The sequence below is a fragment of the Amblyomma maculatum genome, chromosome 8 (genome assembly GCF_055883805.1).
Source record: "Amblyomma maculatum isolate TAMU_Amacu chromosome 8, ASM5588380v1, whole genome shotgun sequence".
NCBI classification, from domain to species: Eukaryota; Metazoa; Arthropoda; class Arachnida; order Ixodida; family Ixodidae; genus Amblyomma; species Amblyomma maculatum.
Genome location: NC_139351.1, coordinates 55983256 through 56055344, shown reverse-complemented (window position 1 = coordinate 56055344; position 72089 = coordinate 55983256).

The following is a 72089-nucleotide window of genomic DNA, read 5'->3' as shown; positions in this document are numbered from 1 at the left end:
GACTGCAGAAATGTATTACATAATAAGCAACAGAACTGCAAAAATCTACTACACCAAAGTTTGACGTTACGAGGAAACTAGAGAATATCTGTATTTTTGATATCGTTTCGTAGCGTTTTCAGCTGCAAGAGATCAAGAAGCTAGGTGATGGCTGTATGATGCCCGTGCATATCTTTAGCGAAAAAAGAATGTTGTTCGTTAGGCGGCCCCATGTTCATTGCATTTTTCTCCTTTTTTGGTTGTTTCACGTCCAATTTACGCAAAGTGCGCCACATATAAGACCTTGTTAGTTCAGCGCTATGTTGCGTCTCTTTGTTTCCTCCTCTGTTGACGTCTTTGACCTTGTACTGCCGCACTAATTTTCCGCCATCATTTATCGCTTTGTGATGCGAGGTATAACCAGCATAATTTAAAATTATCGTATTGACGCCGGATTGGCTCTAATTTGTTCGAGATTGACGCTTTTGCTTCGGGCACCTAATCTTTTAAAGAAATCCTTGTCTGCTTTAAATGAGAGCGACTGAGAGCGAAATTCGCACTGTGCTTCGACGAGATCCGAACATAGTTGTTGCTATCGTCATCACCGAGTTGCACAATTAATTGTGGGTACAAACCTAGGCAATGAGTTTATGTTATTACCATACTTCCCGGCAGTATTTCTAGAGAAGAACACACCCGTCACAACTATGGGGCAGTAAGGTGTTAAATGTTGGCTGATGTGTAAAATGCCCCATATTTTGTTATCACTACGATAATCTGTGAACTTCTGTGTGGCAAAAAGGGTTTAGTAACATTAGTTTAACCGAATATTTTTGAGAAGACCGTAGCTTAGATATGCTTTAGGCTGCTAAGATTGTTCGTTCACGACATAACAAAGAGCCGAAACCAGGACGAAATAAAGTGAACCAGACGCTCGTGTAAAAGTAAGACTTCATCTATCGTTTACGCGTAATAGATGTCAGCTTACCAGAAGCATATAAGTTTTCGTTTATGCATTTGTGTAACATTTATCCAAATTATATTTCGTCTATAGTTGCATCACCTTGTATTTAGTCGTGTTTGAACATGTACTTTATGTAACAGTTTCAGTTCTGTGCTATGTGATTTACATCTTATTCTTCGCACGCTTGTATCAGGAAGTCCCCTGCGCATTCAATGGCTTTGGTACCTTCTGCTTTGGTATCAAATATGTGCCCTTTAATGATGTCATGGTATGCCACGGAACGTGACAGATCTCGCGCACGGGATTTCGTTCCATGAGCCTAGAGAGGCCTTCGCCTTGAAACCATGCTCTTAGAATAGGTGCTAAAAACGTTTGTGAGCAGTGCTGTGAACTAAACAGCACGCTTTGGTGTTGTTCAGATGCATTGTAAAATTAGTAAGATGTCCTTTTTGATAATGGAAAAAGCAAGCTGACATCGACGTAACGCCTAAATATCTGGTTTTGGTCTGAATGAAGTTAGTGAGCAGCCTTCCAGCCATCACAATGTTAGGTTTGTAGCGGTTACTGAAACCGAAGCAGTTGCTAAAGGAAGAAAGGTTTGTCTGATACATTGGCGGAACATTTTGAAATCAGGCAGCACAACATAGACATGAAGCCGCGCGCGAATTTTAAACGCAGAAAAAAAGCTTCGCCGCCGTTTGCACCTGGAATCCTTTACCATTCAAGCAACCAATGGCACATTTAACACCACTGATGGTATCCTCAGTTGCGGTTGCGGTTGCTCATAATGCTGGAAAAATGGTCGACAGCTATACTTAGGAAGGGAAGTAGGTTTTAGTCTGGGTGTCCAGGGGGGCATTTGCATCGATCGTTTGGCTTAGTTGGGTTTGCAGGATTAACGCCCTAGGGTGACGTCTGCTAGGTGGGACGTCGCAGTGAACGGCTCCAAAAATTTCGGCCGCCTAAGATTCTTTAACACGCACTGACATCACGCAGTGCACGGGTGCCCTGTGTTCCACCTCTATCAAAAAGTAGCCGCCTCGGTCGGCTAGAACTCGAGTCCTTTTCGTCAATGGTCGAGTTCCCTAATACCGAGACGGGATCGCGAACTGTCGTGTGGGGATCTGACGCTGAAGGATGGCGTTTGCTTAAATTGTATGCGCCTCAGTATCTGTAAGAAACTGAGCGCTATGTTGGAGCCGTAGAGGTGACCTTTGCTATGAAAGTCATAACTTTTTGGTTCACCTCGCTGTAGTAATCAGGTAGCTTCAATGCCTGCGTGGAGTAATTCTCTACAGTCCGTGTAAGGCCTGGAGTGGCTCCGACACACATCGTCGCCTGAAGGTAAGCCGGTTGTGTTAGATACGGTGCGAATAAATTTAAAACATTATGTTATAGCAAGGAATGTTGTCTAAGATACGTCGGCGTTTTGGTGAAGGCTTAAAGTGAGCCTTTGACATGCAGTGGATGCATATGCCGTTAGCCATATAGAACATTTGTCCATTTTAAAGACGCACATGCCTGCCGAATATCCATATACGTGTCACACGCACCACATCGCGTATATTTACGAGCACCACCTACACGACACCGTTTTCACCCGCTTAGCAAGATTCTGGACGAGCGTGGCCGGACTACAGGTTTACAAGTGCACTCCGCTGCCATCACTCGTAAGTACCAACAGGATATGCCCTACCATATCATCCCGCCCAACCACCATGGGTGGTGGATAAATCTTTGGTGCATCTTCGTGTTCCAGACATACTGAAGAAATCAATGGTGCCACTTAGTGGGCTCAAACAACTTACTCTGGCGCACATCTGGTCAGAATATCCTAATTATATTTACGAATACACGACGGATCAGTGCTAGCACAGGCATCCGCTGCAGCTGTGGCCATACCCGCTTAGAAAACGACTCTACATTTCCTTTTGTGAAATACATCTGCGTCAACCGCTGCTGAACTTGTAGTCCTTCAGGAATCTATTCGCTGCTAATGTGAAAAACCCCCTCGAAAATTATGTATATTCACGGACTCAAAAACTGCACTGCAAATTTTGGAAACTTTCTTGTGCCACCAGTCTCTGGCACTAAACATTATGCAGCTCTTTAAATCTGCCCGACTGCAAGTCCCCAGGATAATGTTTCAATGGATCCCTGCCCACTGCGGGCTCATGGAAATGAACAGGCAGATGTTGAAGCAAAAAGTGCCCTCAGCAATGACCTCCAAACTGTTCTGCCTTTTTTAAGAGCGGATACAACGTGTCCTGTAATGAACTGTATGAAGAAGGCTATCGGCAGATCACTGGGCTCGGCCAAACTCCAGACACGTTCGTCTAAGAAGGCTCGATCGAGCATTGACATTTTATGTTCCGCGTGAACTTCCTCGCCATCATGAAAGCTTCTTACATAGACTGCGTTTTAAAGTGGCTTTCACGCGCAGGTACTTGCATTTAATTGGACGGTGGACTCCCCTAAATATTCAACTTGTAACACCTTCCGAGACTGTGGACTATATATTATTGGTGTGTCCATTGTATGCGCGTGAAAGAAATGTGCTAGCCGTTTTTTTTTTTTTTTTTTTGAAGCATTCGGACAAGAGGCCTCTGTCGGAGGAACTGCTGCTAGGCGCTTGGCAGGACAAGGGAAGGGTGTCCAGGCAGTGCGGGCTCCTTGCCGTTTGTTGTGCGCCACTGGACTTGATCCGTGCTCGTAACGAAAGCAGCCGTGCATGTATATATATATTTTATATGCCTTCACCACATCATCACCCATCATGATCTTCTTTTTTCTTCCTTACCTTCCCAGTTCAGAGTTGCAGGGCAGATTTAATCATTCTGGCCAAACTCTCTGCTTTTCCTTTCAATGAATCCATCTGTCTATGTATTGTCCATATCAGTTATTCATTTTATCTATTTGTGTCAAGACGCAATGTTAGACTCATTGACACTCGTAAAGACAGCGTAACTTCGAGCCTATTTTTCCCGTTTTCATTTGCGGAGTTAGGCATCTTGTACGTGAGATGTGAATATGAAATGTTACCAGTGTGTTCCGATAGGTTGCGTCCCTTTGTCGATGCTTGCGACAAGCCCACGTAGTGATAAAATGGTAGCATGAGTAAGGGGCGAGTACGGGCATACGTACGACACTATACCAAGCACCTGGAGTGTCAGGTGGCGAAACTAAGACTCTTGAGCTGTCTTGCAATAACGCTTTCGGATGACTGCAGGGTCAGGTTTCTTGTAAATGCTTTTGATGCATGTCAAATAGTTCATGAAGGATATCCTTCCCTCTTTGCAAATGTCATTAAGTCATTTCTTCCCATCTTTGTGTTCTCTGAGCTGCTTTAACATGAAACTAGGAGGGACGTCTCCGTCTCACGTTGCGTGTCTTAGATGCTGCACTTGCCGTGACTTGCACGAAGCTGTTAATCACAGATCTTTCCGGGGCAGCAGCGCAGATAGAGGTAGTGACAGCTCCCTTCGACGCATGAGTCTGTGCTGGGAGGACAAGTGGGGCTTGGTGGTGCACAATAGAGCCGTACGTCTTCCATTGTCGACGGGACGGTCACCATCGCTCGTTGCGGCGTCGCCGCTATAAAGCTAAGAACAAAGACCGTACCTCGGTGTCATGCTACAGTGCAGCTGCGGACGTTGCTCTCAATACAACTCGAATTCGAGCGAAATGATGAAGGGAAGCGATATAATATTAATCTGTAATTGCCGGAAAAAGAGACAGCGAGGCCAGAAAGATTAAAGAGGAATCAAGTATCCAGACACCTAAGCAGGTCATTCGGACTGTATTGTTAATAATGGGCCACGTATTATATATTCAAAGTATTACGAAGCGCCCAAACATCCTGAGTTGTGAATAACAATCATTTCACCTCAAAGAGATACGGAACTTAAACAGTGCTCGCCAATTGCCGCAGTAGACAAATTAATGTATTGAATTTGTAGTACGGCGATATATAGATATTATTAGAGCTGATTTTGAGTATGTTCCCGGTTTATTATTAACTTTTCTACGGCTCGGTTTCGCTGTCTTGCCCCTCGTTCCACATATATGGTGTGCGTGAATTCTTTTCGTGGTGCAAAGTGTGTGGCAGATGTGCGCCTGGTATTCCTTTTGCGGCATTGCAGACACACGGACAGTGTTTCTATAGCATGGTGTATCCTGTCTGCAACAGTTTGGCTGAGCTATAATGTTTAGCGAGCCCCGCCGGGGTGGCGCAGTGGTTACGGCGCTCGACTACTGTTCCCAAGGAAGCGGGATCGAATCCCGGCCTCGGCGGCCGCTTTTCGCTGGAGGCGAAAAGCAAGGGGCCCGTGTGCTGTGCGATGTCAGTGCACGTTAAAGAACCCCATGTGGTCGAAATTTCTGGAGTCCTCCACTACGGTGTCTTTCATAGCCTGAGTCGCTTTGGTACGTTAAACCCTACAAATATTTAGCGCATGTAACAGTGGTGTACCCGAGCTTCGAGAAAAGGTACGGGAGGCAACATACTTTCACCACTTTAATGTCTGGCTGCCGTGATCTTTTACTTCGTCATTGCGGTGTGACAGGCTATGAGCCGTATTTGTGACCTTGCTGGTGAAATGGCCACTGAAAAGGGTCTGGGTACTTTAAGCAAGCAATCGTAGTGTTTAGACAATACATGGGAGATAGTCCCTGAAAAATACTAGAGCAATGCGCAGCAAAAATGAGGGAAATTTGAAATCAAAATCCTGCCACGCTTTCTTGTGTTGGTGGGATAAGGAGTTGCTGTCAATACTGGAGAGGCATCTGATAGTCGGTCCATCGGACGAACCGGTGAAAGCAGGCGCAGACCAAGAACTGCGTCATCAGCTCCTTGAGTTCGCGCTTTTCAGTCTCCCGTTGGCCATATGAAGGCGAGGGTTCGGGAGCGTCGTCTCTCATGATCGCCTCAGTGTACAGATGTGCGCAGTTGCACGGCTCCATCTATTGTACCAGCTTTTCGAAACGCTCACCCACATGGCGTCCATTTCACTATTACAACAATCGCGAAGTTTTCCGATTCTAACGAAGAAAAATGCGTCAACGAAACCGAAGATGCTAATGCTCGTTTGTTTTCCCTTGGCGAAAAAACGCGGCCGTAGATGCATCGGCTGCAATAAAGATGAAATACCCGAGAATTATACTAACAACCTCCATCATTGCAGACTTGACGGAAGAAAATATTCCCCACCTAACCCGAAACTAAGCAAAGAAGGAGCAGTCACCCTCCGAAAAATACAACCAATAGTCATGTCCACGCCACCTTATACTACACAGGATATCGCCCGTCACTTAAAAATATGAATGCACATTTTGTGAAGTTTCAAATTACATGCAGCATACAAAGTACGACAACCAGCAGGGTCATCCGCGGAAGAGAAGTGGGAGGCTCAGCTGTAAAGCCCCAGCCTGGATGACCACCTAGTCTCGTCGACTGGACTAGGGATATGGCTTGGTCCATGGCTTCCTGGACTGAGAAGACTGCCCACATGGGCGAATAATTTGCGCTTGCTCTTAATAAAGGTTTCTCTCTCCCTCTCTCTCTTCATAAGGTGGGGACTTCGTTTGGGCATCTGCATCTGACGTGCGCCACGAAATCCCATAACTGCTGCCAACATCGGGTGCAGGAGGGCAAGTTTATCTTGCGGAGCCCAGGCGACTTGGCAGGAGAGATGAAACCGTCGGAGAGGAAACGAAACAGGCACAACATGGCGAAGTATTCTGATTGCGACGGCTTTAACTGAGATACTAATTAGTTTCTGCAAAATATGTTTTTACCTGTTTATTCCGGGACGATGTCCCACATTAACAGCCTTAGAAAAGTTGTAGTGGTAGGTGTTCTGTGGCTCTTCAAGTGCACCACACAGCTGCCTTGAAGAGAACCTGAGGACGATTTCATGTAACTTTAGTTTGTAAGAGAATTTTAGTCTATGTTCTTTTCTCTGGATTAAGGTTCGTTTAGCATCGACTGACAGGTTGACCTTTCTGCAGTAGGATTCAAAAATGAAAAATGTTACCCCACGAATCGACCTGAACTGGTGGCCACATTGGCGACTTCTAGCATATGATGGACTATGCGGCCTTTGGCTGGAAAGAATCGACACGTGGGCCTAGCCTCAAATATCCGCTACAAAAGAAGTAATAGCGAATTCAGCGCTGTTCGCCTATGCAAATAGCCCATAGTTGCGACACGCGTGTTTTAATATGTCGAACTTGTGTAGGATGTGAAAGCTAAATTATTATGCCGCTAAAACTCTCTAATCATCCGACAAAGGCATACTTCAGGTTGTCCCTACTGCTGTTATACAAGTATGTTCGCACTGTTTGAGCACTACTCCAAAAATGCCCCTAATGACTGCTGCTTATTTTTGCTACTTCGATCAATACACGGTCTTTTAAACTGAAAAAAAAAAGCTAACAGGGTTACCACCGCTGCGTAATAAAAGATTCTGCGACAGACGAAAAGGTATTCTCATTTCAGATATTCTCCGTGTTTCTGCAAATAGGTTAAATAGTTACTTAATAATAATTACTAGACAAAAATTCTTTAAGGATTAATCTCTGAGTCGCGATGGGCATAATTTTACGATAAAACGATAAAAGAATAAATCAGTTGCTTAGCTGAGGTAGGGCAGATTAAGAAACTTCTCAGCTAACTGGTTATGGGGAGGAGCTCAAATGTGTCGACAGTACGACGCCATATCAGTTTCTAAAGCAAATAAAATCTTATTTTATAGAACTCTGTAGCGCAAAGAGATTCAGCGCATTAAATGTCTAGGTAATTTGGTGGAAGCGGCACGTGCGCTGATGATGCGTCACTGACTCACGTTTACTATGGCGCTGGATCCGAATTGTCTCGTGTATTGTGCCATGCCACGCACATTCGTTTTGCTCCGCCGCTCTAAATATCACGACCAAGCCGTTGACAACGAATGTCTTTTCCTGATAAAGCGATAAAAAAAGACAAATATTCATAATTTAGAACGTATTGTCATTAACTAGCATTTTTTCCATGATTCCTACTGTTTTCCCTTTTCTCTTAATATTGCAGATATATCATTTTTCTTTCTAAAGCTAAAGCCTTGTCTTCAATGGAAGTTGAGCCCATTTTTGTAGCCTGCACGTTCTTGCCGATAGCGAATTGCATTATCTAAAATAAATTTATCGGCGAAATTTTTGGTCATGTGAGCGTGAAATCGCCAAAAGCGATTTGGTTGGTATTGGTTACAAGCATTTCCATTAGGCAGCCTAAAGTTTGAAAAGAAACATCAAATTTGCCCCGCAGTGAAATATTGAACCGGGATGAACTCGGCATCGCTTTCAGCACTACTTTAGGCTGATAATATGAACGAATAATCAGAGCTATGTATTACACAGCAAGTGTACCACTATACTTATTAAATTAATCAAGGGGGTAAAATTTTGTCTAACAAAAATATTTCTACAACACGAAGTGAAGAAAAGCAGGGCTGAGACCCACGCTATGAAATGTGTGACACCGGCTGACACGCCCATGTTAAAAGCCATGTAAATCTGGCTGTTTTGTAGCAAGAGCTACACTATAGACCGTTTTCGCGGCGAGGAGGAAAATAGCCTCGAACCGGAACGCGCTGCGCGGCTCCTCCTGTCTGGTATATGGGGACGCGGGGATAGCAGCGGGGGCGGCAGGGCATTCTACGGAGAAAGGGCACACGTTGCAGTCTTTTGCACACAGAGTGTCTTGAATAGCCGCAAAGTATCTAAGCCGATTAGCTGATGTGAGCTATGTGCTTTCTCTCCCTGTTCTTTCTTTTTTCGCCCCTTTCTTTTCTTCATTTCCTTGATCGTTTCATTTCCGCCGGCCGCAGTTCAGCTGCTAAGAGCTGCCACGGTTAACGCAATCTTTTTTTTTTACTCAGTTGTTTGCATTAGCAAAAAAAATAACCAAAAGAAGATGATTAACTGAAGATAAAAGATTAACAGCGGGGGTATGCGCGTGTGTTGCTCTACACTGTTCCACTTACAACGCACTCAATTGGGCGAAGACGAGCAGCTTCTGAATTTCAAGCCCCAACCGAAAACGTTTTGCTTTGGCAGCCTTTCGTGCGAGCTCCGAATACTGTGTTTGTAGATTAGGGACCGGAAAAACTGAATACCCGTGCAACAACGGCAGACTTTGGGCAACATGCGGATGATATTCCTTGCGGCAAATATTTACGAGATGCCGCCAGGTAAAGAAGAACTATTTCGATTCAGTCACCTGAGGTTAATGCACATGAAAAAGAACCTGTCCCACTTGAAGACAATGATATACTAATAAATTGGTTGTCAACTTTAGTGAAACAGCGCTAAAATATTTTTTTCTGAAAACGCGCATCTCGTAAGATTTTGCTGCCGATAATAAATGGGAATATGATCACAGGAATAGCAGCGATTGCTTGCAGTAAGCAAACCTTGCGACGAAAAATGGACTATATAATTGTTTACAAAAGCAACTTTCGATGAGGTCATTATGGAACATAATTTAAGGTCCCTATTCCATAGGTAGCATTTGTCCATTTTATCTTGTATTTTAATGTCAGCATGACGGCAGCGTCAGACAAACGCAACTAACGCCCAGTCAGAGAAATTGCAGGATAGCAGCTTCCGCTGTTGACTAGTCATCGCCACTCCCCGCATATACCGGCAAACAGGTGGTAGAGTCATGTAGGCAATGCTGAAATCCGATTGCCTGGTAATGTAAGCTTGAACACCCTGCCTGATTGTCACCCAACAAAAGTAGCCAGAGAGTAAATGGATCCGAAATGGATAATGGATACTCAAGAATAGAACCCCAGTGGAGGTGTGGGAACTTCCGCAGTAGTCGCTCAAGCAGTAAAGAGTATATGAATGATCGGTTGACCCAACAAATCTAGCGCGATTAGCATTGCTCTAAACGTGACATGAAACGACTACATTCGCTTTATTTCTTTCCTCAAATTGTTACTGTAAGCCGTCTCTAGAAATCATTTAAGAATAAAAAGTAGATCGAAAGCTGCCATCACTGCCAGTGGTGCGCCGCCGCCTCTCTGTGCCACATAGAAGTTACACTAATCAGGCTTGTAGCCTTCAGCCGACCTGATCAGGAGCATAATTTTTTGTCATTTCTGACCGAATGGCTTCGCTGCTACTGAAAACTTTTATTTCAGCTAGGTACTTTCAGAAAGCAAAAATTTGCACGCGAAAGCTCCAAAATGCCGATTTCCGCTACTTGTCGCCTGTTCCGCGGATGGGACCCCATACCAGCATGGCGGTTGTTCACAACTCGGCCGCTAGATGGCGCCACATACACAAAATGGCAACGCCCATGATAAAACGGTCTATAGGCTAGTCAAAGCCTTTCGTGTAGTCAGCCGGGGCCAGAACAGCGCATGCGCCGTTACCAGAGCAAACAGCTGCGCCACTGCGCGGGTGTTCGGCAGCTTCGCCGCGCCGGTGTCCACGGCTGCGCCGAAGCGTGACTTCGCCCCTCACCACCAAGCATACGCCGTTACTATGACAACCAGCTGCGCCGTTCCACAGGTGTTTAGCAGCTGCGCCCTGAAGGATTGAGCTTTGCTATTGAGGTGTTCCATGGGTTAAGAAGTTGACGGTGAGCGCGAGCACTGCTCGCGGCATCTTCGCCGGCTGCGAGAAGCTGCTTCGGACGACTCCGAAATCGTTTCTTGGCGTGAAGAGGCCTAGCTGTGCTAAACCGCTACGGGAACAATAAGAACGTCGGGAAGAATCCTGAGATGCGAAGAATGCGCGCCGGACGACTGAACACACCACTCGGCTGGCGGCCAGCGCATTGACAACGACAAAGTTCGAATCGGACCGGTATATCCAAGCCAAAGCTAAACCAAGCTAACGTAAACTGTCGCTACATATATCCCAGCATAGCTGAGCTAAGCCACCGCCAATTTTAACTGATCGCAGTATCTATAACTATTAAAATTGGGGATGAATGTCTATCGCGATTTTATCCCTGGCGAAAATCGTAACTGGTCTAACTGGTTTAAGAAACGATTTGCAGTTGATACCAGTTGAATCACTGTTAACTTCCATTTATATCTAACTGGAATCTAACTGGGGTCCACCAGGTATCCACTGGTAATTGTTCCTTAAAACTTTCAGACCAGTTACGATTTTCGCCTTGGATGCACAATGTTAAGCACCTCAGTTTTGGAAGTAAAATAAGTGTCAGGACCTTGCAGGTACCCCGCTTTTAGCTGTCGTGATGAGTGAAAAATACAGCTTAGAATGCTCCGGAAGGAATCCTTGGCTTGCCAAGAACACAGAAAAAAAAAAGCAAGTACCATCCACTGCGTTTCGGCAGACCAGAAGTCACAGTTAAATAATTGCCTAGCTGAAGTTCATCCTAAACTAAGTCGACATTCACACTAGCGATAGCACGCAAATCCTGCAGCACTACACGACATCGCCCATATTTAAATAAGAATAATATCGACAGAAAATGCTTGCGTCAAGCACTCCGCAAACTTCCGCCCAGCTCTGGTAAGCAGTGTCACGCCCGGCGCAGATGCTTACGTAGTCCAGCTCCGATGGGCCGGTTTTCACATCTCCCCTTCTATGTATACCTACGCTAGGTGAGAGACGTAGTGGTCGTTCGCTTTTGTAATGAAAGCTGTCCCCTGTCTTAGGATGGATGGATGGAATGGATGGAGCATCCCCTTTGAAACGAGGTGGTAGCAGTTGCTCTCATGCTCATTTCCCCCCCTATATCTTAATTCTTATTTTAGATTGGGGAACTATAGTATCATTCTATTTATTGAATTTTTCTTTCTACATTACTAAAATTATGTCACTTTTCTGCTTATAAGCATAAGGGCCACTTGGCAACGAGCTATGCAGTTTATTGTTCTATGCGAAACATACAGTTATATATGCGATGAGGGTGGTTGTAGTAAGTGTATGGTAAGAAAACAGTCTGCTACCTGAAACTACGAAGCCAAGGTGGCACTGTCGCCATCTGGCGAGCAGGTTTTGAAGTACTTCTTCTGTTGCGCCATCTTTCCGAACCGGAGCGCTCTCAGCAAGGTCACACTTCCGGCTAATGGAGGAAATTCCGGCTACACCACCATTGGCTACACGCACTGAATTTTCCTTGTAGTCTCACTACTCGTCGAATGATGGCGCCGCAGTGCAATCGATTAAAAACGATAGAGTGTGGAGCGCGGTGCAATGAAAATCTCGAGTTCACTCACCTCGAGACATACATAGCATATAATCATATAGCAAGAAACAGATGATAAGGGCTTTTTTCTGGTCACTGTTACCAATCAACATGAATCAATTCATACACATGTCGCAAAATATAATGCTGGGCTGTTTAAATAGCCACTTAAAGGCAGGAGCCTCAGGCGACACCGCTAAGAACCTTTTTGCACCCTGAATGTATAGACATCGTGGGAAGTGAAGCCATGTAAGGCGAATTCCAGTGAATAACGTCTCTCATAGACTGAGTAACTTTGAGATGTTAAACCCTATAAATAAAAGCAAATAAAACCGATGCAAACCTTGCCAGCTGAGACAGGTTGGGTTTTTACCTGTTTCTAACTTCATTACTTCATTACCTCTTAACTATTTCAATATAAATATTTTTCAGGATCAAGGTTCCTTTAAATGCTTCTTTTTGTGTTCTAAGCAATATTATTTGATTTCGAGGATTGTTGCAAATTAACCGTTTTGCATTTTTGTAGACTTTTTCCAGTCACCTCCATGTGATGCCTTAATTTTTCTTTCCTTACAATTAAAACCAAAAAATACTGAAACATCCATCATGCATTTGATTTTGCATTTTTGTTTATAGCTTTGTATCGACCACAACATGTTAAATGCGTTCTAGACTGCTGCTGAATGTGAAATAAGTATTGTCTCCCTGCTCATTCTTCAGCATGGCTGGGTCTTAGGTAATCTGTTCTAGGCTCAAATATAGCAGAAATGCACCATGAATTACGATAGATTGTTTCCTTCAGAATTTAGCCCAAACTATTTTGTATACATGCAAAATATTCTTTGTAGTTCAACTGAAAGCTCTACTACTGGGAGGTGCAACTTCGGATTTCGGCTCGCTGAGCTGGTCCGTGTAACTTTGACCTCGATTCACGGGGTCCAAATGAGCGGAATGAACAGGCGATATTTAAGGTGGTGTGGCGTCTGCTCTTAAGATGAAGCTTGCGCGCTCCCTTAAGCAGTCATACCTTAGACATCCTTCTTAAATTATACAAAAACCAGGTTAGAGTTTTCGCTCGTATCAATAGGTTCAAGCAAAGCTTACCCACTTGCTCGCATCCCTTTCCCTCATTTTTTTTGTGTGCCCATTTAGCACTCTTTGTTTCTCGGAGTTTCTATTTTTTGTAACGTCTAACCTCCTTTGCCCTATTGCTGCTTGGGTAGCTTGTCTTGAGCATCCTGTGGCCAATTTTCTTCTCGCAAGTAGCTGGACTTCGACTGCCTCATGTTGTATCCATTTTTCGAAATCTATAATCTGAAGCAATGTTTTGATCGGCGTATAAAAGCGACCTCTTGTCCATCTGCTGGGCAGAGAAACACCCCTGTATTTCCCTCCGTATACATGCTACCGGTAGGGCCGCATAATATCCAGTGATATTAAGGAATGGATTACAAATTATTTAAGAGAGTGTAACTGTGTTTAGGTTTGACGGTATTATAAGAATGCCTGAAATAATCCACGGCCATATATTTATCGAACGTGCACATATCGAAATTCAGGTCTTGTATCGCTGCCTGTCGATAGTCCGGAGATTTTCATGCAATTTGGAGCTCTAGGCAAGGTTTGCGTGAAAGAGGATTCGAATTCAGGCGCGCAATCGCACTGAAACGTTTGCACTAAAAAAATTTTCAACTGTTTTTGAGGGTGCTCCAGAAAGAAAACAAAAGCGTTCTTTTCTAATGATATCAGGGATTCATCTTAGCAGCCATGTAGGGTACCAACTGATTTTTTTGGATAGCATTAAAGGGACACTGCAACACATTTTGTAAAAGTTGGGCTTTCAGAAGAAAGCCATAGTTTTTCATGCTGCGAGCTCGAATATCAGATTAAAATTAGGCAGAAGAAAACAGAAATAGTCTTTTTTCAGCAGAGATACGCAGCTCGCGCGACGGGGATCACCGCGGGTCGCGCCGCCGCCTGTGATTGGCCAAGACGTTGCGTGATGACATTCTGAGGAGCGGGAGAGCTGCCGATGCGGCTGCTTCGCTGCGCTGGGTTGATCGCAGCTCTCTGCGGCTTTGCGAATGTCATTATGGCATGCCATTTCCACACGAATGACCATAGGGAGTTTTACCGCATGTATCCGTACAAGATACGCCCACAAACGATGCAGCACTTCCGTTGTGGGGAGCGTAGATTTGGCATGAAAACTTCCTTTAGTTATAGGCATTTTGAAAAATAGTGTGTGTCATTATTAGCAGAAACTACGTGGCCCTCAGCGAAACCACGGCCCGCATTTTCCTGGGAAGGAAGGGCAGCGAACAATGCCTTAGCCGACTATACCAAGGCCTCTAGCCCCACCCGAAAGGTCATTTTTGTCAAAAATGAACCCAAAGCTTGGTGTACGAAATCCTGCTTTGAATGCCAGTAGTGGTACCTTGCGAAAACGAAGAATGTTATCGAAAGGCTGAAGCAGTACACAGCTACCACCAGACAAATGAACAATAAGCGAAGCGCGGTTGCGGAGCTCTGCAATGCATACGAGGCATTGACGGGGCCATTGTGCTGGAGACCAAGTCAAATGCGTGCAGAATGCTGCTTGAGCCATATATACGATAATAAGCAGACGTTGAAAGCCTTCCCTTTTTATCGTACTGTCACAATACACGTTTAGTGAATTGACGGCTGACGTATGTTGAAAGCCAAGCTGCAGCTCCTCGCACCCATACCTTCATAAGAAAGCCGTGTTCCGAAATGTGTTTTCTTACAAGAGGTTTGTCGTTTTCATTTCCAACTTAATGTGCATCTCCAAACAAGACAGGGCTACGTAAAATGACGAGGCAGCAACGGGTGCAAAATCGCAAGGCCATGTATGAACAATTTTGATAATTGATTGCTTGGACGCACCGAAAGAAACCTCGCTCTTTGCGCTCCTAACTATGCATGCGCCTCTACCCAGCTCAGCGATACACACCTTATCTTCTAATAAAGCTCCCGTAAAGTTTCCACGAACATATTAGGCACGTGCCGTGCTGGAAAAGATCTCGCAGTCTTCACAACCTAGCTAGACACAACAGTGGACTGTTCTTAATCATCTGCTAGTTCGCAAAAATCATCAGCGCGTGCTACTGACGCGTTGTCCATTTTTAGCAGAGAAGCCGTTGAGCAAAGCTTTTGCGCGCAAAAAAAAGGAGACACGCGAATACAATTAGGCGCCGATGCTGTCTGATCGTCTCATCATGAGATAGCAGTCCATGAACGGATCGCAGATGACTGTCCCGACTGTTCTGTACAAGGAAACAGAAGCAACCGTGTTATAGTTCTGCCATGCCTTTTTGTCAAAGCCCTATAGAAATCGCATTAGAAACAAACTTCATGTGGTCACAGTTACGAAAATTCTTCGAGTAGACTGTTTCCTTTGGTCGGCTTGAATTTATTTCTCTTCCCAGCAACACCACATTGCGCCGCGAGCTTTTAATACAATGCAAGACCACATCGTCGCGTCCACACCTGTTCGTAGATCCGAACACATGCAGAGCTGTGTTGTATCAGGTGCACAACACTAAGTTGACGGGTTTTGTACGTCCGCAACGTACGCAAAACGAGGAACAGCGCGCGCCGAAAACCCCCTCCGTTGGCTCTGAATGCCTCCGGCTCCTATCGGTGACGTCACGACGGACGAAGAAGCGAGGTTTCTCCTTCCGCTTTCCTCCCCTGTAGCTGTCGCGCGGGGCGCGGTAAATTTGAATTGCGCGCTTGTAGTCGACGATTGCGCAGGTGTTTTATGTATAATCGAAAAAATAACTTCACAGGCATGATCAAGAAATAATCTACTTCAAAAGCCTAAAGTATTGGTACATTTGAAAACCGCTGCAGTGTCCCTTTAAGGACCTCGTGTCGCAGAAAAGCCGGTGTCATTGTTGTGGTTGTAACGTGACAAAAGAAGAAAGTAAAGAAACAATAAAAGTTCTGCAAAAACATGAGGAGTCGAACACAGTTCCATCGCAGTGCGAGACGAGCACGCAGCCACTTATTTACGGATTCTTTTTTTCTTCATTGCATGGGAAAACGTCTGCAAAAAAAAGAGAAACTTCATTTACTCAAATCTGTTTGTCTCTCAAGTTACCGGGCTGCTTATTACGAGCCCGCCATATCCCTAACCCGACACTGCACCACCATCAAAACATCAAAATTCGTGGAGGCACACTCATGCATCTAGGTTCCAGTTTGGAGGTTCTTCGCGTGCAGCGTAAACACTCCTCATCAAAGCGCACTGGTCACGAAAAACGGATTTGAACGATCTTGGTAGCTCGCCATGTCTGTCCATCATACGGCTTTTCCAAAGACTGAATAGTAGAGGTAGGCTGAATAATCCCATCAGCACAAATAGATCATACGGCACAACAAAGGTTTTGTGAAGAGGCAAAAATCGAATAGTATATGATGTAATTTGAGTGTCTTTTTTAAGAGTTCGTTGTAGTATATCCCAAAAGAACATAGCGTCACGGCAGAGAATAAAGCAACGATCAAATGGCTCGGGCACGGTGCACAGACGGCAATGCACCGTCCAGGGCACAAACATCGCCTTATAATGAAAAAAATGTCTTGACAGGCAACGTCGCTGTGTGTAGCTTAATAAAGAACTTTTTTGTGGCTGCTCGAATGAACATTCGCCTAATATGCTTTAGAACAGTGGTGTCTAAGAACCCGTGATAAGGCTGCCGGTATAATGGTGTAGGGAACAAATACTCAGTGAGAACCTGGGTGACCTGCTTTCTCCAGAGGCCATACAGGTAATCTAAAGAGAAGCGCATAGTGAGGAAATTGAAAGTGTCGGCAACCTATTTAAAGAATCCCCATAAAGGCCCCTCACGAGTCTGCCCAATCGGTGCGAATAAGTATGGCAAATGAAGACTAAGACACCTAATGAGCACAGCTACAAGAAACGGATGGTATGCTGATTTGAAAAAAAAAAAAAAGAAAACGGCAAAAAGTTGATGCACAAACAAGTGAACAAGACGCACTACACCAAGCTCTAAGGAAGGAAGAAGTTATCACGCCGCATGGGCTCCCATAAGAGCGCCACACAAATGTTGCAAATATTGCAACATTTGCAAATGTTGCAAATATTGCAAATATGTTGCGGGCGTGAAACAGTGCCCGTTGACCGCCTCCAGCCCTGTTGTGTCGACGCCATGAGTCGGCAGGATGCCTCCTTTTTCTCCCGGGGATAATTGTAGTATCGCACCAACGCTCGGTGACTGTCGCAAAGAAGAGCGTAAGTCGAAAGGCGCCTGCTAACAAAGAAGACGCCAGACAAAGAAGACGACGCAAGAGACTTGCTTGCTGGTTGAACAATCGACGGGAACACCGACTTGAGATTGAAAGTACTCTTACAGGTGTAATTACTTGTACCTTCCTCCTCGCACAACGCAGGACTAGAAGGATATACCCAAGATTTACATACAAAACTATGTTACAGACCTGTGCCTTAGCAAACATCGAGAGTTTTCTACCAATCAAAGTCTGTGTATATAGCCGCATTGGTACGATTTGTGAATCTCAGTATAGGCTGCACTGTTTGCGAACTTGGTATAGCGGAACCCCTAGGTACTCAAGAGGGCTACAGTCCCAGCATATGCAACCAAACTGGCTTGGCCTAGTGACCCAATGACCTAACCAAAAGCCTTCGGATTTATCTAAATTAAGAGCCGCGCCTGATACACCGCCTAACTGCTTAGTCAGGTGTAAAGCCTCAAGTACACTCTTTTTGTCAGAGTAAAAGAGGGTGACATCATCAGCGTAGGTTAAAATTTTTACTTCACACCATGGATAGCTACGCTGTTAATTATACTGAGACAGAGGGGTTCCAGATATAGGGACAATGGAGACAGTGAACATCACTGATGAAGAGATGATTCCAATGGTATTAGTTTCGTTAGCTTCTGATTACCAATTAGCCTTGTATATGATTTATTATAGCACAGCCTTATACCCTTGAGCAAAACGTCACCAATATTTGCATACTTCAAGACTGCGAACAAGAAATCGTGCCGAGCTTTATTAAACGCCTTCGCCAGGTCAATTTGAATCAGAGCTACTTGGCCTGTCTGATTTGATACTGTCTCAAATGCTGAACGTGCAATATGGATATGTGTTTGAATACTGCGGCCTCTGATACTACAGACCTGAAGCGAAACTGTCAGCCCCGCGGGGGTGGCGCAGTGGTTACGGCGCTCGACTACTGTTCCCAAGGGTGCGGGATTGAATCCCGGCCTCAGCGGCCGCTTTTCGATGAAGGCGAAAAGCAAGGCGCCCGTGTGCTGTGCGATGTCAGTGCACGTTAAAGAACCCCAGGTGGTCGACATTTCTGGAGTCCTCAACTATGGTGTCTCTCATAGCCTGAGTCGCTTTGGGACGTTAAACCGCACAAACCAAACCGAAACTGTCAAGTCCATAATGGGCGGCTGCAGACGACAACAAAGAATCTTGACAAAAATTTGGTAATCAACATTACAGAGGGAAATTCGGCGATATCTTTCAAGAGTTCTGAAATGATTAGTATCTTTGCTTTTGAGAATTGATATTGCCTACCCAGAATAGAAAGACGAAGCCAGAAAACCCACATCATAATATAGGCTGGGCGAAAATATTCTATAGAATTGGCTTGTAATACTATCTCAGATGGGAGATTTGGGCTCAAGGCCAAAAATGGTTGATTTAATTTCGTTCAGTGATGGGTCCCTCTACTACATCACACTTCTCATCGTCAAGTCGAGGAAAATTTTCAAGTAAGGATGTAATCGAAACCCTGATTAGGATTTTCACAACTGCCAAACAGCTTCCGATAACAGTCGAAGAAAGCAGCAAAATACCAAGAGCATCGCTGTATGTGCAATCATCATACTTAATGTTCAATATTTCCTTCGCAAGAGTATTGTTTCTTTCATCACTGACTGCTCGACGAGAAGGTTGCTCGTTAAGAAACCTTCGGGACCTAGGTCTTATCAAGGCCCCCTATTATTTTTCCGTCGCATATTGTTGAAGCTCTGAGTTTACGTTATTTATTTCTTTCACATAGGCACCCGGGCTAGCCCTCTCTAGATCATGTAGCGCAGTTAGAGTTCGCCCAAGCTCACTACGATGTTGCCTCTACAGGAACGCGATTTTTTCTGAGGTGTTGCTTTGTTCCGAATAAAGGTGGACTTAATGTCCCCATTGCCTTGTGATTGTCAGGTGTTGTTTAGGTGCGCCGTTAGAATAAAATTAATTGGTGAAGTAATATTTAAGCGAGTAGCTAAACATTTCCGTTTTGATTACTTGCGATACATTTCTTCGATCGCACGGCGCTGCTATAGCGCCGCCACGCGCCGCCCCCCAATTCAAAGCCTTATACAGCCATGCATCATCTTCAAATCATTGGGCTTTAAGGCAGCAAACAGGGCCCGATAAGGCTATAGCGTCGAGCTCTTAAAGACAAAGCTTAAGCGTCCTCAAATTTTTTTTTTTCTGGCATTTGGTATTTCTTAAACACACGAGACCTTTAATTTCTTTGGCATATTAAAATGGCTTCTCTAAGACTACCTAGTCGAAAATACCTTGGTTGAACTATTTTCGCTCGATAGCTTGTCTATCCCATCTTAGCGCTTAGAGAGAAATTTGGAAAAGTAGTAAGGTCAACTAATTATTGAAGTATGCGGAAGAAAATAAATATTAGTGAACACTGACTCACAAAACACTAATTACCTTGGCTTCAGATGGGAACACCCCTTAAGATGTTTAAAATATTGGTGAATCTTAGCTTGGATGCCCTGTAATATAGCCCAAATGGCCAGATTCCACACGCTGGCAGTCGTACGCTGAATTTTTCACGAAACGTTTCGGCAGCCGGACTAGAAGACTGTATTAATTACACTGCCTTGAGCTTCTTTTGTTGATTCTTCATCCCTTTTTTCTCTGTACGTGATCACCCATAGTGAACTCTGCAGCTTTAGGAACGGAAATGCATCACAAACTCTAACTGTAATTGAATATGGGAGTATAATCGCTCGACAGCGCTCTTTATACCCTTTGCTGCAAAATACTAAAACCTCCAATTAGAGGTAAAAATTGTAATACTCCCTTTTTACTACTGTTCCAGAAACAAAATTGAGCTTGCAAATTATTATGCGCGTTTTGTAAGTATGCAGAAGTTCGACTGCATGTATATAAAACGAAGTGTCTAAAGGTACGTCCGACGTATCCATTCGATTCTCGTAAAGATATGGCGGACGTCGATATACAGGCTCATGGCTATATGCACGCCGAACGCATATATGTCCGCATTCCGCTTGCTACGCGTGCGTGAATCTTATCATCTACGATATTAGCTAGCCGTGACTCTCGATGAGATGCTACGAAGAGTTCGCCCATTCTAACATAGATCACGGTCTTGTCTTCACCTGGGATTGTGGTCTACAAGCGTCGCTTGTCACGCACATAGCTGCAGGCGATGCGACGTACGTACTGCACCGCTGCACCAGCTCCACCATCTGGCATCGAGATGAGCCCATTCATTAGCAGCTTTCGCTTCGCTCTAAACTATCACCTCGATGTTCCCGTAATGCAAGCGAGCTATTTCTAGCATTTAAGCTGTCTTAGATCCCGCATCGACCTCCGAAGATCGAACGCCGGCGCAACATACACCTCGCCGTGCTGAACTTCAGCCATATGCTCGTTTCTCACATGCAGACAAAGAAAATAGGATCATCATCATCATAATCAGCCTGACTATACCCACTGCAGGGTGAAGGCCTCTCCCATATTTCTCCACTTACCCCGGTTCTGTGCTAGCTGCATCCACTTGACCCCTGCGAACTTCTTAATCTCATTCGCCCACCTAACTTTCTGCCGCCCCCTGCTACGCTTTCCTTCCCTTGGAATCCAGTTTGTTACCCTAATCGACCATCGGTTATCCTCCCTTCGCACTACATGTCCTGCCCATGTCCATTTCTTCTTAATTTCCTCTAGAATGTCGGTAACTTGAGTTATTTCTCTGACCCACTCTGCACGCTTCCTATGTCTTAATGTTACCCCTACCATTTTTCGTTCCATAGCCCTCTGGGTTGTCCTCAACTTAAGTAGTGCCTCTTGGTTAGCCTCCACATTTCAGCCCCATAGGTGAGCACAGGTAAGATGCAACTGTTGTATACTCTTAAGCGATATCGGTAAGCTGCTAGTCATGATCTGCGAGTGCTTGCCAAATACGCTCCATCCCAATCTTAGTCATAATCTGCGAGTGCTTGCCAAATGCGCTCCATCCCAATCTTATTCTTCTTGTTATTTCCTTTTCATGGTCAGAAATAGGATGTTTCTAGTTAAATCTTTTCTTTAGATTCTTCCTCAGAGCCATGGCAAAAAACACGCCGAATCTACTAGAAGCCTACGCTGCTACAGCGGCGAGCTGCACGTCGACTCCTCGAGGCGAAGTCTTGCTGCACCGCAATACAAAAGTGCACAACCGGAAAGCCGGAAGTGCGACTGATCCGCTTCCCTACGAACCGCAATGTTCTTTGGTACTAGCCTTGGTACAACAGGCAGCCGACCTGTTGGACGCTTGAGTCCTAAATAAAGTGCATTACTACTACTACTTTAGGGGAAAACCAGACAAGTGCTCAGCCTGCATCTTTTTCTCGTCGTTGAATTTTGCAAACATAACCCAAAGCCCACTAGCTGTTGCACGTCCTTTCAAGTACCCCACAAGTGACCGATTTTGTTATGCTGGCATGTCCGCCTTCAAGCCTCATTACGGTCGATGTGGGACCTAAACCGGTTTTGTGTTGGCAACCCCAATTCAGTTTGAGGTTGTTTTTGAAGCTAGAGCCCAGTGGCGTATTGCACATGCCTTAAAATTCCCCACAAGGGTGGTGGTAGTGGTTTGCTATTACTAAATAATCAAAAAGAAGAAAAAAGTGTTGCCAGCCGCGGCAGCTGCTATCTAAAAAAAACTGATGCACCTTAGCGGATGCAGGTGAGAAAGAAAAGGGGATAGGAAGAGGATAGCGAAGGGAGCTATAGAGTGGAGCGATAGGAATAAAGGACAGGGGGAGCTTTGTACATTATTTACAAAATAAAAAAAGTGACCGAGTTCGCGTCACTCGCGGGCATGTGTCCGAGCACTGTCCACAAATGCCTGCGCGCAAGCGGCCACTGCAATTGTTTACAATATATATAGTTACATTGATGTATATACATAGCCGCGCGCACGTAGCGTCCTATTGCAGGCATATCGCGCGCGCGACACAATGCGCAAGCTGCCGGGGAGGGGCGCCCGGCAGCCCAGCACGCACTACCTGGAACACATGAGTGCCTATCTGTATGGCCAGCCAGGGGTCATCGAGGTCCGGCTCAACCGTAAACGAAACATCGTGGCCGCTGATGTGTCATCCCAAGAAGCCCGCTATCACCTCCTGACCCTCAAGTCCCTCCTCGATATTCCCGTTCGCTCGTTCGAGGCTTCCCGCATGGACTTCCATGTGGGCACTATCTTCGGCGTCGATCGCGAGGTCCGGGAACAGGACATTGCCGAGGGCATTGAGGCTGATGTTGAGATACTCGGCGTCCGTCGTCGAGGCCACCCTGTCTCCGTCCGCTTCGCTGCCCCTCCACCTAACCATGTCTACATCAATGGGATGAAGTTTGCTGTTCGACCACTGAAAGCTCGTCCCCTCCAGTGCACTCGCTGCGGAGCCTTTAATCATGTCTCCGCCGCTTGCACCAGGCCTGATCGCTGCTCCATCTGCGGCGGATCACACCACACTCGGAAGTGCACTTCTAGCACTCCCAAGTGTTTTCATTGCGGAGATCGGCACCGGGCTGCTGATCCCTCGTGTCCCAAGTGGCGACACCAACAGCAGCTAACCACGGCTCTCCGCAAGACAACAACACCTGAAGATCGGCGGCAAGTGCTCAACGAGCTCCGCCCTCTTCAGCCCACTGGGTCTGGGTCTACCCAGTTCGAATCCTACTCAAAGGCCCTCCAGTCACGGAGTCCCAAGCACCCCAGCGTACCAGCTAGGGAGCCCCCTCAACAACCTGTGGCGGTGGATATCCAAGCCACACTCACTTCGGTAACCGAAGCGCTACGACTTGCTGTCCAAGCGCTCATGACCCAGCTCCCACCCAACTCTGGCGCTCGCCGATTGGGAGAAGCTGCTGCTCTCATTACTGGGAGCCCTACCACTCGCCATCATGGCCAGACGTAGGAACAGACGCAACCCTGTTCCCAGGAGACCGCGTGTCTTGCAGTGGAATACCAACTCCCTGCGAGTACGACACGCGGACCTCAAAGATCTAATCCTCCAGAAATCTCTGGAATTTGATGTCTTTGCTTTACAGGAGACCCGAGTCCCAGCGGAGAACCTCCGACTACCAGGATTCACCGGGTACTCTGGCCGCTCATGCTGCTCCAACCAGGACTGCAATGATGCCCCCTGCCTGGATCCTTCGCATCCACAACACAGGCCCCGCACAGCCATCTATGTGAGGAGTGACATACCCCACACACTGATGGATGTTGCCCAACCTGACCTAGGACAACTGGAGATCTGTGCCGTGCGCGTCCGTATGGGTGACACGGACACTACAGTTGCTTCAGTATATGTCCCTCCAGGAGTTCCTTGGGACCCCTCCTGCCTCATTGCCCTTCATTCCCGTCTAGGTAAGGATGTCCTTATCTGCGGGGATTTCAACTCCCACCACAGGGCATGGGGCAACCAGTCCAGCACCACCCGAGGCAAAAAGCTCTTGGACGCCATCAATGCGGCTGGCCTTCGTTTCCTACAGCCTACCTCCCCAACCTTCATTCGGCCAGGACGATCTTCTTTCATCGACCTGACTCTCATCTCTGATGCCTGCCACTATTCGTGGGCCAGAGCACCTGACTCTTTGGGCTCGGATCATTTTCCCATCTTCCTTAACCCCTCTGTGAGGGGCAGGAGGAGGGAAAAGCTTTACCCCATTACCAAATGGGCCGAGTTCAGAGAACGAGTGAAAGACATCCCACTTGCAGGTGACTTCCTGGATTTTCTTGGACGTTGTGCCAAGAACTCCACAATCACCTGCGCAGTACCACTACATGCACCAGTCCCGGACCTACGTCTACTCGGACTTAGGGCCTCCAGACGAAGGGCTGAGCGAGTGGCCGAGCGCACCCACCATCCCGAACATTGGAAGGCCTTCCGCAGGATTGATGCTTGCTGCCGTCGTCAGGCCAATCGTCGTTCCCGGGAAAGCTGGGCCAGCATTTGCCGGTCCATACAGTCAGCCAGACAGTCCTCTGCTGCCTGGCGCATCCTCAAATCCCTTTTGCAGGTTGCCTCCAATCGACAACCTGTCCTGGGAGCAGCCATCGCAAGAGGCATTTCCTTTCAAGACTTGGCAGAGCAACTTGCCGACTTCCTTTCCAAGTCAGCCACGCCCCCCCCCATCCGCTGGACTTCCAGTGGCGAATCCCCCTTCACCCCTTCGGGCTACCCCTTCACCACCAGCAGCTTTGGCACAGACCATCTCTGCCCTCTGCAATGAACCCATTGCCCCTCATGAGCTTCAACGTGCCCTCAACCGCTCGAAGAAGAAATCAGCTCCTGGCGCTGACGGACTTACACTCCAGATGCTCCGTAATCTGGATGCCCCGGAGAAGAAGCGCCTCCTCGCAGTCTTCAACGACACATGGGACAGCAGCATACTACCGGACAACTGGAGAAATGCCATCGTTGTTCCCATCCTTAAGCCCCGTAAGCCGGCTAAACAACTATCCTCCTACCGTCCTGTATCTCTTACATCTGCAGCCTGCAAGACCACGGAGTTCATTGCCCTGGAACGACTCACATGGATCGCCAGAGCAACCAACTTCCTTCCAGAGATGCAGACAGGATTTCGGAAGCACCGCTGCACTGCAGACTCTATAGCAGATGTGGTCTCCACCCTTGAGGAAGCCAAATATGCGGGCGATATTGTCTTCCTGGTCCTTCTGGATGTCCAGTCCGCTTTTGACAACCTGCCCCATACCATCATTGAGCAGGCTCTGGATGCCCTTGGAGTGACTGGGAAACTGCGTAGCTTTGTCTCGGCGTTCCTCTCCAATCGCACCTTCCAAGTTCGAGTTGGGCAAACACTTAGCTCTCCTCGTCCTGTTACATCTGGGGTTCCCCAAGGATCAGTCCTCAGTCCTTGGCTGTTCAACCTCGTCCTAGCTGGCCTGCCGAAGTTCGTTCAGCAGATCAGAATCCACAAAGTTTCCTGCTCCATCTATGCAGATGACATAGCCCTCTGGATCCGAGCTCCAAAGAGACGTATTGTCTCCGCTAGGAAGGCTATGCAACAGGCACTGGACGGCGTCCAGTACTTCCTATCATCTAAAGGATTGACCCTCTCGGCTACTAAGTCTGAGGCCCTCGTCTACCATCCCAGAGGAGCACGGAGTTCCCGCCGTCTTGCAACTTTGCATATCGAAGAAACCCCTCTTCCATGGAAACGCCAGGTGAGATACCTAGGTCTCACAATTGACGACCGTCTCACCTGGATCCCAGCTGACAAAGCCCTCATTCCCCATCTCGATCGTGTGGGAAGAGCAGTCCAGCGTCTCCTTGCTAATGGCAATGGTTGCTCCTCCACTTGGGCAATCAAGCTCTTCGAGGCAGCGGCGACTTCGGTCATCCTATATGCCTTTCCCTTCGTTTCCCTTCGGTCGACTCGAGTCATTCGTCTCGACACGATTCGAAGGCGTTGGATTAGAAGATTCCTCGGAGTCCCTCAATCCTCACAGATTCCCGCTACCCTTGCGGAAGCTGGTTCTACCCTCTGGATCTTCTCCTCGCCCAGAGGGGACTGACCCACATTGATCGTCTCAGCCATGCTCCAGATGGTGCCTCACTCCTAGCACGGCTGCACAGCAAATCCCATTCTCGTATGGGTAAGCTGTATACAGTGTACAGAGAAATCATCGGTCCTGTCCCAGGTTTCTCAGTCCTACCCCCTCCACCCAATCGACCACCAATTCCTGTCTTTTTGGATACGGATGGTCACACCAAACGTCACACCCCTGTAGCTGCCTTCCAGCAGACAACTGCAGCCCTCCTTGAGGAGTGTAGAGAATCTACACTCCTCTTTACGGATGGCTCGGTTCGACCCGCTACCTTCCAAGCAGCTGCTGCTATGACAGCACCGCAGCTAGACCAGTCTAGGTCCTGCCGCCTGTCATTCCCTGCCAGTTCAACAGCTGCTGAGCTGGCCGGTCTACACCTAGCCGCACAGTTCATCGCTTCCAGTGTCCCTCCTGGACCTGTGAATGTTCTGTGCGACTCCAGATCTGCTCTGCAGCTCCTTACTATCTACCACGGCACCAACCTCTCGGTGAACATTCTCCGAGCCCGTCTCCTAGCCCTTCAGGACTCGGGGTATCAACTGGCCCTACATTGGGTTCCAGGACATACTGGAGTCCAGGGCAATGAAGAGGCGGATGCCTTGGCCAAAGCGGCGCATGACAACGGCGCCCCAGTCACTGAGGCTGTCACACCTTTTGACTTTTCAAGACCCCTCTTGAGAAGGTCGATAAGGTCTTTCCATCCTGACCGTCGTATTGCCGCTGGTGAACATCTCCAACGGCTCTCTGACAAACTTTCACGGAAGGACAAATCCCTCCTCATACGACTTCGAATAGGCTGCACGTGGACTCCGTCCCGCATGTATGCCTGTGGCCGAGCTCCCAGCCCAGCCTGTCCCTCTTGCGGCAATACTGGCACACTGGGACACTTGCTCCTCGTGTGTCCAGCCTCCGCTGGCCATCGCCAGAAACTTCTGAATGGCTATCGGAATCTTGGTCTCCCTGCTGATACCGAAGGGCAATTGCTCTTCCCATCTCGGAACCAACTTTCTGCTCACCGGCTCCTCCTGATTTATCTGGAGGAGTCTGGCCTCAGCTCTGTTCTGTAGGCCTGCATGGGCCCATAGTGCTTCGTGCGGAAATGGCGGCGACATAGGCGGCGTCAGCAACCTTCCCCTAAACCCAACTTCCCCTTCCCCCTGGTCACCAAGAGTGATGCCACAAAGATGGCCAACATAAGACGTGACCAGTACCCTCTCCCCAAAAATAAACCATAGTCACCACCACCACCACCACCACCAAGAGCAAGCGAGGCTTCAATGCCGCCTGCTCGATGAACGCACAGAGGCTCACCATTGTCCTGTCACGGGCTCGCGCACTGCCTCGCGCCCATAGGAGCATCTCGATGCTGTCCGAGATGACTAATTTTGGTATATGCAAGCACACGCGGCATCATCTAGCCCCATTACGGCCGATGTGGGACCTACAGCGGTTTTGTGTCTGCAGCCCCAATTGGGCTGGGTGTTTTTTTGAACTTAGAGCCCACTTGCGGTTGCAAGCGCCTTCAAATTCCCCACAAGGTATTGATTTTGGTAACATGCGGGCCCACCCGCCTTCCAGCCCCATTACAGCCGATGTGGCACCTGAAGCGGTTTAGTGAAGGCTGCTTCATTTGGGCTTCACGATGGTCTGCCGAAATTGAGCTGTTATTCATATTCCACCTGCCCTCAAGTAACCTACAAGGGGCCGAGTGGGGCAGCATGTGGGCATGCCGGTTCTCTTGCCCCACTACAGTCAATGTAGGTCCTACAGATATTTAATGTGGATGGCCTCATTTCGGTTATATGAGGGCTTTCCCTTAAAAAGCCCACATTTAGGTTGCATTGCAGTCAAATATACGGCTAGGGACCCTTTTGGTCTGGATGCAGGAATGTGCTCTGCACTAGCCCGAGCAACGCCGCTATGGGACCCATGCAGCAGGAACAGGGGCCAGCCAAATAGAGGCCTGCCCATATTTGCCTTATTGGGGACCGATGCAGGCTTTATGATGGTTGCCCCAGCCCCACTTGCTTACATCGGGCCTATTGGGGCCCCACATGAAGTGCTACCTGGGAGGGCTGTATTGACAGGCCAAATTACTAAGTAAAACAACAGTATCTATTGGTTAGAGTATTCATTGCAGGTTAACGCGATGAGTAAGTTCGCAGTGGTCAAGTGGATGCAGCTAGCACAGGACGGGGTCAGTTGCAGTAATGTGTGTGAGGCCTTCTACCTGCAGTGGGAATAATCCGGCTGATGATGATGATGATGAATACGATTACCTACAGGCTAATAAAGCTTAGTGAACACCACTGTGTTTTTTCCCCACTAACGCATTTAAAATATCTCAACAATGGGTTCGTATGATTGGCCACAAACATCAATTACATCAAGCTTGATAGAGGGGCAATAGTTGAACGGGTTGTGGTACGTCTAACATTCAGCATTTCTTTGGAATGCATACTGATGTTACGTTACATGCAACCGAAGAGAATGGTGGCCACGCCTATATACTGATTGATACTGCAGATCTCCACGCACTAAAGCACAAAGAGAAATAATCATTTGAAACCCTGAATGCATTTCAATCAATTCTTGTTACCAGGTCATACAAACTAAGAAATGGTCGCCGCTTTGTGGCGAGGAGGTTCATATATCATCTGTCTGGTGGGCAAAACGCTTACAAATGCTAGAAAAAACTTTAAAGATTTGAAACCATCTTGAGAGGGGGAGGCTAGCCTGTGATCGAAAAAGGATTATGTTCAGGCATTATCACGCGTACTCAATCATAAATGTGTGTGCGGAATTTTTTATTGTATTCTTGTGCACCCTCAACCTTCTGTCATTATCTTGCACGCGTATTCGCTACCAGATTCATCGACAAAAAACTACGCAGTATGTCGGTGCCTAGTCTTTCACAATTGTCACTCTGTATCTCTCTTGAGTTTATCTTGATTATTGTTATGTTCATTTATTTATTTACATGATACTGCAGACCTCTTTTGGTCCAAGCAGGATGGGCAAAATCAGTGTTAAGAAGAAATAACAAGGAAAAGGAGAAATTTTTGCGTGTCATGCACAGATACACTTCTACAAATAACCTGGAAGCATGAATTGGTAGAGATGGCCATTTTGATTATGTCGCTATCAAAAAACAAAAAACAAAACCGACAATAACTCTCTCAGAGGTCAAAAACATTGCATCTTCGATCTCTATCTTTTTATTACGAAACATACCCAATCTACACCATGCAATAAATTACATGTTACCATCTGCCACAGGAAGTAAAATGAGATTCGAAGAATAAATATACCTGGCTCGTATCCTCTGTCAGATTCCTTTGCTGCTGATTCGGCAAGAATCTGCAAGCTGAAAGTACAGGAAGGAGAAGAGGTTTGCGATTTGAAGGCCGGTAGAGATTGATCGCCATGTTGGTTCATGGATAGCAAGGGACAGCCGGGGATTAAAAGTAGTTAAAGGGGGCCTGGTGTCTGCCCTGCTTCTTCTATAATTTTGTGCTGAGACCCGGGTGGGTAACGTGAAATCCTCCAAAAATCCTTCCTGGAGTTTGCAAGACGAGCGCCAATGACCCTGAAGGAAGATATCAGGAGCTCTGACAACGAACCCCACCGGACAGAGCTTAATAGGTCTTCATCAAGACACCATGACCCTCATCGAAAGTAAGCGCGTCGTCCAGCACACGTTTCTGACCCGCCTGTTTAATGAGGCAAGAGTCCTTTTGAATTCGAATGCAGCAGAAATTCTTGCGATAAAGCGTATTTACGCCAGGCTAGAAACATGCAACGATGGCTTGCGTGTACTAAACGACAAAATGCATGCTTTTGAAGTCGACGTCTGTGCAGAACACATAACATCCGTACAAGAGTATGAGGAGAATACCACACGAATAATGAAGCTCCTCTGCCATCGCATCGACGGCGTTAAAGGGCCTACTATTGCTGCCGAGAGTCGTTGTTTCATGCAGACAAGAATGGACCTCTCTGCAGCAGCCTTATTCTATACGAAAGCAGCAGTAGTATCGGACATCACAGTGAAGTGCAGCTCACGGCGGAAAAACAAGCTTTCATTCAGAACTCATTCTCTGGACAAGTAGAAAACTACAAGGAATATTCAAGGGAGTGACGCAGCATAGCGAAAATTTACGTAACGGCACGAGGAAGGGCATGGAATCGGTCCAGACGACTTCAGCTACCCAGCTTCTTCTAGCTGCTGTCTACAGAAACCCTTCAAAGCCTGATTCGCTGTTCGCCGAATCACCTTTTGACTCAATCGTCGATTCTATCATTATGCTTAAAGAGAGACAAGTCGAAAGTTCCACAGTGGTCACACCAATTTCTGACTTTTATTTTGCCGGGTTAGCTCTAAAGCCTTTATTGAAGGAACTCCAGTACACCGAAACATTCCAAAGAGTGATTGGTAAGAGTAATGATTCTAACTGGGTCCAAAGCAATGTCAACAGTCACCGAGGAGCGGGTGTCCTACTTTGAGATGCACGTCATGAAGAAGCGTAGTACAATCTCGGACCTACCCAGAAGTGGCTCTCCGACATAAAAGAAAGCATCCAACTATACACACGTTGAACGGCGGACAGACACTTCTGTGCTGTGTGCAAGAAATATTGTTTTCGAACCACCAACGAAAGAGAGCGAACGAGTGCAGCAAGCTGATTCTGCACCTGACAACATACCCACAGTGCGAGCATTAAAAGGAATTAAGAATCCAGCAACAGCGAACGATGGAAGTGCATGAAGTGGCTCTCAGAAAGACAAGAAAGAAAGCTAACAGCTGAGATACTCAGCCTCCATCGAAGAAATATGAAGTGCAAGCTGTGATAGAGTATGCGAGGCGAAAACGACTCAGCAGTAATTCTGGCAGACACGCCGACCTCTGGAGACCTTCAGAAAGAGGCCGAGGCGCAAAGCGAAGAGCTTGTCTGCGGTTTTATTACACTAACGCATGAACTGAGTTGTGCGTTGTCGCCAGCAGCTGTGCAATGCACACGGGGGTGAAGAAAAAGTGAGTCATCGAGCTTCCTGGAAAAGTGGCGCTCACTGTTTAACCAGCAGAGAAACAAACAAAGGCCAGTGAGCAGGAAAAGAACACGGTGGGAACTGATTCTTGCGTTGTATAGAGTGTGTGAGTTGTGGCAGTGCTGACGTCATGGCTGCACGTCAAAGCTTCGAGCTGCAGCTGTGTATTTCCTGTCCTGCGCGCTGTTGCTAGTGCGCCAGTGTTTTCATCGGAAAATAGACCTCTACAAGGGGAGTCAGCAAGAAAACGACAGAGCATGCGCTAATCATTCGAAGTGAGCCTCAAGTCAAAAGTTCAGCTTAACCAGATACAGCTGTCAGTGTTTTGGGAATCGAGAATGTCGCTCTTACAGAAAACGCGGAATAGATAAATGAATGTTTTCTCTCAATGTAGCATTTGTCCTGGAAGTAGTGCAAGTGGTGTCAAAGTCAGTACCTGGAGAGGTGGGGATCTGGTCGTCACCGAACGGAACCGGAACCTCTGGACATCGTGTAGCATGGACGAGGACCCATGACTACAATGACGCTCAAGCAGATCAGCGATACATCTGATATCTCCAACAGTCAGAAACACCAAGGAGACAACGAAGCGAAACTGAAGCAGATACTGCAAGTGGATGTATTGTGGTCGCTCAGCCTGACAACTGTTCTCAGTCTGCTGCTGGCCCTATAGCAGAATACTCAGAACTTGAATTCAGAGTGTGGGATACCTTGTACGATTTGAATCTGTGCTGCCACACCTATCATAATTCTACACTGTTGGTGTCCATGTTGCGGAAGTAGGAAACCGGTCTTCGTATACAAAGTCGTCATTGCGAGAGTCACGATCGAGTTGTGAGTACCAATTTCATCATGGTGGCCATTGATATGACACTGTTCCATCTTTCTACTACTCTCACCTGAGGGCGCGGAGCGTTTTGTAAATTCGGCAAGAATCTGCAAGCTGAACGAATCGGAAGGAGATGTTTGCAACTGTAAGGGCGGTAGAGATTGAGCGCTATGTTGTGGTATTGACGGCAGCATTAACAGAGTGGAATTAAACGTTGTCAGAGGCGGCCTGGTGTATGCCCTCTTCTATATTCTTCAAGCTGCCTCTTTTTTTCTCGGGAACCAAGTCACTTTACATGCTGACTATCTTTATTCAGAAGAAGGTTTTGTATTCCAGATGTTACCATTAACACATTCTGAAAGGAGAGACAATGTCGGTGAAATTGAAAAAGTAATGTACAGCCGCCTTCCTTACAACTTCTGAAAAGCTCCTCACCAAGTGATTATTCATTGTCCAATTACAAAAGTCGCATCGGAAGTGCCACCGCAGGGTAATCTTTCTGAGGGAGCATTGTCTCACAGAAGCCGGACTTGAACGCGCCCGCAACTAATCTCTCGCATTGAACGTATCCATACAAACGCCACACACACGCCCCTGATGACGCCAAGACAATTTTGGTGCTTCGCCTGTTTGAATCTGGCTACTTTATAACTCTTCCTTCCGATGAGGAGAGAGGGAATGGACATATGTTTAGTCATTTTGATGCATCGTAATGTAACTTGGATAAAGCGGCGAAAGGTGCTTCGAGAATCGCGTGACATGGAACGCTGAGCGCTAATACAATCTCTGAATAGATAAATGCGTTATTGGTTAAACAGCCGTAAGTACATAATCTCCGTTTCCTCTTTTAGAAGGCTGACAATTCAAACTTCCTTTTTTTTTTTCGAGAGATCCGTGCTATTTGTACGAAGAAAAGGACGAATGACTCCCACCTTGCGCTTGCAGCAATCCGCCTGGCAATCTTCGCACTGATATTCCGTGACCTGCTACACTGTCATCACTGAAGGTGTCGTCGTCGCCCGCCTGAAGCAGAAAACACAGGTAATCTATCACGTTCCACTTACGTCGTTAAATACAGTGGCAATATAAATATCAGCATTTCGGGACGTGCATCTGCTTTCCCGTTGGTGATGTCTAATCTACATGATCAATGACTCATAGCCCAGATTAAAAATTCGCATTTGTGTCTATAGTGGCATTTACTTTTGTGCTCATCCTATTTATGCGAGCTTGTAAATCGTCCCGTACCACTGCACCCCACTGTGTGTTAGTATATTTGAGAACCAGCTATGGGTAACCTAAGGTAACTTATTTATTTGCAAAAAATACTGCTTGTTGGGAAAATTTCGTTGTTTTATAACCGTATTTTCTACGACATACGCGAACCCCAGTCTCAGCGTTGCGCGCTGTACTATGGACGTCATCTCTCCGTCCCCCGCGTGCCCTCGGACCATTCCGCTGCGCTCCAGGATTATGCACGATGTAGCGCTCTAGTAGACCTGCACGGCATGACGTCGCGCCAAAATGAGCGTCGCGGCTCTGAAGATTGGACCCAACATAATTGAAGCCAAGTCATACATCGCCATGCCGGAAGACGGAGGCAAAGGCGTCGTTCACGACGTACCACTCGAATATTCAACGGAGGAAATTAAAGAAATGATAGAATGGAGTGGGACTAATCCGCAAATCTCCGGTATTAGAAGATTGGGAGCGGGATCCAAAACCATTCTGATACTTTTCGAAGACTGGTTTGTGCCGAAATGGCTCAATTTCCAGGGAATCAATATGAGGTGCTACTTGTATAAGAAGAAGTACGAAGTCTGCACAACATGCGGCAGGCTGGGACACAGAGCCGATGTATGCCCAGACCCAACCAACGTGAAGTGTCGCGGCTGTGGCTTGGAACATCCAGGCGCTGAACACACATGTGAACCTAAGTGTCAACTCTGCGGCAAAGACCATGTCCTAGGAGACAACAAATGCCGCGAAATATACAGGATGCCCTACCTCTCAAAGAAGAAAATGTGGGAGAAAAGGCTAAAAAAACAACAACTGCAATCAACTTCAGGAAGCCAGGGATCCATCCTCTACTCTTCGGAACAAGAGCACCGGGGACGAGAACCCCGAGGAAGGAACCGGGCAAACACGGACTCACGGTCGGGGACCCGATCGAGATCAAGATCAAGCTCGAGAACCAGAGAGACCTCGAAATCCCGGGACACGAGCCAGGGACGAGGACCTGGCCTGCCTCCCAGAGATCCTAAGAATCCATGGGGCCAACTCAAGTCAGCAGACAACAAGACGGTAAGCTTCGTTAGCAAAACTTCCCAGGCTGAAAATAGAGAGATGGAAAAACTCAGAGGGGAAAACGCAGAACTTAGAGAGATGATCAAACAAATGAGTCGCGAAATTCAAGAACTTAAATCTAAATTCACCGAAAAGCCCACGGCTAACAGCCCGCCTGCAAATCAATCACATGAGGTACCAAAAACCACAAATTCAATTACTACTAATTCTACTTCAGAGGAACCAAACTGTATGAACTTGGAATTCACCCGGCCGCCACCCCAGAAGCGTAAAGGGGGAGAGACCGATCCATTTATAACCCTTAATAGAAAATTTGAACAACGTAATGACAAATTTGATAAGCAACTCGAGAATATTAACACGCTAATCCAGCAACTTCTAGGGGCTCAGGGACAGATGCAAGTGCAGATTCAAAATCTCACTAAACAAATGCAGGAAGCATCACTAGCCTTCTCTGAATCCAGTAACAGAATCGCAAAACTAGAAGAAACAATGGGTAACAATCATGGGCAAAAGCCATAATCAGAAAGACAACTCCACGATCTGGCAGTGGAACTGCCGAGGGTACCAGAGAAAGCGAGCGCTATTGCAACAATACATAGAACAAACTGCCGACAAACCCATAGCTATCATGATACAGGAGACTGGGAAAAACCCAACCAAATTGTTTGGATATCAAAGCCACAGCAGCGATAGGGGCGAAAAATCCAAAGTCACGACTTTTATCCAGAGAAACATAGCCGCTACTAATCACGAGATCACATCTCGGGATATAGAAGCAGTTTTAACTGAAATCATCACCGGAAAAAAAGACCGAAAGAGTATCTTTCTCTTGAACATATACAGCACTCCGAAGCAAAAAAAAGTTAAGTTTCAAGCCCTATTCCGAAAAGCCCTAAAGATCGCAGGAAATAACCCGCTTATCATAGCCGGTGACTTTAATGCAGCCCATCAGGAATGGGGGTACAATCGGCAGGATCCTAAGGGCAGACAATTATGGGAAGACATGCAAACACTAGGACTCACCCTGCACACTGATCCAAATGCACCCACACGCACGGGTAATAGCGTCAGCAGGGACACCACCCCCGACTTCACCTTAAGCAAGAATGTAAGTACAGCGGACTGGAAAAACACCGAGCAAAACCTAGGTAGTGACCACTTCATTATTGCACTCACATTAGGAAAAGGAATAAAAATTAGAAAACCCAAACAACCGAAAATCACGGAATGGGAATGATTTAGGCAAATACGAGAGACCGAGGGAATTGAGAAAATTGACGATATCGATAAGTGGTCACAAACGCTAAAGAAACATGAGGAGGAAGCAACAGTCACTCTAGAAGACGAAGATGCACCGCCGAATATCGATAGCAAACTCCTAAACATGTGGAACAAGAAACAGGACCTAGAGAAAAGCCTAAAAACACAAAGATGGAACCGTAACATTAGGAGAGCACTAGCTCGACATAATAAAGAGATGGAGACATACGCCATCAAACTAAATGAACAAAACTGGTGTAGCAGATGTGATGAAATGGAACAAGGCATGAGCCTCCCCAAAACATGGAACATTCTACGACACATGCTCGATCCGGAAAAATCTAAAGCACAAGCCAACGTAAATCAAACTAAAGTTAAGCATGCCTTCGAAGGCTCGGACGAACAATTGATGAGTAAATTAATCGAAATCTACATTGGACAAACGGAAACCGAAACGTTACCAGCATATGAGGGGAAACCTAACCTAGACTTAGACGCCTCCATTACCAGGGCTGAAGTCCGAGCTGAGATTATTGGATTAAAGACAAGATCAGCCCCAGGACCTGACGGTATCACGAACACTATTATCAGAAATCTAGACGACGATTCAATCACAGCCCTGACAGGATACATGAATAAGGTATGGGAGACTGGACAACTACCGCAGGCATGGCAAAATGCCAGTATAATCCTCATACCCAAACCGGGGAAGCCGCCAAAGCTAGAAAACCTAAGACCCATATCACTGACCTCGTGCGTGGGAAAGCTAATGGAACGCGTTATTCAGACGAGACTTACCAAATACATGGAGCAAGAGAACCTCTGGCCACACGAAATGGTGGGCTTCAGACCGGGGCTAAGCACACAGGACGTCATGCTCAGACTTAGATACGATATCATAACACATGAATCTTCAGATACAAAGACTATTCTCGGCCTTGACCTAACCAAAGCCTTCGACAATGTCAAGCATAAGGCAGTGCTCGAAGGTCTCCAAGAAGTTGGGGTTGGAACCAGAACCTATAACTATATTAAAGATTTTCTCACTAACAGAGAGGTCACCATGAGCTTTCAAAGCGCCAAATCACACACAATCACCTTGGGTAGCAAGGGAACGCCACAAGGCTCTGTCTTGTCTCCCTTTCTATTTAACATTGCTATGAGGGGGCTACCAGCACAACTAAAGCAAATACCGGACTTAAAATTTAGCATGTACGCAGATGACATAAATCTCTGGATAAATAAAGGTAGCGACGCAGAAATAGAGAGCAAACTCCAGGCTGCCGCAAATAAGGTGGTTGAGTACGCTGCGAAACGCGGTCTATCCTGCTCGCCGCAAAAGTCAGAACTATTCATCTACAACCCCAAATATAAGAAGAATAAAGCAGACATAAAGATATATGTTGAAAACTACCCGGTTCCACAAGTAGAGGAAATTAGAATCCTAGGAATGATTCTCCAAGCAAGAGGGCAGAACACAAACACCATCAAAAAATTGGAGAACTACGCAGCCCAAGTTACGGGCATATTCAGAAGAGTAGCGCTTAGAGGACACGGTCTCAAGGAATGTAGTCTACTCAAAATGACACAGGCCTACATCATCAGTCGCATATGTTATGCCACACCTTTTCTCAATCTCAAAAAGACAGAACGTGAAAAAATCGACGTCATAATTCGAAAATGCGTCAAACGCGCACTAGGCCTCCCTGTCTCCACATCAACAGAGAAGCTGGAGAAGATGGGGATTCATAATACATGGCAAGAGCTCACTGAAGCTGTCAGAATCTCTCAGCTGGAAAGACTAAGTCAGACGGAGACAGGCAGAGCCATCCTAGACTGGGTCGGACTCTAATCAGACAGAGGCCCACAGACGAAAACATCTATCCCACCCAACATAAGGGAACACATACTGGTACCACCCTTACCTCGAAACATGCACCCAGATTACAACAAAGAACGCAGAGAACACAGAGCCAAAGCCATCGCTAAAAGGATGAAACGCAAAGCAGTCGATGAAGTTGCTTATGTAGACGCATCATGCGGACGACATGGAGCAGCTGTCTCGGCAGTAGTAAATGGAGAAGGTGCACCTAAAATTGCGGCCTCAACACGCACCCGTGACATTAGTACAGCTGAAGAGGTCGCAATAGCGCTCGCATGCACTGGTACACAGGCCAAAACTATAATCAGCGACAGCAAAACGACTGTCTGGAATTTTGCAAAAGGACGGATCTCAGAGGAGGCCAAAAAGATTCTTCTCACAAATCCCATTACTAATACCATATCCATCATATGGATACCAGCACACGAATCTGTCCCTGGCAACGAAGCTGCGCACCTGCTGGCCCGAGATCTCTACCACCGGGCAGCGGTAGAACAGCCCGAATGCAAGGGAATTAAAGATTGCGCTATCACATACAATGATATCACAGAATCTTACAAATTAGATCGAAAAGTATACCCTCCCCCAGATCGGTCTCTCACTAACAATGAAGCACGCATCTGGAGGCGATTACAAGCCGATAACTACATCTGCCCTGTCTGGGTTTTCTTAACACAGACCGGGGAGGAAGAAGATTCTAAATGTAAAAATTGCGTACAAAAAGGCACGCTAGATCATATAATATGGCAATGCGCCGATTCACCAGGCGCCGGCATTAACATTGATAGTAGAGAAGCCTGGGAGGTTTGGCTGCGGAGCGGAGATCCCACCGTTCAGCGGCACGCGACCCGCCTGGCGGCTGAGGCCGTGAAGAGTGCTTGTAACCTCACCTGACCTCAGCCTGCGGGGCCCTCCTGACCCGCTACCCGGCCTGCGTGCCGGGGGCGGGAGATGAAGGGCTCCTTTTCGGTGGAAATAAAGTTTTCATTCATTCATTCATTGAGCGTCGCGGGAGGCGATCGCGGGTGCGGGGGAGTATCAAAAGGGGGCAGCGACAAGTGCGAGACACTGCGTCCAGACGCAGCGACAAGATACGTGAGTGGCAGTTTTCCTCGGTCCTCGAAGTCTGTGCCGAGACTTATTCGCGTGCCTTGCGGGGCTGGTCACTACCATCAGGCGAAGAGTCTCGAGTCCCTCTCTTCCATGCACACGAGCGCCCGGTAAGTCCTGCCCTGTAACAGCTGCTGTTGAAAGCGGCTGCACTGGAGTTCTAAGAGAGTAATCTCTCCTCAACTTTGCCGATGTCTGGCGGTTTTCCGGTCTCCTATTTAACTTCAATGCACTGTTCAGCATGGTGGCGTGCCATCTTGGCGATTCAAGTCGTTTTCCAACTCAAGCTCTGAAGTTTGGACCAGTGCTAGTTCGTTGGGTTAATCCACACAAAACTGCTACTCGAGTCGAGCTTTAAACTATCCGACGAAGTCATGCTGACGACTTCTGTTGTTTGCAACCGTGACGGGGATGTAACTTCCGGCAACTGCACCGATCAATTGTTCGACTGGTTTAGGTGAAAGGAAAAAAGCTTGTCTCTGCCACACTTCTCAGTGGACACCTGACCCGCCCGATAGAAGGGAGGAATGTGGGAGTAAAATAAGACAGCAGAAAAAGAGGCTGTGTAATGGAGAGCTCCGGAATAATTTCGACCACGTGGGGATCTTTATCGTGCGCTGTCATCACATAGAACATGGACGCCTTTGCGTTTCGCTGCCAGGTAAACGCGGTCGATCGCGTTCAGGATTGAACCCGAGTACTGAGGTTTAGTAGCCAAGCAGCTTAACAACTCAGCCACCGTGGCACTTATGGCGGGCGAAAGCAGGATGACGCATGTGTTGCAAAATGAATCCTAGTTGCGTGCTCAGCATTGCTATATCTTAATTTAAAACCTACGAGGGAAATTCAAACATTCCTACCACTTAGTGATCAACCGTTTTCGACAGTTTGTGCTCTTCAATCCAACAGGTTCGGGAGCGAGCTAAATTTATATATTGATATAAATGTGTCATTAAGTAATTCTGTGGCTCTATGCATGGCGGTAGACAGACCGGAGTGGTCGACTAAAGATTAGTTGGGTTCGTACGCTTGAAAGTCCAATTCTAAATCTGCTCTCTTAAATTAATGGGGGAGTCGTACCATTGTCCTTTGGTGGTCCAAAAGCCTAACTAGGCGTTCGCAAGGGTACCTATCTTTCGAACTATTGGTCACAGACGCATGCGGGTGGTTTTAAATGATTCATCTCGGCGAGAACTATGCCAAATGAGACTGTGATGGATAACAGTGCGCTTTGGCATTTTAAAGCGTTTAGTCGGTGGCTGCACTTCTCTTCTCATCGGCCTGCGTCTGCCAACCTTTGTCGAGGAACGCATCTGATGCGGTCGGCTTACAGGCTTCGCTTGAAGCCAGGAAGGAGCAGTATGGGGAAGTGTGCTTACACACGATATTTTAATTAGGCCATAGCCTAATTAGGTTATGTTGGCAAAGTCGCGTGTATAAAATGTGTCCGAAGCCATTGTGACGTTCTCAGAAATGTTGGGATCAAACGTATGGTTGTGGGCAATAGAGGATGATGTGACACTGGTATAGGAAAGAATTTGGCAATAGTATGATTAGTTCAATAATTAGAGCCACAATGTGGAATTAATATCATACAGATATTCAAATAGCTATACTACTAATTTCGACGTCCAAGAGATGTGATGTCGCGCCAACCGGTAGTGGATGTGTTTCTGACTTAATGAGACAAATGCCTCATAGTGACCAGAAGTGTATACCGAGTATCAATTAATAAAAATAGCAGTGGATAAACACGGCTACGCCAGGATATACCTCGCGAGAGCGACGTTCCTCTGGTTTCGGCATGTTGCCGAGCCTATTGTTGAGCTTTTATTGACTAGCAATGAAGTGACATTGGTCTTCACACATGTTATCTTTAATGTCACGCTTAGGAAGAAAGACGACCCGGTGATCAGTAAAGTAACACGCGGCCATATCTATTGAATGTGAGAGGCGATTCTCGAAGGACCTCCACCCATGGAGCGAGAAGGTTTTGTGAGATTTTGGCGAACATCCGTCTTCTAATGTTGACCGCAATCGGCTTTTCCTGTTCTATACTTCGCGGTAACCGCTTCAACATTTTTCTGTGCCAACCGAAACGCTAACTACGGGGCGTTTTATGCCAAACTGTCCGTTACACCAGGTAATTAGACGCCGGATTTGAATGAAGGAAAATCCTGGAGAAATCGAAGGTTCGGACACGTCGTTCAACGCTGCAAGCCGGAGGTTGGGACAGATATCTATACCCATGGCTGACACTGTACAGTGGAATTTTCTGCTTGAACAGGAAGGCTTTTCACGTTCCACAAACACTCGGCACAGCCTCATCGGCATACTACTTTTCACTACAAAAAGAAATCATCATTCACTATGACAACATTAGAGAAGCTCTTCGTACCCTTCCTCTTCCTGATAAATCACTGACTACCATGCAAATACGCATTCTTAGCCGTGTACAAATAAATACACGCTTACTCCTGCCAGATCTTTTCTATACCGATTCAGACATTCCTCCACTTGCACAAATTGTCCAGAACACTATGCAAACTAGGAACATTGCATGTTTTCTTGCGCTATCGCACTTCAATCACCGCACTTTCCGCACCCTCCTCCCCCAACGTGGCGGCTTGGTTAGCATCTGACCAGCTGAATAATCAGTTGGCTTTGGTGACTTTGGCCCAGGAAATTCTTGACGCTTAGTAATGCGTTGAATAAAGTTATTTCCTCTTGCTCCTTCACAAACACTCGGCATAGCCTCATCCGGCCAGTCTGCGTGCGAAAGCCAAACGCGGTCTCATACATTGCAATACTCGCAGGTGTCAAGTCCTTCCTGTGCCGCAGTCGTTTATACACACTGCATACGTGTCCAAACGTAACATAAGACTTAACGTAATGTTAACAAAATCAGCTTCAATTGTTTGAGTCTCAGATGAACTTTCTTACAGCCGAACTATATGCTCGTTACACGATGGGCCTTTACATCGTCTTCTGTCTCTGTCGTCAGTTCCCCTCAATCTTTCGAAGGCTCCATCTGAGCTGCTATGCGCCGCCTCCTACGCTCTGCATCCTGGCGTCTCCGCTTGGCGAGGCGTGCTTCTCTCTGTTGAGCCGTCTCTACTGCTCGCTTGGCCTTTGATTATTCATTATGCTTCTGCTGAATGATCAACTGCCCTTTGGAAACGAGCTGATCCGAAGCAAAGCGCGAAAATTACAGAGATGTACTGTGTTACTTTATTTTAGTTACGTAATTGTTCCTTTTTATTGGCATTGAGAACTTCAAAGCTTACTCAGGGCATTTCTTTACTCGATCGAAATAGTGTAATTGTTTAAAATTGGTAGCATGCTCGCCTCGCAATCAGAAGGCCAGGAAACAAAATCCCGGTAGGTCCGGAGTATATTATTTAGTTTTCTTTCACTCAATATAGATTGTCGCGTAACAATGGACTACGATATCAATAAATACAGTAATCGGCTCTAGGAAGCAAAAGACGCAGTATCTGGCTCACTTGTCTCTGTGGACACCTCACAGCGCCGTATAGTAAGAGAAGAAGGTGGTAGTTAGTAAAAGTGGATAGAGAGAAAGAGGTGCCATAGCGGAATGCTACGGGCGACGGACTGGAAAGCTTTTAATTGTCTGACAGATACACCTGTGGACTTTAACGTGCACTGACATCGTGCATCACACAGACTCCTCTTCGTTTCGCCTCCATCGAAATGCAGCCGCCGGCGGTGGGTACCAGAACCGGGTACTCCGGCACAGTAGTCGGTCATCTTAACCACTGCACCACCGCGATGGGACTGAAACTTAAATCACGACCACTTTGGGTAGCTATGTTGCCAAGAAAAGGTCGCCAAAGGTTAGCTGATGTGGGAAGTAGCTGGTGAAGTAACAGACACGGGAAGTAGGAAGTAACCACTTGATCGCGGACGGCAACCACGAGAACATAGAGTCGCGCTTTCACCGGAGCCTCACCATGAGCTCGGAGGACGAGAAACTGGTCAGTCGTGCTCGTAAAGATCGCCGGTTGGCTTCATCTGACGATCCAAAACATTTTGAGTTGCGAGCTGAAAGTTTGCGGAGGAGAAGGGCTAAAGCCAAAAGAGCAGCGGAAACAGAGGAACAACGTTAGGAGCGTCTTTCGCAAGGAGCGAGCGACGAAAACAGATGGCCGCCGCCGCTTCAGCGTCCCCATGCTTCACCTTCCGCTTCACACTAGGTTTAGCCGAAGCTAAAACAGCCAATTTTGTACGTAAGTATCCAATCAAGAATCGGCCACCTGGTTGCTCACTTTTCGCGGAAGCCGGTTTTCGATATAGGCGGAAGGAACGGCACCTGTGCTTTATGCGATGCCAGTGTGCTTTAAAGTGCCGTAGGTTGGTTGGTTGGTTGCACAACTTTTAATTCCATCAGAAATGGGCGTCCTCTTCCCCGCCCCCAGCACGCGTGCCGGGGAAGACGGGGAGTCGTGCGCCCACGTGATCCTAATCTCGGATGCCCTCCACTGCGGCGGCTGTGATAAGCTGAGTCGATTTGACACTGTAACTCCACAAACCGAAGCGAAGCAAAAAGAATGATAAAAAATATAATGTCAAGGTTTAACACAATTTATCTGTGCGTGTCCAAGCTAGCACCCGCGACCTCGATTGCTCGATGAGGCACTGTATTTTACTCCGACATGCTGCAATTAATATTCATGGCTGAAAAGAACAATTTTTAAATATTCTACATTTTTTCGTCGGTGCAGTTGGAATAAAACAAAAATAAACATCCAAATTTCGCATTTAGGCAAATGTCCGAATATATGCAATCTTTGTGAATGACAAAAGCGTTCCGTTTATTTATTCCCTGCAGTAGACTCTGCCTGTGCTAGAAATAATGCTTTCAGTTCATGGGTGCCGAAGTGCTGAAGGCAACGAGCAGTACATTGTTCTGCTTCATTCGCTAAGGATTCATTGGCGACAAATATTCTTTCACCTTATAATAATGCGTGGCATCATCACGCGGTAGAATTATAACAAAAGTGCAATTGACCGATTGTGGAAGTCGACACATAGGGAGTACCAACTTCGAAGAGAGACTTCATCACTAGCAGCGTGCGTCAGTTAACAATTGCAGCCAGCAGCGTAATCTTGTCTGAAAGCAGCCCTTCATCCTGGCACTTCCCATTGGCGCTTAAAAGTGATGGTTATATGAATGATGATTAGTCATCAATGCATTGCAATCAATGGCTTCGAGATGGAAAATGACTACCGCTAATATGACGGCACACAAAATTTAACGGAGACAAATTCCTGTCCTCTCGCGCGCTCTCTTTAAGCTGTTTGCAAGACCAAAATTAGCAGAACTTGAAAACAAGGAGTTTTTAGGCGCGACTCTTCTCAGTCACGTTTGAGTTCCATTTTTTGTTACTTGTTCTAAAAACAATGGGGAAGTGATATAGTTGACAGCTATTTCGAATTCCATAAAGAGTGCTGAGTCCCAAATAATACAGCTTGCATAGCAATGCATCAGAAAACGCCACTTAAAATGACTGATATTCGTCAGTTAGCGAAATAAATTCGATAGCCTAACGTCGCTGCCTTAGCCTAAACAGCCCGTCGTTCTTCCCCATAGATCATTGCGAAAGAATAAACTCGCAGCTATGTGCTTTGTATGCAATCTGGTTGATGATCTGGCGCGCCACTTAATATCGAACGCACCGGACCCGCTCTTCAGAGAGTGAACTTGTTTTCGGCTACGAGGGTAATACTTATTGTGTCACAAAACCAAGCACGTTGGTAGCTCAGATATCGCATGTGGCAGGTTGCCCTTACATGAATTAGTTTTCGGCGTGCTAGGCATGCTCTGCTGGATTGATAAATGTTAGATTCTACATTATTGTTATAGCGAGAGATAGATGATGTGCTCGACTTTGCAAGAGAGAATTGTTGGTTAACATGCTTTAGGTGCAGGTTCAATGCTAACGGCTACGACTCGGAAGTGATTTGCTTTCATACTAACCTTACTCTATCTCATAGGCTACAGCTTTCGGCTACTGAGCACCAAGGCAGCATACCCACTTGCTCTCACTGCGACCGTATTTAACTCAAGGTTATATGTTTGCCGCCTCCTATGCAGTGTCATTTCTCGTTTAAAGAACCCCATGCAGACCAAACTTATTTGCGCCTTTATCTTTTCCATTACTGGCAACGTTCAGGCATTTTACTCGCGCCCAGCTGGTGTTTTGGCTTTTGTGGTTGTTTTTGGGGATGGGGGCGAATGTTGTGCTATGGTGACCAATCTAATCACTGAAAAATCAGCTACCGGCGCTGTCCTTGTCGTTGGGCATCAGGATAACACAAATTTATCACTAGCCTCAACGCTCATAATTCCAGAGGCGCAAAAGATGGCACATGGTACAGTTCAACCTATCGGGGCCTTGACACAACCTCCAGTGCTCGCACGCAAGCTTGAAACAGAATCCGGAATGCAAAATGGGACTTTGGTTTGCAGTTCCCACCCAAGTCCCTTGCACCTGCACTTCGCTGCTCAGACGGCCTAGTAGAAAGATTCCGGAGATACAAGTTTTTCCCAAGATATAACCCGACATCATCATGGGTAAGTACTCCCATTGTCATTTTGCATGCCATATACACTTGATGCGGTCCTTTTTTTTCGTAGCAGTGCTTTGTACAACTGCAGGTCTGTGATAACGTGATTCAATGTTTTTATGCAGATAAGACGCAAGAAGGCACAACGGCAGGTGAGTTTGAATTACATCTGCATCTCAGAAAAGTACAGGCATTCAAAAACATATTCAGAAAGAATCTTTAGTTTGCATGATTAGGAAAACTTACTTGCAGAAATGCCCACCTGTTTATTTGCAATCATAATATCATAAAGGTATCACGATATGAAAATGCTTAACGACAGCGTTTCATTGCCGAATTTACCACGTCAACAAGAGCATTATACACGTATAGAACTCTGGTATCCTGGCGTACGTTGTGCGCCGTGCATGTGACGAGCAATCATACTTGCGTAAAAACTCTGCTACTGGGGACTCGTACGACGCCATGTAGAAAGACGCCTGGGAAAACTACTGCTCCCAAATCTCTTTCTGTAAAATAATGCACAGTCGGTATGCGTTCCATAGGTATTGAAAATCTAAACTGCAGCCAGCAGGCTTTTAAAACCTTATAAGCAATGCGCGATTATGTTGAAATAAGTAGCAGTAAGCATTAAGTACGATGGCGTTGAGTTTTCCGAGCCCTCTAAAATATCGTAGCCGATGAGTTGACGTATACGGAGGCTATCAATGGGGGTTTCGCCTTCGAGATTTACGGTCAGATGGATTTATGGTCAGCCTTGCAGACCATTGTATAGAGAGCTAGAGACTCTGCTCTTATGCGACACATAGATTTCGTGCTGCTTAGTGAATGCTGTTATTTATGTCGTGTGGTCTCTAATACAAGAATATAGTTTTCATGCGCTTGCATGTGTGGAATAACTGAGGCAGAAGTTAAAACATTGCGATTAAGAATGTATAATGCACTAGCGCGTCAACGAATAATCACTCTTAGAACTAACCAATTCCAACCGTTCATGTTTTTTATTTATATACGGTTAAAGGTGGAGATTAAGTGTCACTGAAGTGCACATTGCTCGTTGTTTGAATATAGGACACTAGTACGTCCAACCACTAATTATCATATCGGCGAAATAAAATAGACATCTAGCACAATACTAAGCCACATTAATAACACTTGTCATAAACTGAATGGTGGACAGATGATCAGCAGCGCTAACGTGGGCGCTTACAAACACCTTTTCTAAAGAGCTATTCTATTCTTGATGACCCAATGTGTACATCAGAAACCTCTAAAATTTGACAGCAATTCAGCCAGCACCGCACTTATAGTTTGCAATATTTCGATTGGCTTTCTCGATGAGGCTATGTTCACAGCTGCGTTGTCTAGTCTAGCGCGACTGAGATACAGTTATAACTCCCATCTAAATAGTGATGTATATTGGGCTCTCTGATTCCTATTAATGTTTTAGTAACGGTAAAAACAAACACAGCCGTCGTGAGAGAAAAAAACGCGTGCTTGAAAAACGAACATTTTATTATCAGTTACCCCCACTGATGAAAGTGCAGAGATAACAGATGGAAGCGACGGTTTACCTCGGAATAATAAAATTAGACATGCAAATCTAAAGTTTATACCTCGCTTCGCTGTTTCGCTTTTTATAGCTTTGCTCTGCTCCTTTCTGTCATGTCTAGTTAATTTAACAACAATATGAAAGAGAACAACGGTTGACGGGTGCCTATAGTTCGCAAGCCGAGCCAATGTTTCGACAAGGGGACTTGAAATAACAAAATAACGGCTTGAGGGGCTAGTTGGTGCATCATCGTATTCAGATATGTGGCGCAAACAAACACAAACACAGGAGAAGATACACACCACACGCGCACACTACCAACTGTAAGAAGAACCGGAAAACACTTCCTCTTCTACACTCAGGCACGTCTCAACTTCCCCTTGGCAAAGAAGAGGAAAATGAGGAGAAGAAGTTGAGACGTGCCTGAGTGTAGAAGAGGAAGTGTTTTCCGGTTCTTCTTACAGTTGGTAGTGTGCGCGCGTGGTGTGTATCTTCTCCTGTGTTTGTGTTTGTTTGCGCCACACATCTGAATACGAAGGGGACTTGAGTTAGTCCGGATGATGTCCTCTTATCTAAACATGGCTCTGCTCGCGAACTAGTGCTCCCCATCAATTTTTGTTCAGTACTTTTTCATACTACGCAGCCCTATTCTTTTTCTTGTTTTGCCCTAGTTATCAAACAGTTATTTAGACATTTAGTGCATTTTGGTAGAGGAGATAGAGACGATGCTGGCGACGAAGTCCGAACCGTAACGGGAAAAGGTTGCGGGAGGACATGACGATGATTATCACTACGGCATCCGAAGAGCAGCGGGAAAGTTTAGCACGTTAAGTAGCCGGCTGCGGATACGATATACCGGTCTCACGCTGTGCCTAGAGCCCATTACCTACTCTCTAGATACTGCCGCCTGGGTTTCAAACCCTCCGGGGTTACTTTTTAAGGCGAAACCATTTCTTTGCTCGTAGGCTGCGGTAATGTTTGCGGGAAGCTTTTTTAGCAAATGTCGGTAAAAATCTTTGCAAGAACTGGCACTCTGTCTCTACCGGGAATCGAACCATTACTCTTCGGTCGCCAGGCGAGCGTGCCAACCATTATGCCACGCCGGCTAGTGAGAAACAGATGAATAATCTCCTTATCTAGCGTGAGGATGATAGTAGTGATGACAGTGATGGCTCAGCTAGTGATAATGATAGTAGCGATGATAATGACGCTGTAGTTATAAAATTAACAACAATGATTGCAGTAGTGACGACAATGGTTGTGTATTTATATTGATAAGGAAGATAGTAGTGGCATTGACTTTGATAGTAAGGCTGACAATGACGATGCAATCAGTAAAGGCAGTAGCGCAACAGTGGCTTTCGCTATTTCCGCTGTTAAACAAACTTAAGCGCGGTCCGGTAATTTTTTTCGAAAGTTGCCAGGAGGATGCATAGGGCAACAGGTGAAATCCAAGAGTGCGAAATTGATGCTCCTGCATTAAATGAATTGCAAAGTACCACCGTGCACAAAAGTGGGGAGACCGCGGCTTCGGCGGCCGGAGCGGCTGCGGGGACGCACCGCGTCGCAGCTATCTCGCTCGCTTCGAGAGTGCCCGGCGTGACGCAAGACTTTCCCTCGCTTTCGGGCTGGCGCTTATGATGCCGCACTAGAAGTTTGTCATTCATGATAAGCGCCAGGCCGAGAGCGAGGGAAACTTGCGTCACGACGGGTACTCTTGCGTCACGACGGGTACTCTTGCAGCGAGTGAGCCGCGCTAAGGCTGGAGCCTTAAGCCGCACGAGATAGCAGCGACGCGGTGCGTCCCTGCAGCCGCTCCGGCCGCCGAAGTCGTGGTCTCCCACTTATGCGCACGATAGTATTTCAACGTGTGTATACGGCAGGCTCCATCTTACGGTAGTGCTTGACACACACTGCTGCCGGATGATTCAAAGTATAGTGTTTCCTTGGTTATGCTAGGTCTAGTGCTTCTGCTGGACACTGAACATTAACTGCGAATTGTTTTTTGGAACTGCAAGTTAATCAAACATTTTTAACTTGGGACAGAACTGTATTGTTTCATGTCTAGCCGAAGTGAAACGTGGACGCAGCCAGTTAACGAACGGCTTTATTCAGCAAGTGTTTTTATAACGCACTCGGTGCGAAAGAGGGAGAGTGCGTTATCGTGCTTGGCCGCTGGCTAGTGCCCACGCGTGCATCACCCACTGAGGATACGATACAACATCCACCGCAATGCAGCCTTCTTTTGAGACTAGGGCGCCTTATCTGATTCTCATTACCTACCTGTAAACGAACTGTCCATGCAATTTCGAGACGTCCATAGCTGTCACATGGTGACGTCATCGGCAGTGACGACGTCATCATCACGTCACATTCGAACTTATTTAATAACCGGAAGTGATAATGACGTCACATTCTGCAATTACGTCATGACTGGTGATGACGTCACTAGGAGATTCGCTGGCCCCGCCGTGTGTTCCATCCCGGTCTCCGTCCGGCACCTTTCATTTGGCGTTTCCACCAAATGCCGTACCACAGAGCATATATAAAAAATGACGGAGTACAGTAGGCATCAGCGGCGTTGGTTGACAGCAAAGAGAAGGCGCAGTATCTGTCACTATTACAGTCAATCACAAATGGTCTCGCAGTCAATGCCTTTGCAGCGCGGCGGGGAAGGCTTCTGCCTTGAAGCACTTTAGTGAGCCAAAGCGCCCATGAATTTTTTCTGTTGCAGGTTCCGAGGACCGGTAAGTGAGACACACAAATCTTCCAAGAAAACGTACGATGTACTGTTATATACAAATTTTTATATTGTAACTTATATCCCATCCGGTAAGGGTGACTCCCAGCATACTACTACCTCAACTTAGATCAGGTCAGTTAGGAAGTTGGAAATAAGAGATATAATGATATTGTTAGCATTATTGAACTGTATAACAATTTAAGAAAGGCAATTGGTAAGTCTCAACCCCGTATTTGGCACCTTACTTTTGAAAATGTTTAATTTTGTTGAATTCTCCTTCGCGATATATCGTAATAAAACGTCATTACGAAAAGGCCTGCTCTCTCGATCTAAATGTTCAAGACACACCTTCCAAGCAGCATCGGCCAATTCCATCAAATTAAAGTAGGAGAAATGTAAGGTGATGTCAACTCAGGCTTTATTATCCTCAATGCACTATTTTCGCTATAATATACTTACAACTTCTCCAACAAGTGGGGAATATAAGCAGATACATGTGGACTGTGGGTTGTGCTGTTGAAACCACATAGACTGTCTTTGATGCCAAGTTCTGAATGAAAGAAACGAGAAAAACCTACTGAAATTCCAAAAACAGCTTCCCTGCATTCTTCTCGTGAATGTGTATGCGCTTATCACACCTTGAGTTTTTCATAATTTGTTTTGATGAGATGGGGACGTCGGCATATTAATGATAATTGTGGTGAAAGTCTAATGGTACTTTAGAAAGCATGGCCCTCTTGACACAAAATGAGGCGAAATTTCTCAAATAAAATTCGTTAAGAACTTATTCATTGAGTTCAAGCTCATACCTATATTATCAGTAGCGAAGGAGAGAATACAGAGTGCAATGAGGTCCGATGGGAATTGATACTTCCACTTACTACAAGGGGGTCTCATATACGTCCAAAAAATTTTAGTTGATATTTGTATTTTAAAAAAAGGCTGCTTGTTTCCAATGGCTGCTGGGCTGAATGTTCCCGTTAATCAGACATTAGTTTCGCTGACACAGGAAAACTGATTAGCTAAGAATCGAGCTCAAAACACACGAATCGACGTGTTTCTGCTTACAAAACTAAAAACGACATTTTTTTCTCTAGAAAATCAGATACGACACACGTCTTCATGGTAATCCTGGCCGCCGTTTTGCTGATACTTAGCGGGGCTGCGCTCGCTATGCTTTTCTTCGGCTCTTTTGGTAAGTGATCGATGTGAGTCTCAACTCATCACACAATGTCAACCAACTCTAATAAATGAGCAGATGACTTCTTTGCATTTCTGGAGGGCAACATGGGTGATTAAGAGTGTTCGCCACGATTACCGTTTTGGTTCCTACTTCCAAACCGTTCGGGCTTTCTTCGGCGGACCATGTTCCGCCGAATCTTCCAACATGATATGATTTTGAAGCGAAAACTTCACTATGCTACATCTGGCCAAAGTCGGCAAAGAGTAGCTATTGACCTTCAAGGAGCTAGAGGACGAATTGATGCTATATTGATATATATGGCCACTGTGAATCGAACCACTATCACCAGGATCCACAGCCGAGCGCATGAACGACTATTCCACGCCCGGCTCGTTGGAAAGAGATCGCAATTCATGTGTAGCGTAGAATGAGATAAAGAAGATGGCCACACAGTATCAGAGGACAGAACAAGGGTCGAGGAGGAGCCTCATCTCGCAAGCCGAGCCAACATTTTGATATGGCGATTTGTCTTCGTCTGGGCCCGGACGATGACAAGCTGCATTGTCGAAACGGTGGCTTGGCTTGCGAAATGAGGCTCCTCCTCTACCCTTGTTCAATGATATTTCATATTGTCAAGCGTATGATTGATCGTAAGATTGAATGCCCTTAGTTGATAATGATAATGATACGAGCAGCGTTGACAATGACAGCCCAAGTAGCAAAAAATGGGCTATGACGTGGGGGGCCCGCTTTGGGCCTGTGGGGGCAGCCCATACGGGCCCCATGCGGGATTTGCAATACGTACCCAGAAGGGGCCCGCGTGAGCTGCCCAATTTTGCCGCGATTGGTCCCAATCTGTATCCGTGTGGGCAGCCAAAATAGGGCTTCCAGCATTCAGTCCAGATAGCCGAATGCGGGCAGCATACCAGAATTATTAATGGGTCCTACCTTTATGAAGGTAGTGCCGCCCCGTTGAAAAAGATTTTAATGTTTATGTCGATTAATCCCTCCGATACCTGAATTGTTCCGGCGCGGGCTTCGCGGAGGCCATTCAGCTTCGGGCTCGCCCACGTGCTGCCCTCACGGGTTGAATCTGGTATTTTCGAGGCTGCCGAAGTTCCATTAATCATCAAGTGTGAAACACTCAGCACTATTTATGTATCTTGTATTCGACACTCAGTGAGATAACAGAAATTTATTCCCAACACTACAATTAAGTGGGCTGGCCTACATCACCCCCAAATGTTAGTCTCAATATTTATTTCAGTGGCGTGTGTAGAATATAATGGTTGCTGTTGTGGCTGTAGGAAGAATGAAAAGAAAATGCACGGGCCTGCTACTGACTCTGTAGCTGAGCCACCTCCGCTGCCTCGTGCAGACAGAAGAGAAATTAGAGAAGAAAAGGAAGAGGGAGAGGAAGACGCGCGCCGCAACAACTACCGTCGTCCACCACCATGGCGGTGGTGGGTGCAAAGACGTCCTACACAGATAAAAATTCAGTGGCAAGCTAGCCCCCGCCGCAAGCAGCACTGACCGACCTGTGTCAGCCCCATCAGGAGTGTACCAGGACAGCATATACCTTACAGAAAATTTTGAGGTAGTTCAGTACTTACTCGTAAAACGGAAGAGTTACTGCTTCATATTTTCTGCCAATACTGCATAATTAACCCAGTTTTTAGAGTAAAAGTAGATAGTCTTTATTCATGGCATGCATATGCATAGATTAGTTATTTGAAAAATCCAGAAGATGCAATTAGCGGCCGGTATAAGGTGAAATACATAAATAAAATGGTGCCTGTATTATAGGGTAAAGACGTTTCAGGGCGGTAAGCCCTCCTATGGCCAATTTGGGGCGCACTGTGGCCTTTAATGGGCAGTCCCAATTGGGCTCTTAGTTTTTACCACATGGAGTACGAATATATGTTGCATTTGCCCGCCATTAACCCAAGAAATAGCCATGTGGGTGGCGTGGAGGGATGCCCGCTTTTCAGCCCTGATGGAAACCACGTGGGACCTATTCAGGTTTTGAGTGGGCAGCCCCATATGGTCTAGGCCGCCTACTATTGACTTTAGACCCACATTTGCATCGGATGTGCCCTAAAGTGCCCCGCAAGAGATTAATGCGAGCAGAAGCGGGAAAGAGCACTTCCCTGCCCCGCTACAGGCCATGCGGAAATTACCTAGGTTCTTGGTGGGCAGCCCCATTTAGGGCAACCCAGGAATTTTCTGCATGAAGCCTGCGTTTCCGGTTGACCTACCCTCGTGAACCTCTCAAGGGTCCCATGTAGGCATTCTGTCTGTTAAAAACAGTAAATATTGTAACAGTTGTTACACTAAAGAATTACTGCAACCGTTGAATGTAGGCACCGAGAGAGCTGAACCAGGAACGCGGGCAACGGGAACGGACCGACACTTCAATGTTCTCTATTTCTACCGATTGCGCTCCTTCTTCACCTTTAAATCACGTGTCACTGCCCCATCCTTTGGAGCCTTGCGCCGATGCGGTGTTCCATCAGAAAGAAAAGCAGGGGCCTAAAAGCATTCAAGAGTTACACTACAGTCTGACGTCACGGAATAGACTACATGCAGCCTGAAAGTCAGTCGGGGGGTCGCTCGTAATATGGCTTCATTCGCACCACATGCACAGCGTCGCTGCGCTGATGTTGTGCGATGAACGAGCTGGTATGGCCGGTGCTACCTCACACGTTACGTCGCTGAGGCGGCGGATAACAAGGTAAGGGCCGAAGTAGCACCGCAGTAACTTTTCGGACAGCCCACGGCGACGAACGGGCGTCCAGGCCCACACATATTCGCCCGGGCGCTAGGTAATGTAGCGACGTCCAAGGTTGTGGCGGTCAGCATCGATCTGCTGCTGACGGTGAATGCGGTGTCTGGCCAGTTTCCGTATCTTCGTACACGTTGCCGTGGAAATATGCCGGTGTTCAAGGCGTGTGGTCCATTTCTGTTGGAACCGGCGGTACTTGACTCGTTTATGTGGATATTAGGACAACGGCGTGAGTTATTCACAGTGAAGTTACTCCGAGACACCGGATACTTTGTTTATGCTGTTTACGTACTAAGATTCAAAACATTTAGTGCCTTTTTTGTAATCAAGAGTAGATGTAAGTCTGAAATGTTCAAGTGCATAGCACGTTGTCGGCAGGGGGTGATCAGACTTGTGATGTGAGGTATAGTTCGCAAAACGGTCGCTTTCCCCAAGGCGTTTTCTACCTACAAACTCATGCGGCTAAATTTATGGTTTTAAGCAGTTTCAAAGTAGACTGCACTCATAAGCAAAACAATGCAGACGCCTACACGGGCATACAGAAGCATGTAGGAGAGGCAGCGCGTTCGAGTCCGCCCTCCCCCCCCCCCCCCCCCCCACCCCCGAGTGTACTTGTAATCATCTGTTAAAGAGGCAATCTCCTTGTATTCGCCCAGTACCACATTGTGCGAGCTGCTACTGCCACGACCGCCGCAGGTGTCGTGTTTAAACGAGAATATCTGGCAGCGTAGCGCCATCTTTACGTCGAAAGAGCACCAGCCTTCGAGAAATCAAAACACGTATGATTAAATCTGGTGCTGTCTGCATTTTCATTATTTGGTGCCCGGATGAGCGGACATCACTCTCGGTGAGGGCTCGAAGTCGCCGACATCGGGAGCTGAAAGAAGTTAATACTTATGTCGAGTTACGCAGCAGGACGTATAAAACAGTAAGTAGAAAGATGCTTCCAAGTCACCTTGACGCTTTATGTGCAGTAAGGCCTGGCTGCTATCACCCTAGCACTGACTTTGACAGTATCTGCAGTGCTAGACATTCAAGATCGGCCTTCTGTCAGCTGCCGTCGATGTCTGGTGCAGCCAGGATTCTTTTTTCATTTTTTCTATCGGTCTCCCTCTCGACGGCGAAAATAAATGTGCCTTCTTAAAGGCCAAGTTTAACTTTCTGATCGTGATGCCAGGGCGCACTCCACATCAACCGTAGCTGTGAAGGACAGCGCGCTGGCTGTGAAATATTCGTGCGCTTGCTTTGGGCTTGGTGCTTCGTCCCTCTAGCAGCCTGCAGATATACTCTTGAGTGAAATACATCCCGGCATGAATTTTAGCATTTTTTTAGGCTTGACTTGTAGGCATTTACTTGATTATTTAAGATATCGTGACATGAACCTAGCAACGCTATAGAAAAACACGATAAAATAATTACAGGACTTCGGTTAAATTTGCTTAGGAGCGGAAATAGGGAAAGCCGCTTAACAGGGCTGTTTTTAGTCACTGCATCGTCACTGTCATTCCTATTATCACTATTATAAACAAAAAGCGCCTTCTGTGTCACCGCTTCTACTTCAATATCACTAATTCCAGCGACATATTCGTTACTTTCATTATCACTAGCTTCATCTTCATTCTCATTGCCACTCCATCTCTGGCCTTCTAGGTGACCGCTCAGGCAGCAGTCGCCACAAAATTATTGGTATTTACGTTTGGTTTTCTTTGTGGGTTCAACGTCCCAAAGCGACTCAGGCGATGGGAGACGCCGTAGTGGAGGACTTCAGAAGTTTTGACCACCTGAGGTTCTTTTACGTGCACCGATATCGCACAGTATTGGTATCTAGAAACGTCGTTTTATAATTATTAATGCGCTACGGAACCGCTGCTGGTATAGACCCTTTACAGCGCGAGAACATGGGTGCTGCCATATTTCTTCACGTTACCATTCCGTCATCGCAGGCCTTTGGGCCATCTGGCTTTGACAGCTGCCGGTGCGTTGGCGCGCGGCTGCAAGGTGCTGCGTACCCGCTATCACTGGGGACAGCAAGCTGTAGATTGCATAGAAACTTATGCATTGCGCATAGTATGTGTAGGTGCTGAGAAATGTGCTCTAAAATCACCTAGCTCATTTGCTGTGTCGTCTAATACCTGCATTGGCTAGCATGTGTCGACAAACCGACCGCCATTTGCAAGCTTTTTAAATAAATTTTCTCTCTAGTGGTATTTTGGATAACATAGTTTTCCATCAAACTAAACAGATTACAAGCCGGCTATAACCTGAAACCTTTCTTCTCAATATTTTCACCTAAAGTATGAAAACATCTTAACTGGATGAGAGGTTCAGAATTGTGCGCATTAATTATTACTGGATATGGACGCGAATGTAATACCCCGCCCTTGGGTCGGATACTATTTTGCCTACTGTAAACCTCTTCGCTTCGGAAGACCATTATGCTGATGAAAGGCCATGTCAGGCTCTCAATGACGTTTGCCTGCGCTCGAGTGAAAGTACGACGAAACTGCACCGGAATTCAACACCCGTAGAGGTAGCGCGCCCGAAAAGCGGAATATAAATATTGTATCATAAAATTCACCATTGGTCCGTGCGTTAGTTATGGGAAAGCAGCAATTATCAGTGCTATTCTGAAGTATCAAGTAAGCATGCGAAAAAGTTCACAGGCATGCACAGGCATGTCGCGACCTTCACTCTCAGTACAATGAATTCAATGAATGCGCAGACATTAATAGCCACAACAAGAAACTTTTTAATATCATACAAAAATGACGCGGCAGCAGCGGAAAGGCCCAATAAATTCTTACGAAGCGGAAAGCCGATGACAATAGGAGAACAGAGAACAGAGAGATGACTTTCGATGACAGTGAGATGACAGGAGCGCGACCGTTCCTGCCCGCGCCACTGTCCGCGTCTTCTTTGTTCGTAACATCACCGGGGGCCATGGAGCGATCGTCTCGATCGTGGAAGAGGCAGTTTGACGATGTTTATGATTACATGGCACGGCGATGAGCGTGTCCGGATGGTCGAAGAAGAAAAGGAAAAAGTAAGAAAAGAACGGCTTGTCGGCACAATGATTCCTGATGAAGCTTGGCTCGGGACGCTTTCGGGCTACAGGTCACCAAAATCCGATGATGATCACATACACAGCACCTCCAATCAAATGTTAGAGGTCGGCAAGCCGATGAAAACATAAGTACAGAGAACAGAGAGACGATTTTCAATGACCGTGAGATGATGTTTAATGAATTCTGCCTGGCCTCGCGCCAATGACCGCTTCTTCCTCGTCCGTAACCATATAACACCAGTGAAAACGTGAGGGTCATTCTCGCATGGCCGCAACTGCTGACAGCGCTGAAATAGACTGGCGCGTGAGGTTTATGGTACTCATTTTCATATAACTCTCAGCCGCTGTAGTCTCCGAAAAAGAAACATCAACTCGCGATGCAGAACAAAAAAAAAAAAGACAAAAAGAACAGCAGCCTAAGACATGATGTGCATCGTATGTAGAAACAGTTGTCTATTTTGCGCCAATGAACCACAGGTTCATTAGCTCTATTTCCTCAAAGATTGCTTCGACAAGGCAGAGGAGACCCGCACCAATCAAAGCGGTGGATAGAGGCGCGGGTTTGAAAGCCAGTCAGCATACTTACACAGGCTGCGTAACATCACTTCGCACTGCCAACCGATTTGTTCCGAAGGCCAGAAATGACGGCCGTCTTAGTGGCGCCATCTGCAGGAGACAGTGGAACCGCTCTCTGGAAAGGGTGTATAATGCTAGCAGAACAGACAACGTTTCCAGATTTGGTTCACATGTGACATGCCTCTATTCTTAATCACAAAGGCGAGAGGGCTGATTTTTCTATTAGGACCTCCACCGCCTGTAAGTGGCGTTTCGAGTGTCTAGTCTGCTAGTGAGCCTTTCTCTAAATGTCTCCAATGTCTCAAGAACTGCTCTTTGTACGCGTGTAAAGGCGTATCCACACTAGGCCGATCTAGTTCGGCCGACGATCACCAGATACGTTTTTTTGCTTGGCCGTCGTGCTTGTCACACAGCGCCGACGTTGACAGCGCGCCGATAGCCCGCCGACGCGAGGATGCCGGTCGCCCGACGCCGTGAGCGAAGCGATCGGGCTAACGTCGGCCGATTTGCTTGTCACACGATGATGACGCGATGCCTCACTCTCCGCGCCGACCAATAGCCGTGATGCCTTCAGCTGGCTTCCCCCATAGGCGCGTCGCGCGTCTGCTGCAGACTCCGAGGCTACTGATTACGTTATTTGCTGCTGGCTTTCTTAACCGCTTGTTCACCATGAATATTTTACTGCAATAGTAAACTGTTTGTCATTCCCCCGTGTGAGCTTGAAATTCTTGCGGGGAATGCTCCGATGACAACGAATGCATGCCACCTATGCTGCAGTTTACATCTGTGTGCATATACACACATTTCCCGTTTTCATGGCAAAATCGCATTCCGTGCTCTACTTGGGTTTTTTCTCTTCTCGCTCTCCAGATGCAACATTGCGCATTTACACAACGCTATAATTCCGCAAGAAGGGCCGATGATGCGACATACCACTTAGAAATGTTTTTGTTTTGGTTGCTGATCTATCACATGAGATCGGCGCTTTCTGCTAATTGTATTTGCTTTCTTCGATGCCATCAACAATTGATTCCGATTCGCATTAGTCGGACGTAAGTCCGGCTACCATTTGCATAAAATAAAACGGTGTAATTTGTGTCCCCCATGTGCCGCCGCCAACTATTACCAGCCACCTTCAATATTGCTCGGCAGACCGGGTCACGCCGGAGCTTGCCGCTTTCTGTAACGGTGTCCCGTGATAAAAGCAAACGTCTATCGCAGGTTACTACAACCCAAACTACTCCCGATGACCTTTAGCACTCACTAAAAGACGTTCATTTGTTCTCCGCGATCGCCGAAATCACACACGAATCCGGCGGGCTCACTAGGCCTACTCGCCTTATGGGGCCGGCGTCGACTCATATTCTGAAAAAACGCACCACCCGTCAGTATCGAAGTGTGAATACATCAAACGCCACCCTTCTCTCTCTCTAATTTTGACATGTATACAGCAGAAGGAAGCGCAGATATTCAGCGTACGTGTTTCGTTGAGATTTTATTTTAGCCCGCTCGCCGATATGGCGAGGATTGATCGGGCGACCGTCTGCAGATATGTTTCGTCGCCGTCGCTGGCCTGGAAACTTGTCATGCTGCAACGGTACGCGGTCGTTGGTTGTGCTGCCATCGCTGCTCGCCTAGTGGGACAGACTGGGGCATCAGCGACGTTCGGACGACGGACCGCCGACGTCGGCGTCGCGTCGACGTGAGAGTCGCGTCTGCCTAGTGTAAACGGGGCCGGCTTGTACGATAAAGTCCGAGCTAAGTCCAAACTTAAATGGTGCCTTTAGAAAGACTGTCGCGTTCGGTCCCTGGCCGGACGCCGAGCGCGGCCGGGCAGCGGGCAGGAAGGAACAGAGACGTGCCCCGATCCCGGCACGATAACAACAACCCTTTATTTCACGCGAACAGCATCTTATATAGCAAGCACACATGTGACCAGTGACGTCACGGACAGACAATGTTTCAGACGCGGCACAGGCGCTATCAGCACATCTCCCCTTTTCCCTGAAAAGATACATTGGCATTTGCAACAAACTTGGCACTGCCACCAACAAAGGATGAACATTTTTTAATGGATGCAACCAATGCTCAAAACAAAATAACAGTCAGTCATTGAACCCATATCGGTCTGGCGGTCGGACATGACGGCCAAATCGTGTTCTATATCCAGCAGGGCTAGTTTGTGGCAAGGGGGTATCGGATGGATCGGCAGGTGCCTTCGGTTTAGATGGATTAGTTTCTTGTTCCATTTCTACCCGACTATCATATGCCTGCGGAAACTCATAGCTACCTCCTCCTTCCTCGCAGTCATTCTGCTGGGAAACAAAGCGAACCAGGAATTTCCTGTTTCTTTCTAGAACTACACCCGTAGAAGTTCTAACTACATACGACCTCGGACGTTGTGCAGGACGTAAGACTCGCGCTTTCACTTTGCAGTCTGTCACCCATACTTCCACTCCTGGTTTGAGGACTGGCAGCGGAAGAGCCCTATGACGACTATTGAAGTACCTACGCTGCCGCTGTCGGATGGTTACATCGCGATCTCTGAACTTTTTCAGGCTCACCTTCTGGGGCAGAAGGCTCTTGGGAGGGACAGGGACTGTTGTGCGTAGCCGCCTGCCCATCAAAAGCTCTGCAGGGCTTTTTCCCAGTGGCCCTGGGGTGTCCCTGTACGCTAGCAGCGAAAGATAGGGGTCCTTAGCTTTTATAATCAGCCGTTTAATTGTTTGGACCATCCTTTCTGCTTCCCCATTTGCCTGAGGGTATCTGGGGCTCGTCGTCACAGTGCGGAAGCCATAGTCGTGAGCAAAAGACTGGAATTCCTGAGATAAAAATTGTGTTCCATTATCCGAGATGACAACCTCTGGTATGCCATGTCTTGCAAAGAAACTTTTGAGGTGCATAATGACAGTGACACTTTTTGTCGAAGATAGCAAGGCTACCTCTGGGTATCTAGAAAAATAATCTACTACCACCAAATACCATTTTCCCTCAATATGGCAGAGATCAGCACCTAGCTTTTGCCAAGGACGCTGTGGAGTGGCTGTCGGAATCATTGGTTCCGACTTTTGTTGCCTGTGTTCCGCGCACACTGGGCAATCAGTTACCAACGCTCTCAGCTGGCAACTCAATCCAGGCCACCATACGGACTCTTTGGCTCGAGCTCTGCATTTCTCGATTCCTTGGTGACTCTCGTGCAAGCGCCTCAAGACCTCTGCGCGTAATTTTTGTGGAATCACCAGCCGCACACCTTTGAGTAGCACGCCTTCAGCGACTGTCAGCGTTGCTCTTTCCTGCCAGTATGGACGCAACACCATCGACAGTGATGAGAACTTGGGCCAGCCTTCCAGGCTGAATTTTATGAGAGCTTGACAGACTTCATCGGCTGCTTGCTCAGCTTTGACTCGTTCAAAAAGGCTAGCCTCGACGGCATTTGTCAAACAGCCCGAAACGAATTTCGCGACTTCGCCAACACTCAGCGCATGAGCATCAATTTGGTTTCCCTGAATCGGGGCTCTAGACAATACATCTGCAGTAACGAGGCTCTTACCCGGGACATGCACAACCGTAAAGCTGAACCGCATAAGTCTCATGCGAAAGCGCTGAATACGAGGAGGCAAAACATCTAAAGGTGATTTTCCCAACAACGTTACAAGTGGTTTGTGGTCGGTTTCAAACACAATTTCAAGACCTTTGATGTACCCTTCGAATCGTTCTGCCGCCCAAGTCATTGCCAACGCTTCCTTCTCAATCTGAGAGCATCTGGTTTCGGCAGGCGTCAACGAGCGTGACGCAAATGCAACAGGTCTTTTTTCATTGTTTGGTTGAACTTGTATCAATACGGCCCCCAAACCGAATGATGACGCGTCAGCGGAAAGAATCGTAGGGTACTTTACATCATAGTTAGCCATGACGCGCTTCGAAGAGATAACGTCTTTGACGTACGACAGCGCTTGCTCTTGGGCTGGTCCCCACGTCCATTCGGAACCCTTCAAAAGCAAGTGACGTAAAGGCGCCGTTTTCGAAGCCAAATCTGGTATGAATCTTGCCAGATGATTAGCCATACCGAGCAGCCGTCGAACGTCAGACACGTTAGCTGGCGTCGCCAGTTCTTTGATAGCACGAACTTTTTCAGGATCCGGCTTGATGCCATCTTTACTAAGCACACAGCCAAGAAATTTTATCTCAGTTACCCCAAAGGCACACTTTTCTTTGTTTAGCGTAACACCGGCACTGGCGAGACGATCTAAAGTTAGACGCAGGCGTTCGTCATGTTGAGCCTTGTCGTTACCAAAAATGAGCACATCATCCATTAGGTTTATCACGCCTGGGATTCCTTCAAGTATCTGCGACATTTTCCTCTGAAAGATCTCGGGTGCCGACGTTATTCCAAACGGCAGTCTTTGAAAACAGTATCGCCCAACTGGCGTTATGAACGTAGTTAACAACTGGCATTCGGGCGACAACTTAATCTGAAAGAAGCCAGAGTTGGCGTCCAACTTCGAAAACACAGACGCACCACCTAAAAGACCGAAGCTATCATCCACAGTCGGCATGACATAGCGTTCACGAAGTACACTTTTGTTTAATTGAGTCAAGTCAACGCAAATACGAACCGCTCCAGATGGTTTGAGTACTGGCACAATTCCTGCACACCATTCTGTTGGTTCTTCTACTTTGCGGATCACGCCATCTCGCTCCATACGCTCGAGCTCTTGCTTAACTCGGTCACGCAAGGGTAAGGCTATGCGACGCGCAACATGAATTGCAAAAGGTGTCGAGTTCGGCTTTAGTCTAATTTTGTATTCTCCTTTTATCGCTCCTAGACCACTGAAAAGCTGCGGGTAGGAAGCTTCGACGGCTGTTGCGCTACTGACCGAGTCCGCAAATTTAATAACTTCCAGAGCCTCAAGCGCTGGGAGACCCAAAAGTACGGAGCGTAATGGTGAGACCACGTACACAATTTGCTGTACAGTGTTTTGTTTCCACTGGATAGTGGCATGAAACTTTCCCAAAACATTCAGTGGCTCATTCGACGGGCCTGTTAGGATTAGGTCGCACTTTTCTAGCCTGGTAGGTAAACCGGGAAACGTCGAGGGCACAACAGAAACTTCGGCACCGGAATCAACTTTAGCGAACGCCGGAGTGCCGTTAATGACGACCTGTACATACCGAGAATTAGAGTACTCCCCGTTCACTACGCCAACGAAGAACGCCGCCTTGTCCATATGGAGAGAAGAAAGCTGTACCTTCTTTCCATCACGTGCAGCCTTTTTTCGACATACAGCTGCGAAGTGTCCGGAACAACCGCAGTAGTTGCATTTGGCTGCTTTTGCCGGGCACGAGGCTCTGGGGTGCGTTCCTTGACCGCAGTTGGGGCATGACCCGGGGGTGCCTGGTCGGTAGGACTGGACTCTGGGACGCGGACCTTGTATTCCAGATGAATAGTTCTTTGACGAGCTGTCCGAGTGCTGTCCTGAAGAATACTTTCTGGGCTGCCCTTGGTTGCTGACAGCGTCAAGATTGCCGGTCGCCGTTACCAAGGGTTCTTCGCCGGTTTCTCGCAGTTGCAGCTGCTGTCGTTGGACGGTCTCCTTTAAACGCGCTTTTGCCAAAGCGCTGGCGAGAGTCAAATTCGCATCCATTTGAAGCGACTCAGAGAGCTTAGCGTCCCTGAGGCCGACCACGAACCTGTCGCGAATCATGCGTTCCTTTTCCTGGTAGTCGCACCGGTCCGCCATCGTGTGCAACGCGGTAACGAATTGGTCGACTGACTCTCCAGGTTCTTGAGTGCGACGGTGAAAGCACGCGCTCTCATAAACAAGGTTCCGTGCGGCGACGAAGTGCTCGTCGAACTTCTTTTTGACGACTTCGTATTGCTTCTGTTCTTCTTCAGATAATGAAAAAGTAGAGAAGATTTCTCTTGCTTGCCTGCCCATCGTATAAAGTAGCGTCCGGACCTGCGCTTCTTCATTCCGCTCATTTAGGCCCGAGGCGAAGCGGTAGTCATCAAAGAGTTGGATCCAAGAAGGCCATTCAGACGTCCGGTCGAAGTCAAACCTTGGCGGAGCTGGAACCGCGAACATTCCGTGGGAGAGCTTGGCTGCGTTGTCCTCTGACATGGCGCCCGTTGAGAAGTTAAGGCAACGCCTCTCAAACGCCAGAGGATCCCACTTCTGACACCATGTCGCGTTCGGTCCCTGGCCGGACGCCGAGCGCGGCCGGGCAGCGGGCAGGAAGGAACAGAGACGTGCCCCGATCCCGGCACGATAACAACAACCCTTTATTTCACGCGAACAGCATCTTATATAGCAAGCACACATGTGACCAGTGACGTCACGGACAGACAATGTTTCAGACGCGGCACAGGCGCTATCAGCACAAAGACCAAGCTTATTTAAGACTGCTCGTGTTCCAAACGTCGAACACTTCGGGTTCATGTTCACCAGAGTGGCTTCCCAGAACGGCCTCAGCAACCACTTGCGGCATTTTTCCTCGTAACACAATCTTAAGCCGCAAAAAGCAATGGCACGGATTTTACACAACGCAAAATTGACGGAATGTGTACATCTTACAGCAGGGACAGTGCCAGCGCATCCCTGTATTTCCCTAATTTCTCTACTTAGACACCTGGCGTCCTTGTGTCTTAACCAAGACAGCACTAGAGTCGTAATCATACAAGCGACTTATTCAAGTCAGGACTGAAGCCCAGTCTTGACTCCAGTCTTAAGCGGCCATGCTAGTGGCCTATTCTTTAGACTCCAGTTAAGTCTGGACTTAGCTAAGACAGTCTTAAGATTGTTTTGTGCAAGCGGGCCCGGGTCTTAACAACGTGATTAAAAAAGCTTGACACATATTTTTGTTGTAACTTGGTAACGGTGACTGTCTACGACTGGTGACGTTTATAAGTACCTTTCGTTTTATTTTTAGACATTCTGTCACATTACTTTGGTTTCTGTGCCTTCTAAATACCAAATCTGAAGGTTTTTCCCTGTCATCAAAGAAAATGTCTCTTGCGTAACAAATTACTTCGACAATTGTTTTTGATCCCAAAATAGGAGGTGGTGACAACGGAAATGACGTTGGTGGCGCAAACACAGGAGACGATGCCTCAAGCACTGAGACCAAATCAATACTGACTCCAGCACCTACTGTCTCTGTCGGGTTCCCTCTGGAGCCCCGGAAACCACCGTCGATGATGACTATTCAGCCTGGTGAGCAATGTTTCCAATACTATTCCTGATGACGCTTACATAACGAAACCCAGAGTTTGCACATCTATATTTTGGATGAATGCCTAGCATACTTCGCTATATCTTACTTAGTTGTGCCTTAATCCTGGGATTATGTGTTCATAAGAACAACTGTGGAACAAGAATAATGCAAGTAAGGCATTGGCTAAAATGAGTAATGGCTTTTTTAAACACCACTTACATTGTATTTCTTTGTGATTGTGGATATCCTCTATGACCATTTGAAGTTTGTTATTTAATGCTGCATTGTTTAGCCTATGTGAATAATTTAGTCCGTTAATGCCTTGTAAGAAAATAAATGAAAGTTTTTAAACCCGGAAAAAAAGCAAGAGAGAAATGCAGGTATGAGCGAATATAAAGAGACCATGCGGACATATTCCATTACTATTTTTGTGTATAAAAATGCACACTGGGCGGATGTTCTCGGTAAAGCAAGAAACTTAAGTCGAGCGCCCTATGTGTGTTGTAAATAGTCTCTGCGCCTTCATGAAGCTCTGGCATGTAGTTCAGTCAATTAGTGCGCTTTTCCTCACGACTATCCATGAATGCAACGGCCTTTTCCGCCTGTCACGCAGTACCTTGCAGTAAACCGCAACGACCGATTTCCAGGCTAATATCAATTATATGAAACGTTTGGGACGCTTGATGTCAACGACTAGTAATCCCAGAGCAACACATAAACCTAAGTGCAGAGTGGAATGCTGAAACATGTCTGCTGACTTCTATACTTTTTCGAAAACCACTGAGTCATTTCTAAAAGTAAATACACACCGCAGGGGGCACCTGCTAAAGCAGATGCATCTGTATACTGTTCGACGCCACGGGCAACCAGTACCAAACCTTTGACGTACGTGGCATCGCCATCTCCCGGGAAAAGGGAATACTGACTGTTGAGCCCATGCCGAATGTTTAAAACTTCAAGGCCCCTCGGCGGAGGCAGCACAAAACTTTGGCCCCAGCTTCCTGTAGACGGCTCCGCCGGACTGACCCACCCAAAAGAAACCGCAGTCGCATGATCGTTTCCTGCCCTCCATTTTTCCCTTTCCTATCTTCTATCTGACAACTATCCTGTCTTTTGCATTGTTGGATTCTTCCTCTTTCCAGGCGGCGAGGGTTAACCCGGTGTGGCAATCCAGTCGGAGTTGCGCCATATTTGGTTATAGTTAGGGTGTACAGGTGGGGGGGGGGGGGTACTTTATTTTGAAAATCTTGATCCGTCCGAAATAAAGTCGCGTTGTGGCTGGCTGCCGCCGTGAGCCAGTCTACTCTATGGCTACCTCTAACTGCAAAACGATTGCTCTCGAAATAGAGAACGCACCTTTGAGACAGTAAACTTAAAAAAAAAATGCCAGCAACGTTTCATGCTTTCACGTTGTCCATAACGAACTCATCGAGAAAACGGTCACACTCACCACTCAGTTTATTGTAACTAAGTCTCTGACGCAAACGTTGGGTGAAGGGTACAAATTGAAACTCTAGGTAATGGTGACCTCCTAAACTTCTGTAGAGCTACAAATGCAAGAAACTGGCAGGAATAACCTGCTTTGGCGAAACGCCAGCGGCCATTACCGAACATCGCTCAATGAACAAAATTCGAAAAGTAATTTCAGAGGATGGCCTCAAATGTGTGGCGAACTTTAGAAGGACTAAATTATCAGAATGTCACCAATTTGTGTAACGTAAAAATGTACCGAGAAATCAAGTATATCCGTACAAAATACATCGTACTTACATTTACATTGGGCATACACCAAGAGTCTTGAAATCGGCTACTTCAAACTACAACTCAAGAATAGATGCTAAATCTACGACGTGGCTTCTAATACAAATGGTTCGGACACAAGTAGCCTAGCTACAGGGGCTAAGTGACATGCGCCAAATGGTCTTCGCACAAACACGACACTGATGAGAATTCCGACCAAGCTTTGTGCAAACTGTGGTGGCTGTCATCTTGCCAGATCACGTCTTGTATGAAAAATGAAGGAGATTATCACCACCAAAGTGGAATCTCGTGGTGGAACAGGCAAGCAGCATTGGCACGTGATTGTAGCCTCTCTCGTGTATTTTGCGTAAAGGCTTGCGCAGCGGCTTCTTTGCTAAACATCGGACAAATCATCAGCCACACGCACGTTTTGCTAAACGCCAGAAAACTCATCAGCCGCACGCGCTTATAATCCTTTGCTTGATGCCATCTACAACGTAGATGTCTCTACGTTGGAGATGGCATCAAGCAAAGGATCATAAGGGACTCGTGAGTTTGTTGCTGCCTCGTCATTTTACATAGATTTGTAGATTTGTAGATTTGTAACCGAATCTCTTGTAAGAAAACATTTCATAACATTGTTTCCTCGTGAAGTTATATGGATGCCGTGGAGCAGCAGATTGGCTTTCAACATACGTGAGCCTTCAATTCACTAATCTTATATTGTAAGCGTACGATAAAAGGGAGAGGTTCTCTACGCCTCCTAAATGTCCCATGACTCAAGCAGCATACTGCTTCGTGTGCATCGCAGAGCTCGGCAACAGCGCTCCGTTTGCAGTGATTTTGTCTGGTCGCAGCTGTGTACTGCTTCACTCTTTCCATAAAATTCTTCGCTTCGCCAAGGTACGAAGCAGAGCGCTCAAAGCAGGATTTGGTACAACACGCCTTGGGCAAAAATTTCCAAACAATGTCTTTTCTGGCGGTGCGAGAGGCCTGAGACGGAGGTAGTTGGTTATTGCATTGTTCGCTGCTGTTCCTTCTCAGGAATATGCTCGCCGAGGTTTCGCTGAGAGCCATATATATTCTGCTTATAATGATACACATTCCTTTTCAAAAGTCTTACTCTATACCTCAGCAAGATTTCATGCAAAGTCTGCGCTCCCCGCAACGCAAGTGCTGCATCGTTTTGGTCGCATCGGGTACGGATACATGCGGGGAAAACCCCGTGGTCATTCTAGGGAAATTGACGTGTCATAGTGACTTTCACAAAGCCAAAGAGACGTAACGCAACGACGGAGCCGCGTCGGAAGCTCTCCGGTCATAAAAATGTCACCACGCGATGTCTTGGCCAATCACAGGCGACGGCGCGACCCGCATTGAGCCTCATCGCGCGGGCTGCGTATGTATACTAGAAAAAAACTATTTCTGCTCTTTTCTGCTTGATTTTAATCAAATATTCAAGTTCGTGGCATAAAAAGTTGATCATTTCTTGTTTACCGATTTTAGTCTTTGGTACTTTCAAATTGCGCGCCAATCCCTTCTTGTGTCCTTCTTCAGCTCTACTTCCGGTTGCGTGACGTCACATCATCTATGTCAGAATAATTCAGTTCTTGTTTACCCATTTTTATTTTTGGTACTTTCAAAATGCACGCAAATCTCTTGCTATGCCCTTTTACGGCTCTATTTTCGGTTGCGTGACGTCATATCCTTGACTTCACACTAATTCACTTCTTGCTTACCCATTTTAGACTTCGGTACTTTTAAATAGCGGGCCAATCCCTCCCTATGGTCTTTTTCGCCTCTACTTCCGGTTGCGTGACGTCACATCCATTCGTCACATCCACCATAATTGACGGCCTTAATTAACTACTTAAGTATTTGGTACTTTCAGATTGCGCGCCAATCCCTTTCTATGCCCTTTTTGGCTCGACGTCAGGTTGCGTGACGTCACATCCTTGAGGTCACCTTAATTGACTGACTTAATTACTATTGTAGTATATAATCCTGGCCTCGGCGGAAGCTTTTCACCACCGAGGCGAAAAGCAAGGCGCCCGCGAGCTGTGCGATGTCAGTGCACGTTAAAGAACCTCAGATGGTCGACATTTGCGGAGTCATTTACTACGACGTCTCTCATAGCTTGAGCCACAAACCAAACAAACTATTTTAGTATTTGGTACATTCAAATGTGCCGCCATGTCATTGAATAATGAGACCATTTTAGTCTTTACTTTTACAATTTTGCCTCTAAATAATTACGTAATTAACGTATTGGGCAAATTATTTTTTCGGACGCAACATTACGTCACCCTCTATCGATTGACATCACTGATTAACATGTACCCCTTCTTAATTACAACTGCTAGACACAATTTGGCGTGTCTTCCCTCTAATTAATTACCTAGATATCTTTTGGTTTAATTATTATTTCGGACGCAACAATAAGTCACCCTCTGTCGATTGACTCCCCTCATTAACCTCTACTGCTTTTGAACTACTCACAACTGCTGCGGACAACTTTTACATTATTGCCTGTAAATATTTATCAAATTAATTTATTGTTAGAACAGTTTTTTGGACATTACGTCGCCCTCTATCATTGACACCACTCATTAACTTCTACCGCTCCTCAATTATTCATAACTTCTGCGGACACGATTTTGCTGGCGCTGTCTGCGGACAGAAATTTGTACAACATAGCGAAACAGCCTAATACATGCTTATACCCGATTACCGGCGAAGCAAACAGTATGAAATCCTGCACCAAGAATTAGCCCAGTGCCTCTTATATTATCCATGCAATGCCATAGGCGCCGAAATCAAAGGTTGCCGACCGTCGTGTTCAAGGTCGCGGCGGAAGAAAGAATAGTGCTGCGTCGGCGCGCCGGCGCTACACTCTAAATACGGTAACCTTTGGTGACTTTTCTAAAGGTGCACATTTTCAAATTGAAGTTCAACTATGATTAAAAGATTACACAATGTAACCTTTTCACTTTTAACCTTTGTAAAAGTTACAAATGGTAAAGGTTACTTCATTTTATGCATAGGTTACATAACGTTTTTGTAATGTGACCTTTACAAAGGTATGCATCCTTGAGATAGGCATAGGTTATATGCTCTAAGATGTGTAACCTTCGTACGCCACAATTGCTGGCCTAAAAATGCCAAATATCTTTTCACTTTGATGAAGGGGATGAAATAGAGAGCTCTGCTGTATTTCGATTTGAATGGTATAGAATTCGGCCAAGCCAGAGAATGGTTTAAAAAGAAGAAAAACGACAACCATCGGTATGATATCGTTGATTGACTCCAACATCTCCAAACTAGAGGAAATACAAAACAACAAAACTTCCCTAATATTGTCTGCATTGAAAAAACCTAATTAATGTAACAGATGCAGATATGTTCAGGGCACCATTTTGCAAATGTTTTGCAAAAATATATGTTGCACTAAATGCGAATGCAAGGCACTCTAAAATATAGACTCATATATTACATTAGTGCTACTGTTGGCATGCCGAACAGAACTACGTTCAACACGCATCTTAATAAGGCAAAAACTCAGATGAAGTGTCGCTACGAAAATAGCTTGTCTATGGCATATCGCTGTTATTGTAATGTAAATAAAAATAGGCACTATAATTGTAGTACAAAAACGCAGAAAATAAGAGCTTTAATATGAAAGACCAAGTGCTAAGTCACATTGAAATTGGGTGAGGAGTACAGCAGACACAAAATACAAGTGTTAAAATAGAGAAGGCCCATTTGTCATCCCAATCTTTATCACACTTCATAAAGAGAGATTAAAATGTTTACAATAAGAGATGGATAAAATGGATACAATTGCAGCACAGATCACATGAGTTCTTTTAAAACTTGTGGCCACATACAAACCTAAACAATCAATTTAAACATCCTGGCTAAACAGCATACATACATCCATGCATACATAAGAGCTTTCAGCGGAACGAAACATCAGCTATTTCAGCACGAATATCCTGAATTATGTAAGTAATGGCCCTCCACAATAAGTTACATACAACAATGTTGTGACTTCTCCACTCATTTTAATAACAAAGATGCACAAAGACATGAACAATAACTTATAGCACAAACAGTGCTATAAGCTTGACCACACTCACATACGTCCATCAACTTATGTACTGCATTTAAAAGGCTTGCTGAATTGAATTGTAGAAGATATACTTCAGCGTATTAGAACGTGAACAACGAAAAACATTTCTTTCCAGAAAATAACAGCAAAATATTCTTTCTCAAGAGCATGAACAGGCTCTTACGTCGGTTCGTCAGTTGTGCCACGGGCAGTACAGTGTCTGGCAGGGCAATCGTCTGCAGCAGGCTGAATAATGGGGAGAATTCCGGCGGATAGTCCAGGTTTTTATGTAATATGTCCCCAGACAGAAGAGGAGAGCACGCTCTATGTTGCCATTGCTGATCAAGACCACTTCTTTATTACTTCTAGCGTAAACGCAAGTGTGTTCAGAACAAGTATGTACGTGAGGTACCGTCACTTTAACTCTTCAGGCAGTGGGATCGCAGGAATGTTAAATTAGAGCCAGTGAGCAACCATATGCTTGAAGTCTGGCTGATATTCTCACCAGAGTGATGCATGGTACACGGCGAATACGGGATTCATTAAGAGGATTTGATCACGTTGAAAAATGAGTTTTGCATCAGGAAAATCCGGAAATGCAAAGCAGCTTCGTTTTAACTGCCGGCGATGCTCGCTGATAACTGATACCGCTCGGTTCGGCACAAGCTTGCCGCAGTGTAGACGCGACTCTCTTGCGGTCTGGCGGGCACACCCAGAGGCCGAAGCTTTCAAAGCTTTCATTTTTTCATTCCATCCTGAAGACTAGCGAGAATGCCACTGTTAAGCAAGCGAAGTTCGAACAGCAGCTAGTCGCACAACTTAAAAAAACTTGCCGAGCTCGAGTGTAAGCCTATTCGGGCAACTGATGCTTCAGATGGAAATGAGAACCTGCTATAAACAGTCGGTGTCGGAGGGATCAAATGGTAGCCACATCTCCCATGGCTTTTACGAGGCTTCAAATTTTGAGTGGAGGCCGGTTCCATGAATCCGAACGCCTGCGTAGCAATTGAGAAACTGAAAATGTGTTCCCTGACATTTTATGCCAGTGAAGCGGCCCAATCTTCCGGCTGCGTATACGCATGCGCATTAGCCAAGTGAGATGACAACATGCAGTGATGGTTGTTGCTGTGTTTTGTTTTTATCTTTTCTGTGATTGAACGTTGCTTTAGAAATGCAGCTAATCAGCGTTGAATTAATATAAGTGCGTGTCCAGAGGCCTCAACGAGGCTTAGCAGGGACGGCAGATAACATGAAACCGAACTGCAGAGCAACTTCGGTAGAAATGAAAAAAAAATTAAAATCAGTAATCAAATCACTTCTGGGAATAAGTGACAGTGTACGCTTAGTGGCAATTGATACCCTGTGGCTCCGCCCAGGATTGCCACTGGCTATAAGCGCGCCTGGTTGCGTTACACTTATAGCTTTTCTGTACATGAAATTTTCTATTAGAGACTAATAGCGCTGTGGCTATAGCTTACAGAGTCTTTTCGAGAAGCTGGATATAAAGATATTGCTTAATGAAAAGGAAGTGTGACTGAAAACCTCAGGGCTCCTTTTCGTGTGAAACCGCTACTTAACTATATTGCGCGCACGGTTGCAGTCGGTTGCGTGCTCGATGATGGTCGGAAGCGATGCAATTCCAGCAAGGCGGCGACTACGCCGAAGATCCAGTTACTATTGCAGTGCCGTTGGTAGTGAAAAGAGCTCGAACCAAGCACCTCCAACAAGTTGTTATGATGAAAGAATAAAGAGATGTTTATTTACAATGCAGATAGAGCGGTACAGGTGAGGCCTACTAGCTCCAAACACCACCGCTACTTCCTTCTGTTCTCATCGTCTTCCTCTTCTGCCCCTCGACACCTCATCGTCGTCAGTAGCTTTACAATATCAATCCCAACCAAGAATATTCTGTGTAGCTTCTACTACGATCATAAAAAGAGACCAGAAAAGACTGGATTTCAGCCCAAGATATAAACGTGGGAACAAAAATGCTAAACCTCGGAAGCTACCGCCTCAGACGATCCCACCCGC